This window comes from Jaculus jaculus, chromosome 8 (genome assembly GCF_020740685.1).
Source record: "Jaculus jaculus isolate mJacJac1 chromosome 8, mJacJac1.mat.Y.cur, whole genome shotgun sequence".
Lineage (NCBI taxonomy): Eukaryota > Metazoa > Chordata > Mammalia > Rodentia > Dipodidae > Jaculus > Jaculus jaculus.
Genome location: NC_059109.1, coordinates 13,624,291 through 13,696,379, shown reverse-complemented (window position 1 = coordinate 13,696,379; position 72,089 = coordinate 13,624,291). Strand labels below are relative to the sequence as shown.

The 72,089-nt window shown below is 40.3% G+C and overlaps 1 protein-coding gene across 1 annotated transcript; it reads left to right on the top strand.

The window, feature by feature from the left end:
• The first annotated feature begins 17,103 nt into the window (after positions 1–17,103).
• Positions 17,104–61,057, top strand: Crisp1 (cysteine rich secretory protein 1). The gene is made up of 9 exons (XM_045156968.1): positions 17,104–17,236; positions 41,078–41,131; positions 41,443–41,510; positions 45,413–45,541; positions 49,119–49,209; positions 51,429–51,577; positions 55,165–55,262; positions 56,501–56,589; positions 60,939–61,057. Exons 1-9 carry the CDS (start codon positions 17,104–17,106, stop codon positions 61,055–61,057), a joined length of 930 nt encoding a protein of 309 aa, XP_045012903.1.
• Positions 61,058–72,089: the final 11,032 nt, after the last annotated feature.

Genomic DNA, 72,089 nt, shown 5'->3' with positions numbered 1-72,089 from the left:
CCACTGTGAATAAACTCCAGACATATGAGCCACCTTGTGGCGAATATACAACATTGCGCCTTTGTGTCCTTGCATTTGGCTACGTGGGACCTGGAGATCCGCATATGCTTTCCTGGGCTTCAGGGGCAAGCGCCTTAACCGCTAGGCCATCTCTCCAGCCAGTCCTTCTCATTATTTTAATGCATAATCCTAAAGAAGTTCTTCAGGAACACAATTCTGAGGTAAGTCTGATATAAAACAAGTTATGTGTTTTCATCGATGCTCAGCATGCCTGAGTTGGATTTTTTTTTTATTTTTATTTATTTACATGAGAGACAGAAAGAGGGAGAGAGAGAGAGAGAGAGAATAAGCACGCCAGAGCCTCTAACTGCTGCAGACGAGCTCCAGATGCATGCACCATCTTGTGCATCTGGCTTACGTGGGTTCTGGGGAACCGAACCTGGGTCCTTAGGCTCCGCAGACAAGTGCCTTAACTGCTAGTCTATCTCTCCAGCCCCTGAGTTGAATTTTAAAGCTGGTCCATGTGCTGAAGGTGTCTTTGCCTGTAGAAGACTGCAACATCACAGTACTGCTGGAAGTCCCTTTGTATCCTCTCACCCAAATTCTACCCAGGGGGCTGAAGAGCTGTCTTAGCATGCATTTGGGGTCCAGTGGCTCGAGGCTCCAGTGTGCCCATTCGCTCTCTCTCTATCTATTAATTTATCTATCTATCTATATCTCTGTCCATATCTCTTCTCTCTATTTCTCTCCACTTTCAAATAAATAAATAAAAATTATACCACAAGCCCACTCTTCAATATCAAGCTACCATCAATCACGGGGTATAAGAGGGCCTAAATCTACCATACTGTCTATCAAAAAAGTAAGTGTTATCTCAATTTTCTGGGTGCTAACTTACTCTCCGTTGGAGAATCTGCTTCTCTTTTCCAGATAGATGCAGATCCTAAGAAGAGAGCTGCCCCAACATACCTCAGAAGGGGCCCAACTGAAACTAAGGACAACTGGCGAAATAAGCAAGGATGATGTTTTCCTGTGAACTGGATACCAGCACAAAGGGGAAGGAGATCAATTCAGAGAAAAATCAACTCCTACCAAATCAGAGAGCCAGAGCCTCAGAGGCCCCCAACACCTCAGCACTGAAGCAGACCAAAAATGAACCCAACATGGCTCAGGGAAATCTTGCGGAAGAGGGGGCGGAAAGAATGTCAGAGTTACATGTTGGGTCATGATTTTCAGAGACATTTATCATACTAATAACTGGGGGCTAACTCCACAATGCACGACCCATTTTCAATAACAAGGAGGGTCTAATGGGAGGGGGTAGATCACAGATGAGCCTAAATAATGGTACCAAACTGCCTGTATTTACTGAAAAGAAAACTAATAAATTAAATTTTAAAAAAAAATAAATAAATAAATAAAAAAAAATTATACCCATGAAAATCAAACATATGTTATTTAGGAAGGCCGAGGAAGGCTTGGATTCCAAAGTATTTTAAAGCCATCTGAATATACTTTGTGAAATATTAGCATGTATCCCAGGGGCTGCATGCCAATCCTGGGACCTCACCTGTCATGGAAAAGTGGCACCTACAGATTATTTTGATGACCATCAACTTAATACCTGGTTGTCCTCGGGGGAGTCATTATTTTTTGCTCTTTGTAGAGCTCAAATAAACCTTGCCTTAGCATAATAAGAAGGCAAGGGTGCAAGCCAAGTGTGTTACAGCAGTTTTAATAAAAGCATAGTAATTTGGTGAAATTACCTTTTATACTAGCACAGAGTGAGTTCTTAGTCACTAATCAGTTACAAAATGCACCAAAACATAGGTATCACTACAGTTATACAATCTTGGGTTTGGGAGATGGATCAGCACTTGAAAAGTGCCAGCTTGCCGGGCGTGGTGGTACACGCCTTTAATCCCAGTACTTGGGAGGCAGAGATAGGAAGATCGCCATGAGTTCATGGCCATCCTGAGACTACATAGTGAATTCCACTGAATGAGACCCTACCTCTAAAAAATAGTGCTTGCTTGCAACCCCACTGGCACAAGTTCAAACTCTCCAGAACCCATGTAAAGCAAGATGCCAAGTGGTGCATGTGTCTGTGATTGCAGCATGCACTGGGCAGTGAGAGGCAGAGAAGAATTCAGAGCTTGTCAGCCATTCACACTGGCTGCACATGCAGTGGTAAAAGAACAAAAAGGACCATGTTTCAGAAAAGAGGGTGGAGGAAACCCCCTAGCAAGCACCTCTAACCCAAAGCCTTCTAGCCTGGACTCAGTTCTCTAGTACCTACATAAAGCCATATGCACCAAATGGCACGTGCATCTGGAGTTCCTTGACAGCCTCAAGGAGCCTTGATGAACCCATTCTCTCCCTAACCCCATACAACAAAATCAAGGTGGTTAAAGTGCTTGTCTGCAAAGCCTACAGACGCCAGGTCAGTTCCCCAGTGCCCACGCAAAGCCAGATGCACAAAATGGGGCATGTACCTGGAGTTTGTTTTGAAAGGCTAGAAACCCTGGTGTGTGCATTCTCTCTCTCTCTTTCTCACTCTCTCTTTCCTTACAAATAAATTAATAATTTTTAAAAACAGTCAGAGGGAAAATAGCTCTGAATTATTCTCATTCTACTTCAATTTGATTTTCTGAACAACAATAAAAATGCAGGTAATACATTGCATTAAAATATTGTCTTAATATCTAAATCTTTGACAGAATTTGCACACATATGGAAATCAAGTTTAGAGTTGGAAAAATTTCCCATTTCTTATGCATCAAAGACAAGATGGGATTTATTATTTTTTTAGGAATTGTTTTTGAAGATAAAATATGCAGGGATAAATTAGAAAAAAATACTTTGTATATTTCTGGGTAAGTTCATGTGTATTGTTTTATTAATATTATGAAAATATTTGGGGGTAGCAGCTGGCCTCATAACTATTAAATAGTTTGACAAACGTTCTTTTTTTAATTTTTGCTTATTTGTGCATGTGTGTGTGCACAGGTGTGTGTGTGTGTGTGTGTGTTCCATGGCAAATATGTGGTCAGAGGACAACCTTGTGACTTAGTCCTCACCTTCTGCATTGTTTGAGCCAGGGTCTCTCTTGTTTGCTGCTATAAATGCCAGCCTAATTTGCTGGTGAGCTTTGAGGTTCTCCTGACTCCTCTCACTGCCAGGGGTATGCTGGGATTCCAGATGCTTCCAGCTTTCAGGGGTATCTGGCAAGACTGCCCAGCAGCTAATATGCTGAGGACCTCAGTTTAAATTTCCTCACCTCCATAAAAGGTGGACATGCCATAACTAGTGTGTGTGTGTGTGTGTGTGTGTGTGTGTGTGTGTGTGTGGAGAGAGAGAGAGAGAGAGAGAGAGAGAGAGAGCAAGTGACATCAAAATAGAAAAGAGACTAATTGGAAAGAAGAGGAGATTTAATGAAGGTTGGGTTTGGGGAGGAGAAAAATGGGGTGATAGGTTTATCATGGTTTATTATCTCTACTTATGGAATTTGTCAATAAAAATATTTAAAAATTTTTAAAGAAAACATGGTGGCATGCTCTTTCGATTCCCATTCTGGGGAGGCAGAGACGGGAGATTGCTGGAACTTTCTGGCTTGTTAATCTGACTGAATTGGCAAATTCTGGGTTCTCCAAAACTAAGGTAGAATATGAGTAAGGAAGACACCCAATATCCTGGAGTTAATTGAAAGTACTCAAAATTTATCATCTTCCCTCAATGATGTGGCAATTTCCCCCAACAAAGAATTCACACAGAATTACACTCCTCACTAGTTTGCAAGTAGCCATAGCCTCCACAGAGTGACTCCAGTCCTGACCATTCACTGCGTGTCTTGATACTGACATTTTGAAGAATATGTCAAAATTACCTAGTACACATTGTTTCAAAGGGTATTCTTTGATGTCTGCAGTTTCTTCCTGATCAATATCTGATTTTAAACCAATTTTTGACAGCAATAATGCATGAATAAATACTTTGCCTGTCCTAGGACAGTTTACCACATCTTTGGGCCCTGAAGATTTCTCCTGTGTATGGCATTTTTCCCACTTTCTTTAATTATAACGATACTTATTACTAATGAATCATCTTTGGAAGTGAAGAATTCATAAAGCATAGTGGGCAGATGCTACTCAAACACTGTCAAACAACTGCCTTCAATGCAGTCTTTCTTCTTGATTGATTATAAGATATCATCAAGTAAACCTGGGTAGGAAGAGGGGCATGAGTTTGAGGCCAGACTGGGCAATATATATATATATATATATATATATATATACACACACACACACACACACATACATATTGAGACTGTCTCAAAACAAAGAAAGGATTCTGAGACTAAATATGACACACTCATGTTTAGAATAAGAAATGAAATCAAGAAAATGAGTCACAGGAAAGCTTCTGGAGTATGTGCCAATTGCTTAATTTAGGGATTTCTTAAGGAGGTCTGCTCCCTAGGCTGTTAATACACACAGCCTGCTTAGGCACAACACCTTCATGCCAGTGCTAAGCCTTCTCTTTGTCCCTTAAAAAAATAATAGGTATGACTTTTCCCTAGATAGCGCCCAGCGATAGACAGTGTGACTGACAGCTGCTCTTAAAGATGAGCACATATTTCTCTTGTGTCTCTTTTCAAGGAACAGCCACATGGTTTTAATACAATTTAATCAGAAAGGGGCTATCTGGGTTGATTTCATTATTCATTCACACATTCAATCACACCAGCACCACTTTTCAAATATCATCTCATGCGAATGGATGCTGTTAACTTTCGCAATAGTAAAGGCAGGCATACAATTTCCTCCCTTCAGTGGAGACTTAATAAATCACCCAACATATTACAGTTTCACGCCAAGTTAGCACCTTCATCAAGGAATGAAATTAGCAGAGCAAATCCTGGCTAATTGTGAAAGATGCTAATTACCCACTCACCCTGTGAAATAAGACATGAGTGATGTGTGGTGAGTCCTGCATAAAGTCATGAAGACTTGGAAAAGCAACACTTAAATAAGGCCTAAAACTGCTTATGCAGAGAGAAATAGCAGTCAAACCATGAGCAAAAACACAGCTAGTAAAAGGGATGTGTGTGTGTGTATGTATGTGTGTGTGTATATATATATATATATATATATATATATATATATATATATGGAATTTCATAGATTTTTAAAGAATCTCTTTAGGACTGTAGCAAGTCTAGTGAAGATGTGGATGGCTCCAGAGATTCATTATAGATTCTTTACTTCTAGGTTTTGGATACAAAGCCCCACTTGATCATTACTGGGAACAAGTCCTTACTGAGTATTAGCTATTCTCAGCAGGACACAGAGTAGCTATAAAGAAGTGATCTCCATTCTGCAATCCTGGGGGAAGGGGTCCAAGTTACAGCCAGGCAGTAATTAGCTCCCCTGCTGGTGGTCTCTGCAAAGAAGCCAGGAGCCAACCAGGTCACACAATGTGAGTCCTGAGCACGCATTTCAGAGACTGCCAGCTCCTTGTGATCTTGGCTAAAATAAGCTGGTGGAGGTGTTGCAGTGGGAGGATTTGTCCCTATCACTGTCAATCTGGTACCCAGTGTCTAGATGGGGGACTCTTCCCTGAAGTTGCTTTTCAGAAGGGAAACATGTTCTTTCCTAGAAGTGCTGTTCAAGTGTGTGATTTAAAAAGAAAAAAAAAAATAGTGTGTACATGTACTATATTTCTCCTCACTTCTTAGCTCCTCTAAAGATCTGAGCAATCCCATATGACTCCAGTATTACCCAGTATTCAACAGAATCACATACGACTCCAATATTACCCTATATCCAACTGAACACACACACACACACACACACACACACACACACACACACACACAAACATCTTCAGTTTGTCTCTTAGGTTTCACACACTAAGTTTGCTGATGAAAGGCAATTATCACTTTACATTCAATTAAAATATCTCTGATTAATGGCTTGGGCAAGCTACTAAGGCAATTATATCATTTAAAATTACAAAGGTAACCCAGAGAGAGAGAGAATTTTGTTGAGGTTAATTTGTGTAATGAAGCAAAGGTGATAAATTAGTAAATCCCCAGAGAGGCAGCATGGATCTTACCCAAAAGATGAGTTTTGTGACATAATTTTAAACAACATCTGCACGGTGGGATTGGGATGGGGGAAGAGGGCCAAACAAATCCCTTATAATTGATTGGCAAATCAGCTCTTTGAACAAGACATCATAAATAAACAATGAAAATGTGTTTATAGCATCATTTATAGGAATTCTAGAATTTTGATGTTTATAGAAAAAAATATAGGAATCTTCTATTACCAGATTTTTAATTTTCTAATCATTGACAAGAAATTCTTTACAAGTTATAAGTTACAAATCTTTACAAGTCTCCTTACTTAATCCACAACCATTGTTTCCAAAAACAATGTTTATCTGTCCTAAGTGGTAAAATATGAGTCAACGGACTAAACATACATTTCAGCAAGTATTTCTCTACAGTAGAGAAGGAATATCCCACAAAATCTCCAAGAAAAAAATATAGTGCAAAGGAAATAATTATGAATGTTATTTTATTTACAGAATATGTAAGCCACATAATAAATAACTAAAAGTCATGTGCCTGGTTTTACCTCCTTTCTTCACCAAGAAAGTGCTTACTAAAAGTAAAGAAATGAAACAATTCTAGAAAAAAATAAGATTTTTTTGACCTACCTCACTATTAAGTATATATTCTACCCAAGTTACATTTTCCAGGAAAAATGAGGTTTCTTCATGGATGTCCTGTGTTTTCAAACTCTATTATTCTATTAATTCTCTGCTAGTGCCAAATTTTCCACTCATTGAAATTTTTCTATCCCCTTAATACCACACCATGAAGTCCATTCTTATTATTCCCTTTTAGTAGAGAACTACTCTTAACAAAGGTATTGGGGGTATTTATACAGGTGTTGATCAAGGTGTTTGGTCTTGGGCTAGAGAGTTGGCTTGGTGGTTAAAGCACTTGTCTGCAAAGCCAAAAGACCCAAGTTTGATTCCCCAGGACCCACATAAGCCAGATGCATAAGGGGGCCTCACGCATCTGGAGTTCATTTGCAATGGCTGCAGGCCCTGGTGTGCTCTCTCTCTCTCTCTCTCTCTCTCTCTCTCTTTCTCTTTCTCTCTCTCTTTCAAATAAAATAAAACAAAGTTGTTGTTTTTAAAGATGTTTGGGGCTGGAGGGATGGCTTAGAAGTTAAGACATTTACCTGCAAAGCCAAAGGATCCAGGTTCAATGCCCCAGGACCCACATTAGCCAGATGCACAAGGGGGTGCACACATTTGCGGTGGCTGGAGGCCCTGGTGCACCCATTCTCTCCCTCTCTCTCTCTCTCTCTCTCTCTCTCTCTCTCTCCCCCACCCTCTCTCCCTCTTTCTCCATCAAATAAATAAATAAAAACAAGTTAAAAGGCATTCTCTCTCTACTTGCCTCTTTTTTTTTAAAAAAAAAAAAGGTGTTTGGTCTTGTTCTAAACTTCAAAAGAATGCATTATGTTCATATTATAATCAGACGCTCATCTTTAACTGGATCTCACTCTCTTCTAATGTTTCTTGATTTAAAAGACTTAGCCCTGTCATCATTGGCCATGGTACCTGATGCGGTGAATCCTAAAAATTTTAGAATAAATTTATTTCTCTACTCCGTAGATTTACTAACATTGACATATTTTCAAAGAAGCATGAAGTCCTCGTACAGGCCTATGAGATATTTACTGATAGTTAAAAGAAACCCATTCAGAACAAGGGGCCATGGAACATAGGTATCATTCAACAGCACAAGCAAACACACACAAAGATGAGCTGGTCAAAGACAGAACCGCCATTGTATAAGTGGGACCATGAGATTCAAAGAAGGAAACTCAACCAACAGCATAGAAACAGGAAATGACAAACCCGGACCTTGAAATTGAGCATTCATACCTAATTCAAAATTCTTTTTACTGATTTCAAAGTAACATTTCACCTGATTTGTAATATAATGAATTCTGGATAGGAGAGTAGAGTTAAAAGCCAAGCTCATGAGATTCTGATTTTCAATAATGAAATACAAGATTTCAGGAGTCTACACACAGGTTCATGCATACCCACTCATGCCAACACTTAGACGCAGTCCCAAAGGGTCTTTCATAACTATGCAAACTCAGAATGAGGGACAGGTTCCTATCTTCATACCATAGGAGATAAGGCTAGCTTCACATTGTAGCTGAAATGGGAATTTTCATTCTTAGAATTTTTTTCAAACAAAGAAAAGAAATGTACCATTTATTTCTCAATCCCTATTTGGCAAGGTCAAAGTGAAGGGTTTACATATTTTTGTTTATTTATTTGATAAAGAGGGAGAGAGAGAGAAGAAAGGCAGAGAAAGAGAGAGAGAGAGGGAGAGGCCAGGGTCTCCAGCCACTAAAAACCACCTCCAGACACATGTGCCACCTTGTACATCTGGCTTAAGTAGGTACTGGGGAATCAGACTTGGATCCTTAGGCTTCACAGACAAGTGCCTTAACCACTAAGTCATCTCTCCAGCTCCAAAGTTCTTTGTATTTTTTAAATGTACTCACTGATTTATCATTCAAGGTCCTCCTAGTGTCCTCTCGTCTGGGCCTGTTTTACCTACATAGTTATCAATCTGTCCATTCCTCAGCCAACTTAGTCTAAATATAATAAGTGAAAATTGTTAACTACTTCAATAAACTACCTCCCCACTGCCTTCACTTCTGACTATGCTTCAGTCTTTGAACTTGGAGCCATCTAAGCATAAGCTCTGTTAGTTGATAAGAGCTAGAAAAAATGTGTCATTAAGGCATAATAAAAACTACCAACATTAGGACTCTCGATGCTTGAAACAGCACCTCAGTAGGTAGGAAACTGCTTTTTGTATTACTTTATCTTTTCGATCCTAATATTTCAAGGGACAGAGTACTTGCTATCTCACTATTCCTTCTTTGAAGAAGAAATACATCTCTGAATCATCTCATGGGCTCTGAGTTGAGAAGCAAGGGTTGAAACGGATGAGTCAATTCAGGATATAAAGGAAAACTTACAAGGCTCTATAAAGTTAGGAAATGTCAAAGCTTCACAAGGACCTGGCCCAGGTGTACATAAACTGTAACAATTGCTGGAGACCCTCCTGAGCACAGTTCTGTATGGATTTCTTCTCCTCCTTCTCTGTCTTCTTCTTCTCTCCTTCTCCTTCTCTTTCTCCTTCTCTGCCTTTGCCTTTTTCATTTGTCTGTTTTGTTGTGCCTTTTTTTTTTTCAAGGTAGGTCCTTACTCTAAGCCAAGCTGACCTGGAATGCACTATGAAGTCTCAGGGTAGCCTCCACCTCATGGCCATCCTCGCACCGCTGCCTCCTGAGTGCTGAGATTAAAGGCGTGTGCCACCACAGCTGGTGATATTTCTTTATTCTAAATGTGTCTCCTCACTTCATAGATGTTTTCCATGTTCATCTATTTTCCTGAAATTTTCATTATTTCATTTTTCCTTACCACTCAGTAGAACTCCACTGTGTGCCTGCACCACATCTTCATTATCCATTCATCCGTTGGTAGGCTTCCGGGCTGATTTCAGTTCCCAGCTATTGTGAATAAAGCAGCAGCAAACATGACTGAGCAAGTAACTCCAGTAATGAGTATCATCTTCATGGTATTTTTCCAGGAATGGCATAGATAGATCAAATGCTTTTATTTTTAGCATTTGAGAAAACTCCATACTGGTTTCCATAGTGGAAACAAATCTATACTCCCACCAACAGTGGGAAAAGATTCCTCTTTCCCCACATCCTTGTTGTCCTTTGATTTTTTTTTTTTTGTTTTTGTTTTTGTTTTATGAGGTAGGGTCTCACTCTAGCTCAGGCTGACCTGGAATTCACTATGGAGTCTCAGGTGGCCTCGAACTCACTGCAATACTCCTACTTCTGCCTCCCAAATGCCGGGAGCAAAGGCATGCGCCACCACACCCGGCTCCCCTTTGATTTTCTTGATGGTGCCAGTTCGGGCATGATATGGAATTGCAAAGTAGTTTTATTTTGGAATTCACTCTTGGCCATGTCTGTTATGCAGAGATTTTTATTTCCCTTGTCATTGTTTCCTAAATAATACAGTATAAGAATGATTTACCAGGCATTAGTATTATATTATATTAGATATGATCAAAATGGACACCCTGTTAATGTATGTAAGGAGATGTATGTAGATCATATGGAAATTTTATGTTAGGAATTTGAACATCTGTGAATTTTGGTATCTGTGACAAATCTTTTTTCAATATTGAGGTGATATAAATATATTGGATGAATGGGATAAAGAGAGGGAATTATAGAAGACCTTTCAGTATAAGCATATTTTGGATAGATAAGAGGGAGTAATTGTAAGAGAAACATGGAAAAGTTAAAATATTTGTCATAGAAGAGAACTAGCCATTGGCATGGGGAATAAGTCTACTTTTCATGAGTCCTTCCATCATCTATTAGATTTTGATCTGGTACATTTACTATTTCAACACATATTTCTCAAATTATTTAAGAAACAATGTTTCTTCTGTTCTTTTTGTAGTGCCTTTAATATAGTCTGGAGCAAGTTAATGTTGTGTCCAAAGAGGAATATGATAATTAAATATATCAATGTTGACATTATTCTAGTCAAAATGACATCTAAAACTAAACCTCAAAATTTTTTTAAAGTTGAAAAGAGATCAATTTGTTTATAGTGGTTTTCACCTGTGATCACTGTTGTGACTCTCTTGTCCAGTGGAACAGTGATCCTATATCCTGAATGCCACTATAAACAGTAGAGTTTCTCTAGGGTTTTCTTTCTTTCTTTTTTAATTAATTTATTTTTTATTAACGACTTCTATGATTGTAAACAATATCCCATGATAATGCTCTCCTTCTCCCCACTTTCCCCTTTGAAACTCCATTCTCTATCATATCACCTCCTGCTCTCAATCAGTCTGTCTTTTATTTTGATGTCATGGTCTTTTCTTCCTATTATGATGGCCTTGTGTAGGTAGTGTCAGGCACTGTGAAGTCATGGATGTCCAGGCTATTTTGAGCACATTGTAAGGAGTCCTACCCTTCCTTTGTCTCTTACATTCTTTCTACCACTTTTTCCACAATGGACCCTGAGCCTTGGAAGGTGTGATAGAGCTATTGCAGTGCTGAGCACTCCTGACACTTCTTCCCAGCACCATGATGCCTTCTGAGTCATCCCAAGGTCACTGCCATCTGAAAAGAGAAGGTTTTCTAACCAAAAGTGAGAGTAGTATTAATGTATAGGTATGAACATTAACAGAAGTGCTTACTGGGCAGTTTGGTAAGCATAGTATATACATTTAGCCAGACAGCAGCAGATATTACAACCCTAGGGCTCATGACTAGACCTATTATAGGTTTTCAGTATCAGGATGTATTCCCTCCTGTGGAACAGAACAGTAGAGTTTCTTAACATTATATTCTACTACCAAATGCCTCTGACATGCCATTTCTCCCATGCTTTTAGGTATGCATTTGAGCTGAAAATTGAGCTACTATTTGCTGCAAGTAAATCATGTGACATTTATGTCACAGTGTTTACATTTATTCTGCACATCAGTAAATAAATAAAGAAATAGGCTGGAGAGATTGCTTAGCAGTTAAGCACTTGCCTGTGAAGCCTAAGGACCCCGGTTCGAGGCTCGATTCCCTAGGACACACGTTAGCCAGATGCACAAGGGGGCGCACGCGTCTGGAGTTCGTTTGCAGTGGCTGGAGGCCCTGGCACGCCCATTCTCTCTATCTCTGCCTCTTTCTCTGTCTGTCGCTCTAAAATAAATAAAATAACAAAATAATTTTTAAAAGGAAAGAAAGAAAATGCAGCTACATATTAACAATTTCATGTTTCATAGCAGCAAAAGAGACAGTAAAGTCACATATTTATTAAAGAAAACATATATTCCATCATTAGCATATAAAACAAACAGCATATTTAACCTCATCATAGTTTGTTTAATAGAACTAAGCATCTACACATTAAATTTAGGTATGCAGTAATTTCTACTAGCAATCTCATTTCCTATCTGAAAACTTTAATGATATCTTCCAAACTATGTGAAGTATCAAATATTTGAGAATCTTAATGTTTCAGAGAACATCCTAAAGATTGCATATGAGTTATCATAGCAATATTAACAGCAACCTGTGAAAAGCATACTATCCCATTATCCTCGAGGAGGTTAAATGATGCAGACAAGGTCAGGTTTTCCATAGTAGTCACCCAGACAGAACTATGGGTAGAGTCAGCATTAGAACCCTAACAACCCGATTCCAAATGTGATGGCCTACATGCCACAATGCACCTGTGATCTTCTGTCACGTGGCGAGTTCAGGTGTGCTCCATCCCCCATGGTTTGACTCTGCTGTGAAACACAAATACTTTGGATTCCAGAATGGGCACAAATCTAAATTAATAAAGATCAAGCACTATGGAGTTTTACTCAGGCAGAAAGAAGAATGAAATTATGTTGGTTACAGGAAAGGGGTAGATCATCATGTTCAGTGAGGTAAGCTGATTGCACGAAGACAAATGTCACAGGTTCTTTCATACATGGAGGCTGAGAACTACAACAGAAAGGCATGAAGTGAAAAGGGAACTACCGGGGATCCGCTAGGGGGAGGGAGCAGGGGAACATGGAAGGAGATGTAAGAAAGAGTGGTGGTTTTAAGTCTACCTTAGTGTTGAGCTCTCAGCAGCTTCTGGATTTCTGTTTGGTATGTTGTGTTTTTTTTTTTAAATGTTTTATTTATGTATTGACACAGAAAGAGAGAGAACAAGAATGAACATGGCTGCACCAGGGTCTCTAGCTACAGCAAACTTAAGCCACAGGTGCCATTTTGTGTATCTGGTTGCATGTGGGTTCCGGGGAATTGCAGCAGGGCGTGGTGGCGCACGCCTTTAATCCCGGCACTCACGTCCATTAGCATACACGTAGGAGGATCGCTGTGAGTTCGAGGCCACCCTGAGACTCCATAGTGAATTCCAGGTCACCCTGGGCTAGAGTGAGACCCTAACTCAAAAAAAAAAGAAAAGAAAAAAAAAGAGATTTGCCTTTTTTCTGCTACAAAATATCATCATAATAGATTCAGTTGTCAGTAAATTTTTATGTACATGTGACAAAAGTCATTGGAATGGTCAAGGAGCACAACTATTCCTCCTAAATAGCCCATTTTATTCATATGTTATGCTCCCTAAAATTAACAAAAAAATATTTTAATGATGGAAGCTATACATTACTGTGAATGTCACAGAATTCTTCCCATCCATATGCCCAATATTCCCCTTAGCAGCCCAGAGGGAAGAGGCATGCATGAGGCCAGGCTTGCTTAGCTTGTTGGTAACTGCCTTGTAGAGATTTACTTTTACAAATCTGCTTGAGACATCGTAGGAGTATCACAGTTATAACAATAGCAAATAAATTGTTTTAGCATTAAGGCACATGTTTTCAGGGCTGGGCAGACTACTAACTGGTTTAAGAGATGTGCTTGTAAAGCTTGTCAGCCTGGGTTCCATTCCTCGGTATCGATGTAAAGCCCAATTAATTTCCCAACTACTACACAAAGTGGTGCGTGCTCCTGACATTTTTTCCCCATAGCAAGAAACTGTTGTATACCCATTCCCCTCTTCTGCTCCCTTCTCTTCTCCTCTCCTTTCTTCTCTTTTTTTCTTTCTCTCTCTCTCTCCCCAAAAGTAAATATCCAGTAGCATGACTGCTTTGCCTCCTGAAAGATTTTGTTATAATATACATGCATATGGAGGCAAATATCATCCAAAATATTTCCATTTAGTTCTATGCCAGTGATATCATGTCAAAATGAAAATGATAATTACAAAAGTAATGTTCTTTGAAACTGATTACTACATAATCTTGTTTCTCAAATGTGTAGCTTACCATAATATTATGAACTCTCCTGTGAATGTCAGATTTCATTGGGCTTCAGTTATTCATCATTTATATACTTGTTATTTTTCTCCCTTATTTTCTATACAAACTGAAGGCTCTTCTAAACTCCAGTGATCTTGCCCTATATTTGCTTTGGTATTTTTTGTTTGTTTGTTTTTATGAAAGTAACAGTCAGTGGTAGAAGAAAAAATACAATTTGGGAATCAGTGGTAAGAGTGAATCTCTTCTAAATACTATAATCATTATGTTTGCTATGAAACAACACATTTGTCTGTTCGTGGAATAGACATCAGTCTGCCTCAGATCCCCCCCCCCCCCACACACACACACACAGTAGACATGTTCTGTTTGTGCCTCCTAGAAGATACTGAAATGGCTATTTGTAGAACTGCTCGTGATTTTTCTTTTGTTGCTATTGCTCAGACAAGGACCAGAACAGCAGCAGAGGCGTCCTTCTCACCATCAGCATTACTGTCAGGGAAAGAGGAGTGCCAGCAGGGAGCAGTCTGCTCAGGCCTCACTTGGCACCAGCCACCATGTGCTGACAGCTTCTTGGCTCACTGAACATGCTCAGCACTCAACACACAGTCCAGACCCTGAGGGCCTAAACGGACTGTGTCCATGTTTCTTTTCTGATTTAGCATTAAGTAGAGCCATGTATGCACAAAAATGATTTAACGAATGCTCTATAACTCTTTATAAATACTGCACTCTCTAATGTAAAAAGACGAGTCCATAGTGGTTGGCTGCATGATTCCCCCTCACCCAGAAATGCTACTTGAGTGGAGTAGCCACAACATAGAAGATGGTACAGATAATTGTACACGTGAGTGAGGAGTCTAGAATCAAAATTTAAATCTATCTCGAATATGTGACCATTGGTATTTTGGAAATTAGTCACCTAAGCACCTGGAAAGCATATCTGACTTGGACAGAAGTGCATGAGACATCCTGGTTCTTTCTCCTCCCAGTTCTGCTCTTTCTAGAATAGCTCCTGCCAATGTAGGGTCTGCAAAGCATTGTTCAGTCAATGGTTGCTATTCGGGCCATAGGAAGGATTCTGCATTGACTCACATAAACTTAGATGCCTAACCTCCATGCTTTCTTTCTTCTCTTCCAAGGAGTCTCCAGGCTCTGTTGAGGTAGAGTCACAGGTGGGGAGGTTGTCAGATCCCTGATTTACACAGCAGTATCAACTCCATCTACTCAGTCTTGAAGGAACTTTATAAATCATAGCTCGGAAAGAGAGAGGGATACACTTGGGTAACTCTTTGTTGATTGGTTTCTAAGGTTAATGTTGTGCGTTTTCTCCACATCCAACAGTTCTTGATACATATCCAAGTGATTTCGCTTCACAGCCTTCTGTTTGCTTTTGGAAAGCTAGTCCAATGTTTTACAAAGCCTATTCGATTTTATTTGAATCCCCCGTTAGATTACTATTTTACTTCTGTTACCTACAAAATGTTCTCTTATTGGGACCCTTCCATGAAATCACAATTTCTTATGGAGACATATTTTGGAAAGAAAGTTCTTGGCAGGCGGGTTGTTTCTCTTCACACTCGCTGCTCCATGTCGGATCTGTGCTAGCTTTTTCTCCACCCCACATTTCTCAGGTGAGAACAAATTCATAACACTTCTGGTTACATACTGTTGTCCTAAAGAAACACAACACTTAGCCTTCCTAGAGTATCACTTGGTCTGGTTTCTGGCTGAGGGATGTATCGCCCCTCTACTTCTAGGTTTCTGGTCACTATAGGTGACAGCATCTAGCCGGAGTCCGATCTGCTGCCACCTTCTTTGCCAACAGGTGATCTCTATTCAGTGTTTGGCTCCCTTGCCCTGTGAGTGAGCTCTGCTAGCTAGCACTGCTTTCCTGGTCACATGTGCTGCAGCCTCATTTCCTACAGTTAATCTCCTTGGGCTTGCTCCTTTTAAGGAATATTCTGTTTTCTTTCCATTTATGCTCCCTGGATCAATTCAACCTAATTCTGAGAATGAGTCATTCTTGTAAAATACTTACTAAGGATGCCTTGTCTATCATGCTGCATATTTTGAACATGGAGATATAGTGTGAGCCAATTCTTAATTATTTACCAAAAGGTCTCCCCAAGAATTTTTAAAACTCTGCTCATAGAAGCTAGAGGGACGGCTTAGTGGTTAGGAACAATTCTAATGCAACCATGAGGGCCTTAAGAAGTTTGAAAGGCCCTCTGGTTTGATCCCCAGGACCTACATAAACACTGAACAACTGGGCATGACCATGCACATCTATAACCCCAGTCCCATAGGGGAGCAGAGATGAGACACTTGCCAAGGTTCTTCAAAAAGAAAAAAAGAACATAAAAAAGGAAAAACTTGAAGATCATTAAGCATCTCCATATCAAGTAAACATGTGCTGAAGAGCAATGGAGGTGGATAACCAACACTGGCTTCCAGCCTCCCCAGACAAGAGCACCTTATAGCAGGAGAGTGCGTGTGTGCCCATGGGAACATGCATACATCACAAACCACACCACCTCTCTCTCTCTCTCTCTCTCTCTCTCTCTCTCTCTCTCTCTCTCTTCTCTCTCTCTCTTTCTCTCTCTCTCTCTCTCTCTCTCTTCTCTCTCTCTCTTTCTCTCTCTCTCTCTCTCTCTCTCTTCTCTCTCTCTCTTTCTCTCCCTCCCTCTCTCTCTCTCTCTCTCTCTCTCTCTCTCACACACACACACACACACACACACACACACACACACAAATGGTAAAAAGGAAAAGGTTTGCTTATTTAACTCTACACCACTTCACAGTAAACTTTCCTTCTCCAAGTCCAAAGACCAGAGTGATACAGGCCATGTTAGGCTATAAAATTAAGCAAGATATTTATCTGACCATACATTTACCAAATTAAAGGGTGAGGGAAGAGTAGGATAGTTTATAACCTTTATAGACAGAATATTTTATACTTTTAATAGATTCAACACATGGGTATAAAATTAAACAGAAAAAAAAATGTATATTCTAGGTGCTGTAAAAATGCCCAGCAAGTCACAGCACTCGCTGTGCAGTCATCAGGGCCTGAGAACATCCAAGAGGGTCAGAGTTCAATCCCCAGCACTCACGTGACATATTGGGCATGGCCACACATGCCTGGAGCCCCCAGTTCTGTCAGGGAGTCAGAGACAGGAGAAATTGCTAAGGCCCACCAGTCAGCCAAGCTGACTGAAAATGGCAGCTCTGCTCAGCGAGAGATTCAGTCTCCAGGAAAGAAACAGAAGAGTAATACAGAAGGAACTCCCCTGTTCTGTACATGGCCTGTGTGCACACACACACATACACGTGTGTGTGTACACCATACCATATACATCACCACACATACTATGCACACACATACATGTATATACATAGATATACACATTCACATACACATATCCTAAAAGGGGATGTGTGTGCATATATCTGCACACTTGAACATGCATGTGGTTTTGGGGAAAGAGAGAGTTGGACAAAGGAAGAAGAGGGAAAAGCAAGATGCTAAAGGAGAGAAGGCAGTTTAAGAGATTTTGAGACTTGATTATGTACGCATAGTTCAACACAAGACATAGTCATAATGCTATCAGTAGCCTTAACCTGCCTGTAAAAATATATTGCTCCAGGAAACTTTTCACTTCACAAAATATATAACATTGTAACGTAATTTATTCTGTAAAGATATTTTGAAATGTCAATGACTGTTTGATGGATACTGATTATTATTTACAATATGCCCCATTAGATATGTAATTGCTTCAATGCAAAACAGGCTGAATGAATAACATGCATATTTAGAATTTGCAATTGTTTTACTCATATTGCTTGCTGACTTATTCAATTTAAACTTACACAGACAGGGTTGAGAGTATAGGCCTGTGGTAATAGAATGCACATAAGCATGATCCAGGCTGTAGATCTGATAATCTCTAACACTTAAAACAAACATCTACTAAATAAGAAAATAGAATTAATAAATTAAAAAATGCAAAAGTCAAATAATGAAACATGACACTCTTCTAGAATGAGTAGAATTATCTTTTTTCTTCATTTGAAAAAGTAATTTTCATTCATTCATTCATACACTAAGTTTATTAACTCTCATAATATCACAAAAGCTAAAGTTTCATCATGGCAAAATTCCCAAAATTTTCAATTCTAGTTTTCTAAGGAGAATGTGGTAGTATGGATAAAATTGTAGTTTAACCACTCATTTCATTAAGCAACAAGTGTTGAAAGGCATCTATTCTGCCCAGAACTCTGTTGGGTTTGGGATGTGTAGTGTGTGTGTGTGTGTGTGTGTGTGTGTGTGTGGTCTGTTTGTTTTGTTTGGTAAAGATAGAGATCTAATGAAGGCTAAGTGAGTGTCCCATCATTGAGTACATCTTAGTCCAGCTTAGCTAATTGTCTAATGGTACACAAAACATATCATTTTTCCTCTAGAGATCATTTATGTTACTTGTTATATGATATCCCTTTTTTGAGGAAATTCAGTTTCACAAACATCTAATGTATCTACGCTCAATGAGTAGAGATTTTTGCCAATGAAAATAATTGTTTCCATATATGTAAATCAGTGGTGATAATTTTTTAATGCCCAATAAATACTTACTGAATTTAATGGCATCTTGAGTTATTCAAAGTTAAGAACTCTCAACATTCTATTTTAGTACATTTTGCCACTATGTCCTCACATCTCTCACTTATTTCTCCAGTCACAGCAGTGTGCTGTACCTTAATGATGCCCCTGAAACATATAGCTAACTTAAAAGCCACGCACCGAGCTGGAGAGATGGCTTAGCAATTAAGCACTTGCCTGTCAAGCCTAAGGACCCCGGTTCAAGGCTCGGTTCCCCAGGTCCCACATTAGCCAGATGCACAAGGGGGCGCACACATCTGGAGTTCGTTTGCAGTGGCTGAAAGCCCTGACCCGCCCATTCTATCTCTCTCCCTCTATCTGTCTTTCTCCCTGTGTCTGTCGCTCTCAAATAAATAAATAAATAAATAATGAACAACAACAAAAAATAAGTGTATAAAAGCCACGCACCTCATTGTTTCACGTTGACACATGGCATTCACCATTACTCCATGTGCACCCAAGATATAGTCTAATAAGAAGGCAGCATAGGACTTTTGTGTGTCAATAATTCTCCTAGTTGTGCCAAATTCTGTCCAATTTCCAATATGGTCCAATTTTCTTTGTCTCATTTAAGATTGAGTTATTTGGGGATGGGGGCGTTTTGTTTTGTTTTGTTTTTCAAGGTAGGGTCTCACTCTAGTCCAGGGTGACCTAGAATTAACCATGTAGTCTCAGGCTGGCCTTGAACTCATAGCAATTGTGGTAGTTTGAATGGATGACAGCCAGCATATTCAGGAGTTTATTAAAACCTTATAATTTGGATCTCCAGCCACCTGGCTGGGAGAGGTGTCACTGTGTGTAGGCCCTAGGGTCCAGCCCTAAGGTGTGGGGTGTATTAAGAATGCCAGTCTAAAGATATGCAAAGTGCTTGAGCTTTGACTAGGGTTCCTGAAGTGTATTTGTTTGCTTGTGGTGGCTTTTAGCTTTTTCTCTTTCTTTGTTTGGTCTTGTGAAAGAGTGTCAACTTCTTCTGCCATTTTGGAACTTCCCCTGGATCTGTGAGCTTCAAATAAATTTCCTTCCTCCCATAAACTGTGTCTGGCCTGGAGTTTCATCCCAGCAACCTGAGAGTGTCGACTACAGAATTGGTACCAGAAGTGGGGTGTGCCGAGATAAATTCGCCCTGTGGATTTTGGTCTTTTGGAACTTGTGTACTGTAGGAATGGGAAACAGTGCTTGCACCTAAAGAAGCCTTCTGGAGTAGTAAACCAAGTATTATTGTCTGTTCTGATGAGGGTTTGAAAATGCTAAGGACAGAGAAAATTGTATTTGAAGGCTTGCCTTATGAGCTTTCTAAGAGGAGGGAAAGACTGCAGAAGCCTTTGTTAGAAATGGGCTACTGGCTTAAGGGCTGGCTGTGTCCTGCTGCCCAGGCCCAGAGAATTTGATCAAGGTTAAATTTGTAATGGACTGATGTGCTTGGCTAAAGGTATGGGACCAAGAGATTTAAGATTTTAAGTTAGAAAAACTCAAGCAAGTTTAAAATAACTGGCATCAAGACTAATTGCTGCAGCTGCTATGGTCAAATGTTTTAACATTTAGAAGGAAGATGGACCAACTACTTTATGTTGCAACAATGTAAAGAATGCCTGAGGAAGACTATGAGAGAAATGCAAACTCTTCTGGAAAAAGAGTTGGCTGGAGAAGGAACCTGCTTTTCAAGGTGACCATATTATGGCCCTGAATTAAGAATATGACTGTGTCTTACAAAACTGGTATTGATTTGAGAAGCATGAAAATATATGGAGTGGTCATGAAGTACCTATGGCTTCAGGAGCTGCTTCTGAGACATGCCATATAGGCAGGGCACGATGACCTTCAATAATGGGCTGGGAAAGCCATTGGAAGATAGACCGTGGTTTACAGGGGAAATCCAAGGATGTTTAGCTATACCAAGACTGCACAAGGGATACCATGGAGGTTGTTGGCTCAAGTTTTCTCTGGCTACCCAGCCCATCAGGAGGAGCAGAATTAGAAAATCTGGAGACTATCAGTCACTGGCTATAATATCAGACTTAAACTTCAGATGTTTGATGTTTGCTTGGTGGTTATAAATTTACATTGTTCCAGTGGTGAGAATACTTGCTATGACTTGATGTGCAAAGTGTTTGAGCTTTTCCTGGGGTTCCTAAAGTGTGCTTTCATGCTTGTGGTGGATTTTGGCTTTTTTCCCTCTCTGCTTGGTCCTGTAAAAGGGGATCTTCTGACATTAAGGAACTCCTCCTGGAACTGTAAGCTTTAATAAATCCCTTCTTCCTCCCATAACCTGTGTCTGGTCTGTTGGTTTATCCCAGCAAAGTGCAGCTGCCTATTACAGTGATCTTCTTACCTCTACCTCCCAAGTGCTGGGATTAAAGGCATACACCAGCATGCCTGGAAAAGTTATATTTTATAAAAGAAAATTGTGTTTTCTACACACATATTTTATTACTAGATAGGAAGTCCACAAAATAATGAGCTTCATTATGGCATTTTGAACAATGCATACAATTTTCTTCAACCATATCTACCATCTCTTATCTATGTCATGCCTCTGGCTGGTCCTCTCCTCTTACCCAAAATCTTTCCCTACTTATTCTCATGTTTTAAAATTCTACCCATGAGAGAAAACATGGTGCTTGCATTTCTGAGTTTAGCTTATTTGTCTTCACATGATGATTCCCTGTTTCATTCTTTCCATTCTACAAACGATCCGATTTGCTTCATATTTCCCCTGTGTGCCAAGAGTACAGTGATTCCATAACTTGTCTGTTATGAATAAATAACAATAAACATGAAGGTGCAGGTGTCTTTTACTGTTTGATACTCTGGGTTAGTCTGCTTACATCACCAGAAGTGGTATAACTGGACTATACAGTAATTCTCTTTTAGCCTTCTGAGGAGCTTCCATACTGACCCACACTGATTTCCATAGTTGCTCCACTAATTTACATTCCCACCAACAGCGTATAAGGGTTCACTTTCCCCTGTACCCAGACAGCATTTTTTGTTGTTTTTTGATGAATGCCATTCTAACATGGATGGGATGGAATCTCAGTGTAGGTCTGAACCCATGTCCTTGTTGGATAAGGATGATGAGTACTTTCTCTGATATTTATTGGCTGTTTATACTTTTTTTGAAAACTAATTCATTTGCTCATATGCTAATTATATTATTTCTTCTTTTGACGTTTAGTTCTTAGAATTGCTCAAATATTCAGGATGAATAGCTGGCAAATGTTTCTGTTTTGTTTTGTTTATTTTTGTAGGCTGTCTCTTCACTCTAGTGATGCTTTTTATTGTTTTATTTTATGCAATCTCATTTGTGAATTCTTGCCATTATGTCTGAGGCTATTGGATTCTGTTTTTGTTTTTGTTTTATCTAGAAGTGACAGAAAGAGTCAAGGAGAGAAAATTCTTATTTGAAAGCCACTTTTTGCCTATGCTTATATACTGAAATATTTTCCTTGCTTCAGACCTTACATTAAAGTCTCTGATGGATTTTTTTAAAATGTACAGAGAGAGACAAGAGAAATCTAGTTCCACTTCACATGAGGATATCCAGTTTGCTCAGCACTGTTTATTCAGAGACTGTCTTTTATTTTATTCCTTTGGTAACTTTGCTAATAGTCAGGTGTCTATCACTGTATAGGTTAATTGTTTTTATTTATTTGAAAGAGAGAGACAGAGACACACAGAGAGGGAGAGAGAGAGAGAGAATGGGCATGCCAGGGCCTCCAGCCACTGCAAATGAACTCCGGATGCATATGCCACCTTGTGCATCTGGCTTACATGGGTCATGGGGAATCGAACCTGAATTCATTGGCTTTCCAGACAAGTGCCTTAACTGATAAGCCATCCCTCCAGCCCTGTATAGGTTAACATTTGTGTCCATTATTCTGATCCATTATTCCACATGTCTATTGATCTTCAGTGCCATGTTGTTTTTCTTACTGTGACTCTGATGTGCAATTTGAAATCATGCAGTGTGATAACTCCAACATTATTTCTTTGGCTCAGCATTGCTTTGGCCAGTCAGTGTCTTCTGTGCTTCCACATGAATAAAAATGGGTATTTTTTGATGATGAATTTAATTCACTTTTAATGCATAGAACAATCTCATATTTTAGAAAATATTTTAGAATAGGTTTATCTGAAGTAAGAATGTTTCCTTTATATATGCAGTGAAAACCTACTAACAAGTTCTAGGTTAAGTGACTACAATAATTCATAGATTTTCATAAGCACAAAGGATTATTAAAAATTAGAAACTTAAGGACCAGGCATGGTGGTGCATGCCTATAATTCCAGCACTCAGGAGGCAGAGGTAGGAGGATCACCATGAGTTCAAGGCCATCCTGAGACTACATAGTAAATTCCAGGTTAGCCTGGACTAGAGTGAAATCCTACCTCGAAAAAAAAAAATAGAAAATTAGAAGTTGCATGGTGAAGCACACCTTAACTCCCAGCAATGGGGAGGCAGATGTAAGAGGATCACCATGAATTTGAGGCCATCCTGAGACTACATGGTGAATTCTAGATCAGCCTGTGCTAGAATGAGACCCTATCTTGAAAAAACAAACGTAGAATCCCTCAATCTGAATAAGATGCTTCTTTGACTCTAAATTCTCTGAAAGGCAGTCTATATGTAACAACTGTATTATATTAAAAGCCTTTGCATATTAATCACTAGGACCGGATATGTCCATTCATATAAGAAGGGAATAGAAGCCTTCGATTACTTATGTGTTAATGAGGAGCAAAATTTTAAAAGTGTTTCCTAGCTTAAGTCAAGGTTAACATGCCATGACTGCCAAGTCTAGTAGGGAATATGACCTGCCACCAAGTCATCACCTCACATCTGCTAGGATGCTGACAATAAACCCATTTTGGGGCTAAGCGTCCTAATAAATAACACTTTCTCATGATTTGTTTTTGGCATATCTTCAAGTATTCATGAATACTGCCAGAAAAAGATCATGTGTCCCTATAGGAATTCTTAGAATAGAAATTAATTATTTCCTTAATTATGGTTATCATGTACAGACAGAAGGTAATAAAGCATGAGACACCGCAAGCAAAAGTAAGCTTTTATTTATTGAATAATATTGTAAAATGCTAACTATAACTTCCTAATGTACTCTTCAAATCAACAGATAATAAAAGCTCAAAAGAATTACAGCATTAGTGAGAGACAAGGGGACAAATTCTCATGTGTTATGTACAAATTTTGCAATAAATATTATAGGTAATGATGACTGCTTTGTTATTCCTCAATTAGGATTTGTCTAACCAAGGAGATACTGGTTGTATTTTACCAGTAAGGATTTACGTTGTGCCTTAAACCTTAAAGATAAAATGAGGTAGAAACTTGTTTGCACCCTCTCTTTTGGCCAAGCCAACTGTTTAGATTGTAAATCGGACTATAAAATTTCATTCCTTTATGTTAAAAGTCAGAGTAATTTACAGTTAGCTATAAAAATATGGGCACATAAATGTCAGACTTTCTTAGAATGTGTGTGAATGGCTACCATTTATGAAGTGAGAAATCTTATGAAAGCTGAAGTTGACTGTGAATATGGAATCACATATCACAAAGTCTCTGAAAAGTTGCATTGATTTTCTTCTTCAAAGTCCCTATTATTATATATGTAGATTTGGGACATACTATGCCAATCTTTTTCTTTTCTTTTTTTTTTTTTTTTTGGAAATCAGTACTCAGTCAGCGGCTTGTGTACTTTTGGGTGACGATGGTGCTCAATAAATAGTCCATTTACTTACTGCTCATACCTTTCAGACCTCTGCTGCTCTGCTGTGGAAGAGAGAATAGCTCATGCCACTGAACTGCTACTGTGAATAAGTCTCCTCTGGGCTCAGGAGAAGAGACACTGCTCCAGTTTCAACTGAAGTCATTGTGATGCTAAAGCCCATGTTTTCTAAATATGAGCCCACATTATCTTCTTCTATTTGTGTGAATGTGTGTTTGTGCTTCAATTAATACTCTCCTGTGAGGCTACGTTATCATCACCATCTTATAGATCAGGAAATTGAGGCTAATGTTAGGCAAGTTCCTGAAATAATGAACAAAGTGGTTAACAATATTAAGAATCTGGGAGCTGAAGAAATGGCTCCACTGTTAGGGCTTTTGCTTACAAATCCTAATGCCCCAGGTTAAATTCCCCAGTACTCACATGCACAAAGTGGCGCATGCATCTGGAGTTCATTTGCTGTAGCTGGAAGCCATGGAAAGTCCCCTCTCTCTCTCTCTCTCTCTCTCTCTCTCTCTCTCTCTCTCTCTCTCTCTGTCTCTTTCTCTCTCTCTGTTTGTCTCTCTCTTTTCCTACCTCCCTCACTGCCTCCTTGAAAATAAATAAATATTTAAAAATTACAAAAATAGAATCCAAAGATCAGAGAGAAAAATCATTCTCGTCTTTTTCTACCATACCTAATGTAACCTTAGCCAGGTGATTGAATTTCTTAGTCCCAGTCCCTTAACCTAAAAACCTATCAGCTGTTTCAGGACCTGTTCCCAGGATTCCAGTGAGAAGTAAAATGATAAAATGCATGCTGAGCTCTTAGGATTTTGTAGCCACCTAGTTTTGTAACCACTAGAAATTTGTTTTTCTTATATTATCAAAAGCACACATGCTAGTTGATGTTTTTTAATCTTTAACACTTTTTTAATGCTCAGGTTGGGAGATATGAAAAGTCATATACCTGTAACAGGGAACATTTTCAAGTTACAGTTAAATTTACCAGAATGGCACAAATACCCAGATGATATTTCATTGATTATTTTTATGTGGAGAACACACTTCATCACTCTCAAGTTCTAAAATTAAAGTATTGTAGAATTATAAATTCTAGATCCCTTAATCATACATTTTAAAGCATGAAGGAGAAAGTGTGGTGGGAATTCCATTGCTAAGATTCCTTGAATTTCATGGAGTCTTTCAAAAATGTTTGTATGAAAGAATTCAAGGATAACAAAAGTGATCATCTATTACCTCAAATTGACAATCATCTGAATAATCCTTCAATTTCTAAAATAGTTCTTCACAAAAAAAAAAGAGGTTCAAAGTCTTTAGCATATTAAGTTTTTGCTTGTTCTCTTGTTCAATTCAAGCTTATCCCTATACTGTATTATTTTAAGCTATTCAAACTATGTTGAGGTTCTGAAATTGTTCATGTTTACTTCCTGATGCAGTTCTCTGGTACGTTTTGTTACAGTATTCTCCATTGAAGACTCAGAGATAATTGTTTCCCAAGATGGCAATATAAACAACTTAAGAACAACGTCAGATTCAGAGATGAGTTGTTTGAGGTAGAGTTGTTTGGAAGCCATCCGGGTCTTTGAAGAGGAGTACAGTTGAGTCAAACAGAGCTAATAGATGATGAGCAAGAACATCATCAGCTCCTGGATCTACCTAGTCAAGGAGGTCAAAACCATCCAGTCTTGCCCCGGCCAGCGGGGAGTCGAACAAAGAAGCGATATGAAAATTAACCTGAATGAAACAAGGCAGACAGACACAAGAAGGAGACCATGCTAGATGTTTGTCACGGCCTCGAGAGTTTATTCTTACACGTAGGTTTATATAGGGTTGTAGGGAGAAGGGGACGTGGTCAGGGCAAGGAGTTGTAGGGGGAAGGGGACGTGGTCAGGGCAAGGACTTGTCAGGAAACCTAGAGGGGATGTAATTAGGTGTTCATCTAATCTTGCCTAACTGGCTTAACATCCTGACTGCACCAGGTTTCACATCCTGACCATAAACTGGCCTTTAGCAAAAGATAAGATTCTGTAAGCAGCCTGCTGACTGGTTCCAGAAGTATCTAACAGAAAGCTGGATGGACCAGCTTTCTGAGTAATGAGTCAGTTTATGAGCAGGCCCAGGCAAAATGGAGAGGCTTTTGCTCTATGGCTCCCAACACAGTCTGACTTCCCATATGTAAAGGTGAAACATATATTTGTCACAAATAATGTACCTTAAATTTCCTCCCAAATATATGTAAGTGGAAATGCTCGATTTAGTGTCCATGAGTCTCTAAAATATCTGGTTAATAACATATTTGCAGCTTCGCTCTTCTAACAACAGTTTGTGGAATAAACAGAACAAAAGAAGGTAATGAGATGGAAATATGATCAAATTGCAATATTGCATATACTAAAATTCTCATTATAAGAAAAAAGAAGTATGCACGTGATACCTATGCATCTGAAAGTTTTCATGCCATAAATCAAAATGGCCAAAAGGATTAAGACATTATAGTTTGTTAGTGCTTAAAAGTTTTATACCTAAATTACCTAAATATCTAAAAAATATATACCCAGTGTATATATCAGGCCCCCTTCTAATACAAAATCGGCAATTATATGATTATAAGCCATCCTTCTGCTCACTCACTAGTCACTGGTTGTCTTTACCTAACTGAACACAAGTGTACACTAACAAATGATCACTGAAATTAATGACCTCGTATTGTACTAGCTGCAGGACAGCTGTTCCAGAATCTTCTGACATGAACTTATTATACTTCCCCCTGCTGAAGGCTGACGTGGCCTGTGCCATTGAGCCATCTGCTCAGCTTTCAGGCCCCAGCATCTGCTGTTCTACCCTCGGGGCCATCTGCTTGACTATCTCCAATCCCATCTGCACAGCTCATGGGGACTGCTAAAATTACAACACATGTCCCCCTCTGCTCCTCAAGGGAGGAATTCCTGAGTCATTTCTCCTTTTAGATTTAGGGAAGTCCTTTGTGGGACCTCTACCAGACTTCTCTTTAAGAATTCCTTTCTCCAAACAACAAATTTCATAATTTAATGACTTTTAACAATTGGAGGGGCTTCTGGATGGCTCTAGTACTTTTTTTTTTCATGATGACAATGCCTGCTGTGCAGAAAATGTCTCAAGTGGTTTACATCCGTATTAAAAATAGAACAGACGTGTGGAGCTTTTTGGCAATTTGGATATAAAAACAAATCTGCTAACTAAAATTTTGTCATATATTTGATTTAAAAACTTGGATAAGGGAAGTGTTACAGAAATTCAAAGTTTAGGGCTGCAGAGATGGCTTAGCAGCTAAGGTGCTTGCCAGTGAAGCTTAAGGACCCATGTTTGATTCTCCAGGTCCCACACAAGCCAGACACACAAGGTAACACAAGCGCACAAGGTCGCACATGAGCACAAGGTGGCATGCATATCTAGAGTTTGATTGCAGTGGCTAAAGGCCCTGGTGTGCCAATTCTCTAAAGTTTATACTCTATTAATAGTTCATACAAATGATTGATAGTCACTAAAATGAAACCATTTAGATATTGTATGGGCTGCCAAATTTCTATTTTGTCAGAGGTTTGCATTAAACATTTAAATTTTAAACATTTTTAAATCCTCTATCTTCCATTATTTATTCGCTATGTTATAAATATTATAATATCCATTATACTTTCTTAAAACAAGAATTTTCAAAACCCATGTAATTAAGATGAAAAGTTAATCTTACAACTAAGAACAACTTGTTCTATGAAGTCCGCGTTCTGAGGTCTCTCTTCTTCCCCCAGTAAATAACAAAAAGATGAAAAGAGAGCTCCCTAGGGAATAGGGAAGGGTGCTGACCAAACAGCTAACCAAGAAAGAGATCAGGCTTTTATCTCTATTCATGCTCCTTCCCCCCTCTCCCCTCCCTAAGGACTGGCTCTGAGATGAGCAGGCTGTGTTCACATGAGACCTCCGGTGATGACTGGGTGGATCCCCCATCTCAAAACACATGGAGGAGATAACCTGCTGTGATGAGACTTCACATCCTCATTCTGATGGCAAATAGCATGCACATCATCCTGAAGAAGCAAGACGTGAATTCACCCGTTGAGGAATCATTTCCAACGTGCTTTCTACCTAAAGGAGGCAGCTCACCTCAAGAACATAGGAGGCAGTTTTAAGTTGGCTGCTTTAGAGGAGGGGGTTGTCTGTCAAAGAATAAACTCAAGATTCATAAGGATTATGTTTATGTTAAATATTGATTCAGGGGATTTAACTGTGCATCTAATTAACAGGTTCTTTGTAAGATTAAACATTTTCTCCTGAGATCTCTCTACTATGACTCTTACTATTGTTTTTCATACCTTTTTCAAGACTTATATTGGAAATTTTTTCCAAAACTAAATAAGGAAAGATGTAATAATCTTGATAAATGCACTCAAATTTTTGGCTTTTCCTTTCTTTAGATATATCCCTATTTTCAGGTTTCTAATCTACTCCCATGCTTTCTTCAAATATAAGAATTTTCAGGGCTGGAGAGATGGCTTAGTGGTTAAGGAGCTTGCCTGCAAAGCCTAAGGACCCAGGCTTGATCTTTCTCCAGGTCCTACATAAGCCAGATGCACGAAGGGAAGGCAAGTGCCAGGTCACATGTGCTCACTAGGTGGCACAAATGTCTGGAGTTTGATTGCAGTAGCTGAGGCTCCTGCAAGCCAATATTCTCTCTCTCTCTTCTCTCTCTAAAGAAAAATAATTTTCTTTTGAATTTGAGTGACATTTTGTCCATCTTGTACCCTGTATGGACCTCTCCATTTCCAGCAAACTATACTTTGCCTCCCATTGTGTTATGTAGCTATTTACTCTGAATTGAAATGTTCCCTCATGGTGGGAGAGTGGAGGTCCATAAGACTTAGAAAGCCAAAGAAACTTGCCAGTCTCAGGAAGCTCAAGAAACTAACAAGATTCCAGAAACACAGAGAATTCAATGATTCACGAGCAACGTTTGGTAAGCAGTAAACAATTACTGGGGAAAGGAGACTTTCCTATGGAAATATCTTCACGTTATACAGAGAGCTCTGGAGGTAAATAAAAATATTTTTATTTATTTGCAAGCAGAGAAAGAGAATGGGGTGGCCCTTTTAGTGCTGCAATTGCTTTTGAGTCATCTATGCTCCTATAAATATCCCCTCACCCATGTTCCTGTAAATAACCCCAATAAAGTTATCAATCCAGAAAGCTGGACCTGATTATAATCATTCCGTGGATGTGTTTTTGGTGCCCTACCTGTGGTGAACAGACATTTGTTCATGTGTTTTCAGAAAGTCACAAAGAAGCAGTCATACATGGATTTCCTGACAGGGCAGTTGCTTTATTCAAAGCTGCCTCTCTTCACCCTCTCCTATAGCACCTGGCACTGAGTTGATGTGCAGTAAATTACTGTTGAAGAAACAAATGCATCATGTTTTGGGAGAATGCAGAGACATGATTTTATTATAATGGCTTTTTGTGTCATATTTCTTTTTAAAAATATTTTGTTTATTCATTTATTTATTTGGACACAGAGAAAGAGGCAGAGAGAGAGAGAGAGAGAGAGAGAGAAGAGAGAGAGAGAGAGAGAGAGAGAGGGAGAGAGAGAGTGTCTGGGTACATCAGGGTCTCCCGCCACTGTAAGTGAACTCCAGATATATGTGCCACCCTGTACATCAGGCTTTACATGAGTACTGAGGAATCAAACCCAGGCCATCAGGAATTGCAAGCAAGTGCTTTAACTATTAAGCCATCTTTTTAGTGTGTTATATCTTTTGATTGATGGTATTTGAGCATTATCAGATTAAACCTTCCTATGTTCTTTCTGACGTTTTCTTTATTTGGAGATGTAGGTTCCTCTCATGAGCACCCTCAGTGTCTGGCAAGGAGAAAACAACTTTCTTCATCACCCAAGGGATGGGGAAATAGTTCAACTGGCAAAGTGATTGCCTTATTGGCAGGAGGACTTGAATTCAGCACCCATGTAAAAGCTAAGTATGCTAACTTGCTCTATAATACTGGCACTGTTATATGGAGACAGGATCCCCGAGGCTTTTTGGGAAGGTTCATCTGTGAGCTCTAAGTCCAATGAAAGAGACTATTTCAAAAAAACAAGGTTGGGGGGCTGGAGAGATGGCTTAGCAGTTAAGGCAATTGCCTGCGAAGCCTAAGAAATCATGTTCGAATCTCCAGGTCCCCCATAAGTCAGACACACAGTGACACAAGTGTGCAATGTCGTACGTGTGCACAAGAGGGCACATGCTTCTGGAGTTCATTCACAGCAACTGAACGCCCTGGCACAACCTTTCTCTCTTTCTCTCTCTCTATTTTTCTCTCTCTCCCTCTTTCTCAAAATAAATAATAACAGCTGGGCATGGGGGCTCACGCCTTTAATCCCAGCACCTGAAAGGCAGAGGTAGGAGGATTGCTATAAGTTCGAGGCCAGCCTGACACTACATAGTGAATTCCAGGACAGCCTGAGCTAGTGTGATACCTGACCTTGAAAAACAAACAAATAAATAAATAATAAAACAAGGTGAAAAGCCACCAAGAATGACATCTGACTTCCACCTCTGACCTTCAGGTGCATGTGTACCCGTATGTAGATGAACCTTCCCACACGTGCACACAACACACACACACACACACACACACACACGTACGCATGCAAAAATTACTTTTAAATGGCTTTGGTTTCATTCTTCGTGTGGGAGGTGTTTTCACTTGATAGGATTTAGAAGATTTCATACATGTGGACCAAGTGTCTAGGAAAATCTTCAATTCTTGCAGTCTTGCAGCATCGAAGGCTTTGAAACATGAGAACAATTCAGGTACCATAGGAAAGATTTCAGCCAAGAATGAAGAGAAAATAGAATAAGAGGATATCTGAGACCAGTGGAACACTAGAGTAAATTGGAAAAAAAGAAAAGCAAGTACCATATAGATATTGCTGAAAGTCTCACGACAGGACATGTTAGCAAAGTTGAATCCTGCACACAGGTGTCGCAGGTGGAATACTCATAATGCTTGTGCAAATAACATCCTCAAGTCATGTTTTACACATGAATGCTGCTTTCCTCTTCAGTACATGTGATATGTTTCTGTTTGCTAAATTTTTAGTGGCTGATTTCTGAGTGAATGATTGATTTTCTTAAGTTTTCTTAAATGCATATATTTTAACAAACACGATGTGCTTATAAACACATTAGTCTTTATTTATCTCCCAAGGGTTTTCTGGGATAGTTCCAATTTAAAATATTCTATCATGTTGTTATATCATATGTTAGACCAATGTGTCTTGATTCTTTGTTTTAGGGAGAAAGTCATTTCAGATCATTTCCTACTATGCTAAAACGCTGAAGCGAAAAGAGAACAATCTATGAAAATAGGAGAGAGATGAGCAGAAACAGCCAACTGGCCCCATGTTTGGGGCATACATGCAAATCAAGTTATTCTCTGCTTTCCAACACTTCCCAAATTCTTCTGAAACCATATTTAAAGCTGGATAGCGACTCTATATGAAGTTATCAGAGATGTAAATACAGACAGCACTGTGTTGGGTGCAGCAATGCCAGGGATTGACAGGACCAACAGATAAAACCAAAGCAATTAAGTTTCCATAAACAGTTGACTTGGTGTTGAATCAACACTCCTTTTTTCTAAACAGCCGTGTAGCAAGAAAGAAATGACAATCCTACCATTTCAACACATAAGCCATGCTGGGCGAGTGAAGAAACAGGCTTCTTTTTCTTTTCCAAATTTCTTCTTATGACATGGAAAAAATATAGATTGCTCAGCTTCCTTGAGGTTTACCTCAGAAATCATATGGAATTCCTTCTCTACACAATGTTAAGGGATGTTTAGACATTTCCCATTTAATAGCAACATCCAACCCTCCAAAATTACCCTGGCAACAGGTGAGTGGCTTTTGAGAGGTCAACAGGTTTCCTGAGGGCAGAGGTTTGTCAAACATTCACAATGGGCCACTTATTAAGGACAGAAAATTCTGCCTCAGGATCCTCAAACTTTCTGTTAATTTTTTATTTCTTCACTCCTACCTGAGCCCTAATATGAAATAGCTCATGACTACACACCTCTCACCTTCTTCCTTTTCAATTAAACCTTTCTCAAGAAAGGTATGAAAAAAATATATTATTAAATAATATTTCTAAATCTACAACTGAAAATATATGAGCAAGCCATGTAGAAAAAGATACTATAACTATATATGTAGATGTGTATATGCATATATATATATATACATATATACATATATATATATATATATATATATGTAGAGAGAGAGAGAAAGAGAGAGAGTGTGTGTGTGTCAGAGACAGAGAGACAGAATTCAAGGTTTCTGGACTAATAACAGAAATTAAGAACATCTGATTAAACCCAGAGAAAATTTTCTATTTCTATATATAATTTCTAGCTGTCAGTATGGACTATGTGTCCTTCAATTTAAAGTTCTATTTATCTCCCATCATCAAACTCAAGTGATATCTGAAATAGTTAGACTTATATTGTTTAATATTTGGCATACATCTATTTAATATTTATAGTTAGTTCTCTCCATATTACTGTTAGACATACTTCTATCAGAATATTGCCATAGTGTATATAAATTGTGTACCTTAGGAAAGAGGACAATTTTTCTTCTCATTCCCAGAACTTTACAATATATCTGGCACATTATAGGGACCATTCCCATAAATGAAGCACACGTACTCTATGCCAGGCACTAAATAGAAAATGCTGTGAGATTTCATAATTTATGTGTGTGGAACTGTATGCAGCCACAGCATGTAGAAGTGGGCATGGTTGGCATTAAGATCTCAATAAATTTTTTTTGAGCTAATGAATGAATAAATTAGTACTGAGGAAGTTTTTTTTTTTTTCAATTTCTTTATCATTAGGTCACTTTTCCTTTCAATATCCTTTCTGGCTATTGGCTGTAGTCCTGTAACTAAGTTTTGCAATTGATACTCAATGGTGAGCTCTCTTGGTGACATTCTATAGGTTATGGAAGATGGTGGAAACATGCCTACCATCATGAATTCTAAAGCACGGGCTCTGAATTTGTTCTATCTTGTATTCATGACCCATGTCTGCCAGAGTCCCTTGATCTGTTAGAGACATTGTTCTTTCTATGCTCGCTTCATTGAGCAGCCCTTCCCTGTGCAGGATCAGTTAAAGCCGGGGCGTAGTGTGAACAAAGGCCGGACTCAATAGAAAGACAGTCTTACAAGCCGCCTGGATGTGGGTAAGTAACACAGATCCTTTTAGTTTTTTTAATTGGAAAAAAAAATAAGTGATGGACAATAGCATTGGCATAATGATAAATAAGAGATTATATGTGAAAGTGCCTGGTGTGGTAGCACATGCCTTTAGTAGCATTAAGTAGACTGAGGTAGGAGGAGAGCTGTGAGTTCAAAGCCAGCCTGGGGCCACAGAATGAATTCCAGGTCAGCTTGGGCTAGAGTGAGACCCTGCCTGGAAACAAATGAAGAAATTATATGGGCTTCTAACACCTATGTAATCTAAAGTAAAATATCAATTGCTTCCGTAATCATAATAGTGGGGTTTCTAAACACAACATACTGTACAAATACCGGGCAACATTACTTGTTTAGTGCATCCTCATGAATTTCTTGTGACAGGACTTAGAAGAAACATGTGTCGTGTGGAACCAATTACCACACCGTTGTAGAAGTCTGATAGTTCCAGTATAAACATCTTTTATTTCAAGAGCTACTGTCAGTAGTGGTAACCAGCAGAAAGGCATCCCGCTCCAACAGATACTGGTCCTGAATGTCTTTTATAACTGAAGACATGCTGAGTTTTAAAAGTCACCATGGGAAACCACTAGGAATTTGCAGATGATAACAGGGAGAAAATGTTTTGTGTTATACAGATAAGGCAGCCTCAAGAATAATTTGTGAATTCAGAGGAAGGGAGCATTCCGAGCTACCCAAGCTGCTTTCTGCAGCCACTCCATCTGCAACTCAGCAATCCTTCTGCAAGTGTCCTCCTGCAAGACCAGGAGCTGCTGGTCATATTCTTTCATGCCAGCTTGCTCTAGCCTTCATCAAGATCTTCTTCCCTTTGGGCCTCTTCTTCCTTATTCCCCTTCTAATTGCCACTTTTTTAGAGAGAGAAAGAGAGGAGAGAGAGAGAATTGGTCCACCAGGGCCACAGCCACTGAAATCGAACACCAGACGCTTGTGTCTCCTAGAGGATATATGTGACCTTGCACTTGCCTCACCCCTGGGATCTGGAGAGTAGAACATGGGTCCTTAGGCTTTGCAGGCAAGCACCTTAACCACTAAGCCATCTCTCTAGCCCCTGATTTTGAGTCCATTTATGTTTTCTATTCTGTATACCATGCTCCTGGGCTTTGCTTTGGGGAAAGGATTTACAAGAACCTTAAATACAGAATGCAATGAAAATGAATTTGCTGTAAAAGAAACTCAAAAGGAAAAAGAAAGACAATTTGCTCAGAATACATGTGACTGCACACTTCAAATAAGTGGATATCAAAATAAGTTTGAATTTATGTCAAACATATGTAAGGCAACTTTCAAACTTAGATTCAGTATAAGAAATACTCACATTTAAATATAATGCTCATATCAAAATGAATTTTTGTTTTATAGCATAAGAAAGAATCCAAATTCCACACTTTTGTTTAAATAACTGTCACTGTTTCTTGCTCAATTGCATTTCACATTTATATAAGTAGGAAGATTATATGTGCAAATGTTTTTGTATCCAATAATGTTCCATTCATCCATCTTTCGAAACTTGTGTCACAAATTCTCTGTCATCATTACTCCAGTATTACATCTTGATATCTGGTAGCTTAAAATTTCCAGCTTTGCTATTCTTTAATATTTAATCTATGTTGTATCTATCTTTCAAAGAACAGAACCTTCGCAACATATCAATCGGGATAACCTAAATGTATTAAGCACACATAAATATGAATCATAATAAGGTAAAGATCAACTAGACATATTTAATTGAAAACTTCTGTCACATAAAACACACAATTTAAAGAGTGAAAAGAAAATTCACAAAGTAAGAAAAAACTCTAGTGCATTTTAACAACATATCAAGAACATAGCTAATTCATACAACCCAGAAACAAAAAGGTAGTTAACCTAACTATAATATCAGAAAAAAAGTTGCCCAGAAACTACACAAAAGATGCTATCCAATGACTGATATACATGTTAAAAATACACTCATTATTAGATTCTAGATAAATATAAGATAAAACTTAAAATTGCAATGAAACATTGTGTAAATCCTAAGGATAACAAAAAAATTTTTAAAGAGATAAACTATGGTACTCAAAGAGAACATAAAGGAAATTAACAGAAAATAAGTAAGAATTAAAAGACACTATTTTACCAATAAACAAAAGTATGTGAAAGTGTAAAGGTAAGAATACCAACAGAGAGTGAGGAAAGGAAGGTGATAAAAGTATGAATTTATTTTTTTATTGCTTTTTAGTTTTTAGCAAATTTCTATTGAAGGAAAACATTGGAATAATATATAGCCCAATAGTTACTCTCTGATATGTATGTATGTATGTATATATACATATACATACATAAACAAAAATTGGACACCAGAAGGCTGGAGAGATTGCTCAGTGATTAAGATACTTTCCTCAGGGCTTAACAACCCAGGTTCCCTTCCTCAATACTCATATTAAGCCAGACACACAGTGGCACATGCATTTGAAGTTCATTTGTAGCAGCTGGAGGCCCTGATGCCTGGTGTTCTCTCTCTCTCTCTCTCTCTCTCTCTCTCTCTCTCTCTCTCTCTCTCATTCTCTCTCTCATATTTATATCTCTCTCTTCTTATAAATAAATTAATATTTTTTAAATAATAAAAAAGGGCTGGAGAGATGGCTTAGCAGTTAAGGCATTTGTCTGCAAAGACAAAGGACCCAGGTCCAATTCCCCAGGACCCTCATAAGCCAGATGCACAAGGGAGCATTGCTGGAGCCCTGGGGCACCCATATTCTCTCTCTCTCTCTCTCTCTCTCTCTCTCTCTCTCTCTCTCTTCCTCTATTTCTCCCTCTTTCTCTCATCAAATAAATAAAAATAAAATATTTTTTAAATAACAATAAAAAAGTAGACAACAGTTTAAATCAAAAGATATGTGGATCAAATTTTCATTAAAGCTGCTTAACATATCTCCAAACCAAATAAAAATCAGACTGAAAAAAAAAATCAGACTGTTTGTAAGAGACAAATTGGTAAATGGTATGTTACATACACAGTGAAATACTACCTAGCTATTAACAAAGATGAATTTCCTCATCTACGTTGTGAATGAATCAGATAGGTGTAATATTGAGTAGAAGAGGATAGACACTAAACGTGTCTCCACCTACAGGAAATATTGAAACTGGTAAACTAATCCATAGTTATAAAGGTCCAGATATGTTTTCACGTGAGGTCTAGAGGCTAAAAGGGGCATGAGTGACCTTCCAGAGTGCTGTAAACAGTCAGTGTATGCATACTGAGTGGGGTAATGAGACAGGTACACATGTATGTATGAAGTAACAGGCTGGGCATGTAAGATTGCTTACTTTGATAGACCAATGGGGTTAATATATTACCTGAAGCAAAGAAGATAAAAATGGAAAATGCATTCCTTGTACAATTCATTCTAATCAATTATTTGGTTATGGCAAGGAAGGGCCTGTTCTTTATGGGAAGGTCGTGCTCTAACAGTTTAGATGAGAAAGCATTCCAAGGGCACACAAATAGAGCAATACTCACTCCTCCTCAACCTTGACCTACTCGCCCACAAAACATTAACTTTCAATTGCCTGTGGTCTGTCAGTGAGAAACATAATCTTAAACTAAAATATGAGGAAATAAATTTAGTTTCTTGTCTTTGATTTTTAGAGGAGTACTGGCTGAAAATGCATCTTGTGAATGAAGGAAATGTGTTCCAAAAGAATTGAGTTTATCTTTCTGCTCTGTCTCTAATACATCTGTCCAGAAAAAGAAAAACAAATCATTCATACCAGGGTACAGGCAAATACATGGTGCCTAGGTTGGAAGGACCTAATTAGTTGCAGAGTTGCTGTCCCAGGCCAGTGGAGAATCTTGCAGCTCATCCTGGCATAAGGTGTACCCTGCCCCACGCTTCAGGGAACAAGATTCAGACTGGAATCACTTTTCTTACAACCCCATAACCTCACTCCAACCTCTGAGTCATTCTTTCTAATGCTTGTCTTTATATCTGTGTCTTCTTCATTGCAATCAACGGGATTTGCTGTTTGCTAAAACTCCCGACCACTTCCTGTGATTTTTTTTTTCTTTCCCTCCATCCCACCTTCTGACTCCTGATTTTGACCTGTTGTCTCCTGGCACTATACAGGACTTTTGCACTCTCATACCCTAGACAAGACTTAGAGTTGATTCAACAGAAAAGATTCAGTCCTCAGCCTAAAATGCTTAATAAACTGGATGCCCCAAGTATAAACTTTTACCTTCTTGTTTTGACTCACTGGTTCCAAGTGGCCATTTGAGCCTTAAATGAAGATGATCACCACCCCTCCTCATCCTTGCAACTTGTGCTCCTCAGGGAGGGTTAGGTTAAGAATACACATCCTACCTTTCCCTAGACAAAGCCACAGCTCAAGCTCAGAGATCTGATGTTTCTTGTTTAGCATATTCCCTTCAGTTTAGTCAACCTCATCTTTGATGAAACAAAATTCTTAGTATGGGCCAGATGTGCTAAGGAAACATAATCCCAGCTCAAACGAGTCCTTCCAAGATCATTCCCAGAGGACATGCAAAGAATTTTTGCAGTGTCATTCAGTTCTACAGGGCATAAAGTCACATTGTGTCAAGTTCCCTATGCATGTTATAGCATAAAACAATGACTTTGTATCAATTTGTGAAAGAAGAATCATTTGCATCAAATATGTCTGCATCCATTTTTTTCTAATAAAGTGCTATTATGCTTGCTTACATCACATGTCAGTATTAATTACAGCCAATTTATAGACTATTACATGCTTTTACCTGTGGGTTATTAGACACATTAAACAGACTGCAATATTCTTAAAAGAACCATTAATATTATAAAGAAGTCATTCTCCCATGAAACGCTGAATTTGAATAGTATCTGTGTATTTAAAACATTATATTTCATGCTAATAAAAGAAAGGATTTTCACAGCACGTGTTGATTTTATGTGTTGTAGACAGTAGGACAATGTTTAGGGTGAAACACTCAAACATTGACTCCAGGGTCAATGAGATGTTTACTGTCCCATACTGTACTGAATTAACAAGCTGTGTGTGACAATATACAGCTGAGATGGAAGTGGCTCCCGATATCTGAAATAACTATTTCAACTACACAAAAATAAACTAATATATTAAGCATCTATTGAGAATATGAGGGGCTGGAGAGATGGCTTAGCAGTTAAGTGCTTGCTTGTGAGGCATAAGGACCCTGGTTCAAGGCTAGATTTCCCAGGACCCACATAAGCCAGATGCACAAGGTGGTGCATATGTCTGGAGTTCGTTTGCAGAGGCTGGAGGCCCTGGTGCACCCATTTTCTCTCTCTCTCTCTCTCTCTCTCTCTCTCTCTCTCTCTCTCTCTCTCTCCCCCTCCCTCCCTCCCTCCCTCTGCCTATTTCTCGCTCTGTCACTCTCAAATAATTAAAAATAAACAAAAAGGAATATGAATTTCAGATATTATTACAAGTGAAATTATATTGATATAATTTCATAAGAAGTTCACCCATTTCAATAGATCTTTCAATTCCATGCTCAAACTCTGGCAAATCATGAAACTATCTAAGAAGCAGTTGAAGCATGTGTGCCAAAATATTCACAATATTCACAATCGCCCTAATTATAGCAGAAATACCAAGTTTTAGCAAAATTCTCAAGGAAATTTCAAGTTACTCGCATCATGTTCAAAATGTTGTTCATACTGAATGTGTAGTAATAATAATATTCTAGTAATATAAGATACATTTTTATAATTTATTATCTTCTTATCAAAGTACTGAGTTTTTACATAAGGGTGAAAAAGACAAAAATCTAAATTATGAATACCAGTGTTTGGCTGGCATAATAAAGGTGATTTTCCTTTGTATTTTTTCAAGCTTTTCTGAAAGATTTTCTGAGGCATTGTTGAGGCATGTTGTACTGTATACAGACAATCAGGATCATGTATATACATTTCTCCAAAATGGTTCCTCCATAAAAACAAATCAAAATATTTCATATACAGCATCATTATAGTCATTAACTTCAGTAGTAATACCTCAGTTTTTGTGTTTATAATGTATGTAGATGTTAAAAAATAGATAATAGATGTAGAATAGGAAAATAATATATATGTATATATGAATGCAACCATTACAACCCACTCTAATACTGTGTGCTATATTGTAGAAATTCCTTTATATATTGTTTTCTTAACTTAAATTTGGGTTAAGTTATTTGCCTTACTAGATTTGGGGGTGATAAAGTGAAATAATGAAGCACACACTTCATTTACACAGTACATCACTGAATGTGAGAATATGCCTACCTTTGGAGAAAGTGAGAAAGAAGAGGAAATAGATGGGAAAGAGATCAAAGTTAGATTGTCTGCATGGTAACTGACTTATGGAGTTCCCTCATATTAAGCATATTTTCCAGGGAGCCGGGGACAAGCAATGGCAAACCTTGTCACTGGACAAAAACACGACTGCTCGTCACTGCCACATTCTGCATGAACTGCCTAACTCAACTTGCTCTTTAATATATAGTGACTTCTATCACAAGAGAATTAATTGTAGACTTTTTGCTTCTCATTCATAGGAATTAAAATCAGAAACAAACTTGATCATTGGTGATGAGACAGTGCCAAACAGTTTTAAAAACATTAATATCCTAGAGTTAGCTACCAGTGTCAAATAAAACTAAAGGAAGGGAGCTTGGAGAGATTGCTTAGTGGTTAAGGTACTTGCCCGCAAAGCCAAAGGACCTCAGTTCGATTCCCCAGGACCCACATAAGCCAAATGCATAAGGTGGCCCATGCATCTGGAGTTCTTTCCCTGGCATGCCCATTCTCTCTCTCTCTCTTTCTCTCTCTTCCTCTGCCTCGTTCTCTTTCTCAAATAAATAAATAAAATATTTTTTAAGTTATTTTAAAAATTATTTTTTTTTAAAGGGAGGATACTGAGCTGTCTGACTTTCAATGACAACCATTCTTAGGAAAGCAACTGGCTCTTGCTGTACAATTGGATATTGCTACCTCTGCCTCCTGAGTGCAGGATTAAAGGCATGTGCCACCATACCTGGCTCAAAAAGCAAACAAACAAACAACTGGATATTGCTGTCTTTGAATCACATACGTGAATTAATAACACCAAGATCACATCTATTCTCAGTAGATAAAGGAGAATTCCAGTATCACTTTGTCATATTATTGTGCTAGGTTTCTCTTATGATCATGTGACCCACGATCATAAATACTATGTTCTAACACAAATTTCTTATATAGTACCGGAGGTCAGAAATCCAAATGGGGCTCACTGGGAGAATATCAATTTTGAAGTAGAAAAACAGTAGTGGGAGATCTGTTTCGTCAACTGCTCCTGTCAGAGGCTGGCTGTATTTCCTAGCTGTGGTCTTTTCCCCTGTCTTCAGAACCAGGAAACAGCTGCCTACTGACCCTGATGCTTGTGACTTCATCTTTCACAGGTAAGCGCTCTTGTGATGACCGTAGGGCCACCAAGAAGACAGAATGACTACTGTCCTTTAACTTCAGTCAGCTGGCTCACACCATGAATTCCACCCATCATCATAAGTGCCCTTTGGCACACAATGACCATAATCTGACACTGAGGACTTCTAAGTTTACATTTTCTCACGTTCATAATCCTTCCAATAATACTTATGTCTTGCTTTCTAAGTCTTTATGTCTAAGATATAGTAGTATGGTTCTTAAGCATTTGTTAGAAACCATCTTTCCATGAGTTGAGAATAACCCAAACTTTGACTTCTCTTCTCAGGAGAGACAATGAAATTCTTCTTGTTTTTATCTGTTGCTGCCGTCTTTGTGCCTGCATTGGCTATCAGAGTACGTAAGGATTTTATGCTGTGGAACTATTATTTTTTTAAGATTTATTTTACTTATTTATTAGAGAGAGAGAGCACGGGTGTGCCAGGGTCTCTAGCCACTGCAAAAGAACTCCAGATGCATGTGCCACCTTGTGCATCTGGCTTACATAGGACCTAGAGAATCGAACCTGGGTCCTTAGGCTTTGCAGACAAGTGCCTTAACCTCTAAGCCATCTCTCCAGCCCTGTGGAATTATTTTTAGCCAACCCTTTAGTCAAACAGTGTCATGAGCACTGTTAGACGGCTGTGCCAGCTGCTGAGAATTACTCACAACGCAATTAGACAAGTACTTTCTTAAATACTAAGGAGAGAACCACAGAATAGGAACTAAGGATGTGGTCACGTTGAGACGAGTGGACGTGGCAGGGCCAAAGCCTGATCACCACCTTAACTCCTTGAGGTCAAGCCTGTGCTATTTTTTAAAGAAAAAAGAAAGGGAAAACCCATGGAGAATATAGGGCAAGTACTTATTAACAATCTATTTTTTCATCTTCCTTGACTAAATCCTTAGCAAAATTTTTCCATTGAGGTATATTATTTGTGATGATGAGATTTTAATACATAGCAAGTCAATATAAAACAGAAAGATGCCAACTGGTAAGAAGTGTGAGGGCATTTTAGCAATGAGATCAGTGTATAAAGCTTGAATCTCATTACTTACTAAAAACCTTAGCTGGGTGTGGTAGCACACGCCTTTAATCCCAGCACTTGGAAGGCAGAGGTAGGAGGATTGCCGTGAGTTCGAGGCTACCCTGAGGCTCCATAATGAAGTCCAGGTCAGCCTGAGCTAGAGTGAGACCCTACCTCAAAAAACCAAAAAAAAAAAACCACACTGGGCTGGGAGGTAGTTCAGTATTAGAAAATTCATTTCACATCGGTGAAACTCAATGTTCAATCGACATAACCACAAATGAAAGAGAAGAAATAACTTTAGCAATCATATAACAGAAACACAATACTCAATAGTATGGTAAGGAGCATGATTTCTAAGAGGTTGTGATAAGTAAATAATAGTTACCTCTAAATAACCTCAGGGATATAAATAAAACAATACACATTTTAATTTACCCACAAGATTACAGGATCATTCTCCTCCCTACCAGGAAAACCAAAACTCAATACCTAATTGCATGCAGGAAAGGTTTATGTCAGATACAGAACCACTGTTTGAATGGAATGGCAAAGAGGACAATGCACTTAACACTGCATTACTTCGATGGTGGACAACCATGACTAGGGCAAGCGTGGCAAGCCAGGTGTGGTGGCGCACACCTCTAATCCCAGCACTCAGGAGACAGAGGTAGGAGGACCGCCGTGAGTTTGAGGCCACCCTGAGAATACAGAGTGAATTCCAGGTCAACCTGGACTAGAGTGAAAGCTTACCTCAAAAAAAAACAAAGAAAGAAAGAGAGGAAGGAAGGGAGGGAGGGAGGAAGGGAAGAACAAAAAGAAAGAGAAACAGGCAAGCGTGGCAATCTTTACCTGGACTTGGATAGGGTAAGAGAGTGGAGAGAGAACAACGCCTGGATGGGAAAGTCAGGTTTTAAGACGCAAGCAGCAGTATCACACATACACCCTGTTAGAGGAAAGAAAGCTGAGAAGCTTCGACGTCAATGAAATAGAAAGGAAATCAGACATGTACACTTGTTGTCAACTGGAAGCGCATGGACGAAATAACACTGGAGAACCTGAGCCCTAGAAAGATGCATCCTCAAAGCATAAGAAAGGGGGACAGTAGGCACAGATACTGGCGGATTGGTAGACTGGGCAGAAACGGAAGTAGCTTCCCTTTAGCAGCCGGTGCTTAACCAAGAGGGTGTGGAGAATTATTAGAACAGGAGCGCACAGGCTCTGCCGTCATGCACTGACACACAGACTTCAGCAAGAATTCAATAGAACTAATGAGCACAATGAGGGACACTTGGACAATTTTTAAATTTTTTATTTATTTTTATTTATTTATTTATTTGAGACAAACAGAGAGAGAAAGAGGAAGAGAGATAAAGAGAGAATGGACATGCCAGGGCTTCCAGCCACTGCAAATGAACTCCAGACGCGTGCACCCCCTTGTGCATCTGGCTAACGTGGGTCCTGGGGAACCGAGCCTCGAACCGGGGTCCTTAGGCTTCACAGGCAAGCACTTAACCACTAAGCCATCTCTCCAGCCCCACACTTGGACAATTTTTGCTCTAATTTTGGTGACACCATTTTTTTTTAATCCTTTTGCGAGGAGTCTTTCTGCCAATGTCTATTTGGGATTGCTAGGAGGGAAGTTCTCCATCTCATCCAAAGTAAGGTGTTTGGGAAAAACAAAAAGGCTCGTATTTAAAAGAAAATAATTATTATGTGCAGGTAGAGCGAGACAAAAAGGAAACAGACAAAGACAGAATGGGCACGTCAGGACTTCCTGCCTCTACAAACAAACTTCCCAAATTTTTATTTATGTTTTTTATTTGCAAGCAGATACAGAGGGCCAGGAAGAAAGAGAGAAAGAATATGGGTGTGCCAGGGTTGCTAGCCCCTGAAAATGAACTCTAGATGCATGTGTCACTTTGTGCATCTGCCTTTACATTGGTACTGGGGAACTGAACCCAGGTCGTTTGGCTTTGCAGGCAAGTGCGTTAACCACTGTGCAATCTTTCCAGCTAGAATAAACATTCTATATATATATTTCTGTTTTTCCTGAGGTAGGGTCTCATGCTAGCTCAGGCTGACCTGGAATTCACTCTGTAGTCTCAGGGTGGCCTCAAGTGATCCTCCTGCCTCTGCCTTCTGAGTGCTGGGATTAAAGGCTATATATGTTTTTTGTTTGTTTTTGATGTAGGATCTCACATCTCACTCTAAGCAAGGCTGACCTCAAATTCAGAATCCACTCTGTACCCCCAGGCTGGCTTAAAACTCATAGTAATCCTCATACCTTGGCCTCAGAGTGCTAGGATTAGAGGTGTGCATCACCACGCCCAGCCTCAGTACATTTTTAAATAGTTCAAGTGAGAGAACATGGGGGAAGAAAGGCAAGAGCTGACTCGTAGAGAAAATACATGATGACCTAGAAGAAAAGATTGAAGAACGAAGTGTTGAGCGTAGCAATTTAGAAAAACAAGAACTCCTGGCCAGGCAGAGAAATGTTCCATTAGTTCATCTGGGAGGTATGGTGTTTGGGGATGATCATTTTTATGGCTTGTGGGCATCAAAATAGAGACCTGCGAAGGATTGAAGGAAAGGCCTAAAAGGAGAAGAGCTCAAAGGTTAAGACCTCGCATTTTCAGGCACACAGGCAGGTGTTGGTCCGTTGAATTAATCACAGACATCTCAGTGAGTCTGTTTCAGCAGACCCAGTTTTCCCACATAGGAATGTCATAAGAATCTCTGTAGAGGTTATAAATGTCCAGGGTGCAGTGAGAGAAGCAAAGGTTATGGATTTCATTGAAATAAAGGATTCCAGAGGAGGTAGGAGAGCTACGAGACAGAAGTGGATTCTGGTGAGACTCCCAACCTCTCCTCCAGCATCAACTAGAGCTTCTTGCAATGTGAGTAGAAAACAGTACCACAGAGATGCTCTTGAGAAAATGATATCCACAGCAATGGCCCATTTTCATGCCCTGTCCTGACCTAAACCTGTAGATTTAAAATAAATTAAAATATCTATGTGATCATGGCAGGGTTCTCCTTTTGTAAAAATACTTTTTCCCTTCAAACAGTCTTAAAACTTAGGATGGAGAAGTAAAACTCTGGCTTTACTGTCCGTTCAGAAATGCTAGGGATTACTGTTTGTACAATGTAAGATTGTGTGTATTATGTGGTAAATGTAAGACGTAGTCCTTAAAAAAAAATAATATTCATTAAGAATGTTCCCAACAGTCCAAAGCAACCAGAGCTCTGTTTAATAAACTCTCCACTGAACTGGTAGCCGCGCAGGAAGAGATTGTTAAGGTGCACAATGCTTTCCGGAGGAAAGTGCAGCCACCAGCCAGAAACATGATGAAGTTGGTAAGTTCACGCCACCGCACCAACAGTGCTTGCAGGGTCAGTAAGGGTGCTTCTACTACGGTATCAAGTTCTGGAAGCTTTTAGCATGCTAGAAGCTTGGTTGTCCCAACGAACCAGTGACACAGCAGAAGAAACTGAAGAGGAGTGAGCACCTTCCCACACATTTTATGTGCTGTCAGTAAGTGGCATAGCATAGCAACGCTGCTGCCTGGGCGGCTCAGCTTCACATGTGGTTGTTGTTAGAACACGCTCCCTGTGCGTCCATGTGCTTGCTTGCCCACTGAAGTGCTTGGTAAGGTAGCTTCCCGGGCCCTACCCCTGATTCCTACTCCAGAGGTCTGCCACAGAGGCGACTGCTAACCCTCAGCTCGGGCTGACAACGCACACGGCATATGTGGATGAACAAGTTTTCCCTACTCTTCATAGTGGCTTAGGGAGTAAGACAGATACATGTGTGAAAATTAGACTGTCTGGTTTCAAAGCCAATTGAGGTTTCCTGGTGTGTGTATACATACATACATACATTTATATATATATATATATGAATCTGCCAATTCCACCACGTACACATTCCGTCAAAGGTCAGTGAAACCTGGCATGTTCTACCAATTACACAAGTTTCAGGAAATCTGATGAAGGCAGCGGCGTGTCTCCCGTCAACTACCCAAATACATCTCTTAGGTTTATAGAAACCTTGGTCTATGTCTTTGGACCCTGGACTGGCCAAGAATAAAGGGGGTTAGAAATAACACAAACCCCGGAAAGGGAACCAACAAGCAACCTTTTGCTTATAAAGGATGAACAGGGAAGAGCGCAGGGAATGAATAAAATAATTTTGAAAACGTATCTCTAGGTCTCCCTAAAAACTCAAAGTGCTGTTTGTTAAACAACTTGAGATCATGTGTTTCCACAGACAGAGTTGCCCGTCTTGTACCCATGTCAGTGTCTGTCAGCTCATCACTCAGCGGGCTGAGGCAGAGGGTCACTGGGAGTTCTAGGACCATCACTGTGCAGTTAAGTCCAGACCATAAGGACATGTCTTAAAATACATATGATTGTTTTTTAAATTGATTCATTTGATTCCCCAATGCCATTCATCTCATAACATAGAGTCTTGGGAACATTGTGTGACTTATCGAAAATCCTTAATGCTGGGGTTCAGATTCAAGTGCATGGGGGGGCAGATTTAAGGGCCTTGATGTTCAATTACTGAACTCGAACCAGAGTCGGGATCCAAACTCCTTCCTGTCACAGGAAAATGACAACAGCTAGGAGGCCTCCAAAGCCTCTTAATTCAGATACCTCACTGTTGTTGACAAAAAGTGAACACAACTGGACCATTAGAAAGTTATCTAAAACACGCATTGAAATGATAATATGCGGCATTATGAAATATCAATACTATAGTGATCACAGTTTTCAAGTAAAGCTAATATTTTAAGGAGGACATGAAAGCGGCCATGTTCTTTATAAGCATTGTGTCGGGTATGCCTAGAAATCAGTGGATGAAGACAGCAGTCACAGGCTGTCAAGATTTATATCTACCTGAGAAGAAAGAAGCAGGGATGTATACAAAGAGGACTTCACCAGTGATGTTCTCACAAAAATGAACCTCAGCTTATCCCATGAGGAGCTGTAAAGATATATAGCTGTAAACATATATAGTTAAGTTGTCTACGGTGAAGGTTGGTGGCCTGGTATTTGTTTTGCATCGAAGGTGGGCTTCACCAGTGACATAAGCACGCCCTCGCATGAGGGCAATTTTCAGAGGGCGGAGAGATGTCTGTGTACAGGACTCCCACCCCCTGAGGAACCAATCTCTTCGGTGTACTTAGGGGCCTGCGGAGTTCATCACAGAAGCCTCCACAAGCACTTAGCTATGAGCTGGGTAAATCCAACTTTTCAGCTTTTGGTAAGATGATTCTAATAGGCATATGTTCTCTCATGAGTACAATGGTATTCCCAGAACTTAAAGAGTTTAGGCACTGGCAGGACCTATGATCATATTTTTAACTTCATTGTAGACATGAAAATAACAAACATAGCTTGTTTTTGTGCACATTACAATTAAAACACATAAAACCACATCAGGCTAATAATGTGACATTTCACCATTTGCTAAATTCATGAACCTGAAAGGTAATTCTAGGACACAGCCACGGGATGGCAGCAAACGTATATACAGTTGCAGTCTCCAGCTTTCCATGCTAATGACATTAAAAACCAAGTGTCATTCACACATTATTCCAAAGAGCAGGGCCAAAGGAAGGGGAAGAGTGTTTGCAGTGCTGTCTTCCAGACACAAAGTGGCCTTGAAATTCACTACCTCACAGTGGCTGACTACCTTACACAGCGCATGCATAATAGGAAGAAAATAAAATGATGACACCAGAACAGAGGGGACACTAATGGAAAAGAAGGGTTTCCGTGGAGGAGGTTTGGGGAGGAAGGGCAGTGTTGTTTGGGGGGGCGGGCATTATTATGGTATATTGTTTATATGGAGGTTGTCGATAATATTTTTTAAAAAAAGAAAGAACTCGTGGCAAAAACAATTGAATGCTACAATGTTGGTTATCAATGTGATATCGGGACAGCCTTAAATGAGATGGACAGAGAATGTGGGTGACTGTTAGGGAGAATGGCACAATGTCACACCCATGAACACGCCTGCTTTATGCCTCACTTGGAGACAGCTGCTGAGCTGTAGGTAACAATATGTTTCAGCCTAGCACACATGTCCGTAGAGTGGTCAGAGCACAACAGAGGCAGAGGAATTGATTCACATCCTTTATCACTTACTGGTAGTGTGAGCCTTAGATGTTTTCTCAGACCCTGTTTTTCTCTTATTAACATACACAGAAACCACTATCTCCCTTCTATAGTTACTGTAAGATACCATAGGGAACGCACATGCAGAACTGGTAACATATTCTTGCGTGTTATGTTAGCTCCTGGATTATTATTTTAAAGATAATTTGAAGGGGAGGTGGGTGAGTTTATTGGCTTCTATTTATAGCAACCATTTGTTTACTGAGAACATAGCATAAGGTTCAGAATATCAAAATTTTGGTGCATGGATTTTCACCCTCAAACTTTTGAACAAACCATGATGAGTCAAATTCTATAAGAAACAGAGTCAAAGAGATAAAATGACATATCTGGGCAAAGCAAATAATAAATTATTGGAAAATATTTCTAATTCTGATCTGTTTCTCTGGAATTATTCACTTAAATTCTAGAAACAAGCTAGTGTCTGAATGTTATAACCTAATTTTGAGTTTCTGAATACATATACCAATTTAATTAGTTAAGGTCACTGACTCCTTTTTCCTACTTAAATGTTTAAGTGATATAATGAATTAAAAGTGGTGGTGTCTCTTTTTTCCCTATAGAATGTTCAAGTATAATGTAACTATGCAAAATTTTAATTTATAAAATACAAGATAGGACAAGTCTTGATTTTTTAGAAATAAAATGGAATTCTTTTTATAATATTAACAGTGCTAATTACAAAATGGAATCTTACATTGAGAATGTTAATTACATCATATGCTTGGATCGTTTCCTTCCTCTATAGAACTGGAGTCTACCTGCTGCAGAAAATGCTAGAATTTTGGCAAGGTATTGTGATTTTGCACAGAGTGACCCAATTGAGAGAAGACTTAAAAGTATGTACATGACTATATGAGTTGACTTCTGCTAGCTTTTCCATTGTTGGGACTTAAAAGATGAACTAATTGTTTTTGCCTCACAGATCGGAAGGATCTTGGTTGGCTCCACTGATCGGCATCGAGGGGAAGCACAGTAAGGTGGTGGAGAGTATAGTAGAGGAGGCTGTCAAGCTCACTGAGAGACAGAGACAGAGACAGAGACATGCCCTTCACAGACATTCCCCCAATGACCCAGCCTCTCAAAGTTTCAGCAGCCTCCGAATCGCATCACCAGCCAGAGAACCAGAGCTCCTTGGGGACATCTTATTTCTAAATAACACTTGATAGATAGATAGATAGATAGATAGATAGATAGATAGATAGATAGACAGACAGACAGACAGACAGACAGACAGACAGACAGAAGATAGGTAGATGACAGAGAGATTGTTGATAGAAAGATGACAGATAAACTGATAAATGATGAATAAATGAATGATAGAGATTATGATAGATGATAGATAGATAGATAATTTATGGATATAGAGATAGATGATTGATAGATTAGATAAACAGATAGATAATAGATAGGTAGATAAATAGATAGACAGACAGACAGATCTGTAAAATCACCTCAAAAAGTCATGGACCGCTAACTGGACAACATTAAGTTAAGGCACCCAGACTATATTTCACTTGCCTATAGATGACAGTAAATTGAATCCTGCTACATACTACTTTATTATGCCTAGTTATTTTTTAATTTGGATATTATAATTTTTAGATTCTAACTTTTGGTTAACAGGAGAAAAGAAAACTGGGTGTAATGATATACCTACCTAGAAGACTTCCTTTCTAAGTTAGTTCAGCTGCCCACAACATTGGTGTGGGAGTTTCCTTAGCTTTGGAACCTGAACTCAATGAAGAAATGAGTTCAATAAACAATTCGGTTGAATCCCTTTGGTTCTCAAAAGTGAGCTTATTTCATCATATGAATTAGCTGAGTGTTACACAGTGCCTACCCACATAGATGCTGGTGACATTTTAAAAAAATACTTTATTCCAAAGGAGATAAGAAGCACTAATGTAACTTCATTTCCACATAGTATGAGGAATCTTAGCCCAGTGCTATGGATCAGTGAATTAGCAATAAGGGTTTGTTTGTTTGTTTTCATCATAGAGGGAGGCAAGTAACTCTTCAATACCACGTTTGATGAAGAGCCTATATGGATGGGTTGCTAAGATAGCGACTGTCCATTTCAAAGTCCTTACATGGAACACACACTTTGTGTGGCAGCTTTCAACTCGTAAGCTTTTCATCTGGCCACCTTTCTCCTGATTACCTTGAGAGTGGCAGAGAGTGATCCAACTGTGAAGCATGCTCACCAGGTCACTCACAGTTTCTCGGCAAACCTGAGCACCACACACTCACTCTTCAACAAGAAGGGACATTGCCAGCAGGGATGCCACTGAATTTACTTCGTGATATAAAATATAGCCTGGATGATAATTGAAATAGTTGTTTTATTAAGGGGGCGGAGCTAGAGAGATGGCTTAGTGGTTAAGGCGCTTGCCTGCAAAGCCAAAGGCCCTTGGTTTGATTCCCTAGGACCCACGTAAGCCAGATGCACAAGTTGGCGCATGCATCTGGAGTTCATTTGCAGCGGTTCAAAGCCCTGGTGCACCCATTCTCTCTCTCTTGCTCGCTCACTCTCACTCTTTCCCTCTCTCAAAATAAATAAATAAAAGTAAAGCATTTTTTTTTAAATTTTTATTTATTTGAGAGCAACAGACACAGAGAGAAAGACAGATAGAGGGAGAGAGAGAGAATGGGCACACCAGGGCTTCCAGCCTCTGCAAAGAACTCCAGATGCATTAGCCCCCTTGTGCATCTAGCTAACATGGGACCTGGGGAACCAAGCCTAGAACCAGGGTTCTTAGGCTTCACAGGCAAGCGCTTAACTGCTAAGCCATCTCTCCAGCCCATAAAGCATTTTTTTAAAAAAGAACAATTGGCCATGGTAGCACATGCCTATAATCCTAGCACTTGGGAGGCAGAGGTAGGAGGATCACCGTGAGTTCAAGGCCAATCTGAGAGTACATAGTTCAGTCTGGGTTAGAGTGAGACCCTACCTTGTAAAAAAAAAAGAAAGAAAGAAGAAGATAAACATCTCTGTATATAGTATTTCCATATTTTTTAGGACTGTAACCTAGCTAGTCCAATATTCTAATTTTAGATACCTTTTGTGGAGAAAATATGCATTTGGAAAGTTATCCTTCCCCATGGTCATATGTAATTGAATTGTGGTTCAATGAGTCCAAGCACTTCACATACGGAAAATGGCCATCCACAGACGATGACATCACCACTGATGATTACACTCAGGTAATCTGTATCCTGCAAATACACACATGGAAATAAAAACATGTAGGTAAAAGGTAAAGAAAGAGCAAATGAGCCGCACCCACCTTGTGTTCCTCTTGAACATCTTGAACAGAAAGAAACGTAATTCCATCAATACATGGCTTACAGAAGCTTAATTCTTTTTTTTTTTAATTATTTATTTATTTATTTGAGAGCGACAGACACAGAGAGAAAGACAGATAGAGGGGGAGAGACAGAATGGGCGTGCCAGGGCTTCCAGCCTCTGCAAACGAACTCCAGATGCGTGCGCCCCCTTGTGCATCTGGCTAACGTGGGACCTGGGGAACCGAGCCTCGAAGCGGGGTCCTTAGGCTTCACAGGCAAGCGCTTAACCGCTAAGCCATCTCTCCAGCCCAGAAGCTTAATTCTTGATCCTCTTATTTACGCATCTGAATTTTACAATAATTCATAGAATCACAGACATCAATCTTATTTATAAAGTAAGCTTTGATATTTATAAAGAATGAAAATGGCTGGAGAGATGGCTCAGCAGTTAAGGTGCTTGCCTGCAAAGGTTACATCTCCCCCCAGTACCAACATAAAGCCAGATACACAAAGTGGTGCGTGTATCTAGAGTTTGTCTGCAGTGGCTAGAGAACCTGACATGCCCATCCCCACCTTGCAAATAAATAAATATATTTTTAAAAACAGCGCACTGAAATCAGAGAATCTTCTTTTTTTATTCTTAGTTTTATTTTATTGAGGTAAGATTTCCAAAACATTCCCATTTTAACCACTAAGTTAAACAGCACTATTCCACAGTGTTAATTACATCCACATTACTGTGTGACCCTCACAAAAACAAATTCATGTTTCCTATTGAAACTCCGTGCCCACTAAATAATTCTTCATCCCTTCCTACCCCAAACCTATGAATTTCACTGCTCAAATTCCCACATGAAACCAAAATGACTCAATGATCTCTTTTCTGCCTGAATTCTTTCATTTAGCATAACATCTTTTATTACATTAATCGCACAAAGTTAGGGTTTATTATGACATTACCTTGTATGCAATATGTGCTTTGATCATATTCACACCTCAATTGTCCATTCTTCTTTTTCCCTTCTAGATATCACATAGATCCCCTATTGCTTCAATGTTCTTTTTTTAACCCATGGACAAAAACTTAACCCATATATGACAAAAAAAAAAAAAAGTGATACTTATTTTTGTGAGACCGGCTTGTTCTACTTAACATATTGATTTAATTTTCATCCATTTCCTAAAAAAGTGACATAATTTCATTTTTCTTTGTGACCAAATAAAATTCCATTGTGTATATCTGCTAACTTACCTTCCTTCGGGTTTATACTCGAAAATGGGAGAATTTGGTTCTCTGGAAGTTCTATTTGTAATTCTGTGAGGAACGTCCATGCTGATTTCTAAAGGGACTGAGACAGTGCACATCCCTGCCAGCACTGCGTTGGGGTTCCTCTCTTCCCACATCTTCAGCACGACCTGGGGTTTTGTTTGGTTGGTGTTTTCTTTTGTTTTGTTTTCTTGAACAATGAGGTGTTGGGTTGCCTTCCCCTGGCAGGAACATTTTTTCAGATACCCCTTGGTAATCCATACTTCTTTTGAGATGTCTCTGTTCAGTTTATTTGGTCCCGTATTGATTATTTGCTCTTTTAAGTGTTTAGTTTTGTGAGTTCTTCATATAGTCTGGCTATGGATCCTCATGGAGTAAGTAGGTGGCAAGCATGTTCTTTCATCCTGAAGCCTGCCTCTTCCTTCTGTTGAGAGTTTCTGTGATGCACAACCACATTTCCAATCCTTGCTGTTCTGAGCTATTCAGACAGCCACTGTCTAGGTCTAGAATATTCCCCCCCCCCATGTTTTATTCTCGTAATGTCAATTAGTCTTACATCCAGGTGGTATCTTTTTTACTTGACTTCTTTTCGGCTTTGCATTCTTATGTTGTATGTTTATGTGTATGAATGTTTGTATGTACATGGTTGCATATACATGTGCAGATACATAAGCATGTTAGGTCCTCATGCATGTGGCAGCCAGAGGTTAATGTTGAGTGTTGCCTAAATCACTGTCCAACTTATGTTTTGCATGTTTATGCATGTGCTGTGCATGCATATGTCTGCATATGTATTGAATGCATGTGTGCAGTGTATAAGTGTGGGGGGGTACTGTGTGAGCGTGTGTGGAGGCCAGTGTCTTCCTCAACCACTCCATGTTATTCTTTTTTTTTTTCAAATTTTTGTTTATTTATTTGAGAGCAACAGACACAGAAAGAAAGACAGATAGAGGGAGAGAGAGAGAATGGGCGCACCAGGGCTTCCAGCCTCTGCAAACGAACTCCAGACGCGTGCGCCCCCTTGTGCATCTGGCTAATGTGGGACCTGGGGAACCGAGCCTCGAACCAGGGTCCTTAGGCTTCACAGGCAAGCGCTTAACCACTAAACCATCCCTCCAGCCCCATGTTATTCTTTGAGACTGGATATCTCAAACCTAGAGCTTACCCATTTGGCTAGGGAAGCTCGCTAGCAAGTCCCAGAGATCCATCTGTCTCTGTCTCCTCAGAACTGGGATTACAGGCGCATGTCACAACCACGCTCAACATTTATGGGAATGCTGGAAATCAAACTAAGGTCATGATGCTTGTGCAGCAAGAATGTTACTGACAGAACCATCTACCCAGCCCTTGAATAGATCTTTTTAGAGCAGGAGAGATCTGGATTTAGTTTTCACACTGCTGCTCGTTGAAAAGGCTGTCTTTTTTTTTTTTTTTTTTCACCAATCATCTTTGTGTATCTTTGTTACAGTTCAGAGGAATGTACCTAGTGTGAGCCTGTGCATGTGCATGGGTCTTCTACTTCGCTACATTGGCTTATATGTCTGTAACATGCCATTGCCACCCTGGTTTTGTTACTACAGCTGCTTAGTATTGTTTGAAATCAGGTACTGTGATGCCACCAGAAATATTCTTCGTATTCAGGATTGTTGTGGTACTTGGAATATTTTTGTATGGATTTTATGACTACTTTCTCTATTTCTGTAAAGAATGTCATTGTAACTTTGATGGACTTGCACTGAAACTGCAAGTCACTTTTGGTAGTATGACCTTCTTTTCCATATGCATTCTGCCAGTCCATGAATTTAGGAGCCCTTTCTAACAATTAATTCCTCCCATAATATCTTTATTGAGTACTTGATAGTTTCTTTTTTTAAATACTTTTCTTAAATATTTTTTAAATGTGTTTATTCATTCGTTCATTCACTTATTTATTTGCAAGCAGAGAGAGAAGAGAGACAGGCAGAAAGAATAGGCACATCAGGGCTTCCAGCCACTGCAAATGAATGCCAGACGCATGCACCACTTTGTGCATTTGGCTTTGCATGGGTACTGGGGAAATCAAAATTGAGTCAGTTTGGCAGGCAAGCACCTTAACCGCTAAGCTATCTCTCCTGAGTAAGCCAGGCTCAAAGAAATCCAAAACCATGTCGACTTTTAGTCATGAACAACGTGACTGATATTGCAATCACTGAATGGACTAGAAACTGTACAATAAAATAGTCTTGTTTCTTTACAGATGGTCTGGGCCTCTACCTACCTCATTGGCTGTGACGTTGCATCCTGCCGCAAGAAGAAAGCAGAGCAGTATCTCTACATCTGTCACTACTGCCATGAGTATGTAGCATTGCGTTCTCACCATTCACCTCATGATAGGTCTTCTCTGAAAAGCAGTCCAGTACAGGTAACCGCAGCTGCTGTGAGTTCGGGAGTGCACAGCGCTCCTGTCATGTCCAGGTGTGCAGTTCCACCACCTTCCTCTCCATCCTCCAGCTCTGCCCTTCTTTCACCTCCCACTTCCACAAAACTCTCTGAAGATGACGAGGTATAAGGATGAACACAAAGAAGTCACTGATTTTCAGCATTTCAATCAGTGATGAGACTGTATTAATCAGAACTTACTGTTCTGAATTCTGGAATTAAGAGCTATATAGTATCAGCATTATATTTTAGATATTAGAAGCTAAGAATTGTATTTTCTGAAAAAAATCTTAAACCTTTTTATTTTATTTTTATTTAATTTTACTTATTTGTTTGAGAGGGATAGAGAGAGAGAGAGAGAATGGGCACACCAGGGCCTCCAGCCACTGCAAACGAACTCTAGATGCATGTACCACCTCATGCATCTGGCTTACACGGGTCCTGGGAATCAAACCTGGGTCCTTTGGCCTTGCAGGCAAGTGCCTTAACCACTAAGCCATCACTCTAGCCCCTGTATTTTCTGAAATTTTAAGTATTCCAGACCTGGAGATTTTCATACAAACTCTTTTCCACACCCTAATGCATTACTTATTTTTATACACACACATGGACTTTCCTCCTGTATATGCATGAGATATTTCCACAAAAGACAGTCTAGGTATCAAGCTTCTTATACCATAATAAAATAAAATTTAAACCTTCAATTCAAATCATGGAAGACTTTTTTCTTAGCACCTTTAGAACTTTAACTTTCCACAACTGTTTTCCCCTTTCCTGTGGGTATTAATGAAGAACACCATCCTATTGGAATTGACTATAATGTCCTGCTTCCTCGATTTTAATTATTCAAACATCTCAAGTACTGTTAGGAGTGTTAAGACTTGACCCTTCAGGTAGAGGGACACATTGCCTAAATATATTCTTATGACACACAGGATCATGGTTCATTCCAAAGAAAAAATGTCCATCTGTAAACTCAGGTTGCATATCCATATTAACATGGTAACATTATTACCATAAACATTACTATTGTTTGTTTATAAGTAAGCTGACACAATTTGTTCTTAAAACACTTTGTAGAGAGTGAATATGCTTTTTACACATTTTCCCATGAGAAACTTTATTACACCTTTTTTTTTTTTTTCTGTTTTTAGGGGAAATGATCCTGACACAATAAATTTACCTTATAAAGCAGGTCCCTCATGTGGAGACTGTCCAAATCACTGTGAAGATCGACTTTGTAGTAAGTTTTGTTTAATTCTGATTGCTTAAAGTTGGTCAGTTGTTATGGGAACTGTGTGTCCTTTGTATTAAATGTTAAACAATGCTCTGCTTTAAGGCAACTTTCATCTCAACCTTACCCCAAGATTCATCTACATTATTTCAGCTTCTCCTTTCCTTACACCTTAAGGAACCAAAAGAGAGCATTGATTCAATCTATTGAGATGGAAACTAGGATACCTAGGCATGTGCAGCCATTACTTTCTCATTGCTGGACAAGACACCCAACAAGAAACCAATTCTGGAAGGAAAGGGTTTATTTCTGGCTTACAGTTTCAAGGGGGAAATTCCTTTATGGCAGAGAAGACATGACAGGATGGGAGACTGGCTCACTTCATCACCCATTGGCAGCAGAAAGGAAGCAGCAACAGCGAGCTGGCTGTGAACACCCAGCAAGGCTAGATTAATCAGCCCCAGGTCCTCTCCCAGTGACACACCTCCTCCAGTGAGCCTCCACCTGTGAAAGGCTCCACCAATTGAAAATCAAATATGAGGCTAATTATAAATGCATGGGGCTATGGGTGGGGGGGGGCATTTTACTCTCAATCCTCCACAGTACAAAAGCGCACGTTCCTATCCAACTGATAAAAATCAATTTGGACATGTGTAGGTAAAATGTTCATGTAAGTGTAGGTTTTTTCTCCCTGGAAAGTATCTGGATGTCACAGTCAGCTCCACACTGCTGGCATAAACTTCCAAACAAGATGCAATCTATGAGAAGGGGGCAGGATGTATTTGAAGCTTACAGATCCAGGGGAAGTTCTATTGATGATGGAAGATGCTGGCTCCCTTTCACAGGTCCAAGCAGAGAGATACAACCAGAGAACTGAGGCATGCAGCAGGGGTATAGGCTGAACTCACTCTGCATAACTCAGGCTGTAATTCAGATCCACCCCTGGCTACATGCTCCCCCACAAACCCCACAACAGGAGTCTGCCTGCTGGGGGCAGAAGCTGTAAACTCAACTTTAACAACACCTGAGCCTATTCGAGAACATAGATTCAAACTACCACCCTGGGTTACCTTATGATTTTTCCCAAATGATACACATTGCTCTCAGTCTACTGGTCTCCCCTACTTGCTTGCTCCTTTGTCAGTCTCCTTCTGTAACGACAGAAGGTTATGTTTTTGCAGACTGATCTTTATTCTCAGTGGTTTTCCCAGAACATCAGCTGAAGAGCTGATTGAGGACTAAAGTGATGGTTCAGCAGTTAAAGGCACTTTTTTGCAAAGCCTGAAGGCCTTCCTGGGTTTGACTCCCCAAAACCATATGAAGTCAGATGCACAAAGCAATGCATGCATCTGGAGTTCGTTTTCAATGGCAAGAGGCCCTGGTGCACCCATTCTCATTCTCTCCTCTCTCTCTTTCCTTACAAATAAATGATTTTTAAAAAAGAGCTAGTTGATGCAGCAACCATTAGCTACATGTGGGTGCTGGGATCAGAATTCAGATCTGTATGTTTTCAGGTACTTTACCCACTGAGCCATCTCCCCAGCCCCAGTAGGAATTAACTTTGGATGATAGGAATGACAGGGTTGTTCCTATTGCCCCTCCCCAAAACAGGAAGTGAAGCATACAGAGAGATGCTGCCTGTTAGTGGGAAAGAGAGAATATGAAGTGCAGACTACAGACGTGGAACCAAATTCCAGCCCCAATATAGTGAAACTGAGGATCAAGTGGCTTCACTGCTGAATCCATCCAAATATTTAAAGAAGAACCAATGCCAATACTAATTAAATTATTCCCCAGAAATGTTGGAGAATGGGAATTTCTCAAAAAAGTATTCCAGGAGTTCAGCATTACCCTGATTCTGAAACCAGACAAATGTTCAGGAAAAGACAGAAAACCAAGGGGCAATGTCCTTGGTGAATATATATGCAAGAATCCTCAACAAAATAGTATCAAGCCAAATCCAATATAATGTTAAAAATTATTTATCATAATCCAGGGGAATCCATTCTGTGGAAAATGAGGACACTTCAGCATAGCAGATCCATGAATGTGATACAAGGCCCGTCAATAAATGTGATATATACAACAACTACACAACAAATAACAAAAATTCACATGATCTTCTAGGTAGACAAAGAAAAGGAACGGCATAGGATTCAACAGACTTATGACCAAGACACTGAACAATTATGTAAGAAAATGGTACTTTATCATAATCAGCTCATCAGTAGTGCAGAAAGAGGTACTCTGTCCATTCCACAGCATGACCTTCTTCGGTGATCATGCAGTCAAGCCTTATTCAACTCATCGGGTTATTTAAAAGGCATGAAAATAAGATGGGGCTTAATGGGAAAGAAGAAGGGGGTTAATTTGAAGTAGAGGAGGGTAAGAGAGGGTCATTGAAGGGAATAAGATCAAAATACATTATTGACATGAATGAAAATGTCAAAATGGAAAATAAAAATAAATATACAAATGTAGGGTGTGGTGGGCTGGAGAGATGGCTTAGCGGTTAAAGCACTTGCCTGTGAAGCCTAATGACCCTGGTTTGAGGCTCGATTCCCCAGGACCCACGTTTGCCAGATGCACAAGGGAGCGCACGCATCTAGAGTTCGTTTGCAGTGGCTGGAGGCGCTGGTGCACTCATTTTCTCTCTGTCTCTCTCTATCTCTCTCTATCTAACTATCTGCCTTTCTCTCTGTGTCTGTCGCTCTCAAATAAATAAATAAATAATGAACAAATGTACCATGTGGTAATACATGCCTATAATCCCATATCTATGAAGGTAGATAGAAACAGGGAATCCCTAGGGTTAGGAATTCTAGCCAAATGAGTGAGTTCTAGATTCAGCAAAAGAATTGGACTCAAAGAATAAGAAGCAGAGCAACAGAGGAAGACACACAAAACCGAGCTCTGGTCTCCAAGCACATGTGCACACACTTGCATGCACAGCTGATCACACAAGTGTGCCCACACACATACAAACAAGCATACATACATATGTGCATACCAGACACATACGCCTGTAAAATAATTGATTTTATTATCTTATTAAAACCAGATACCGAGCTCTCTCTCCTGGTGAACTTAGTTTTTGCCAAAATAGTTTCATGCCCATTAACCACTGAAAATTGACATTTTTTTAGGAACACTTGGCAAGAGTGTCTTCCATGCCATCTCACCCTTCCTACCACTTAAATAAACACTACCTATTCAATGAAATACACTAATAAAAAATGATGGAAACTTTTATTACTTAATTTTATGCTAATGACATTGTTGTTTTCAAAATGACAGAATAATTGAAGACTATTCATTTCTATTCTTATTAAATATAGTGTTACCAATAAAAAAAAATATCAGACAAAAGGGCTGGAGAGATGGCTTGGCAGTTAAGGCATTTGCCTGCAAAGCCTAAGGACCCATGTTCAATTCTCCAGGTCCCACATAAGCCAGACGCACAAGGTGACACAAGCTCACAAGGTCACAATGCACACAAGGTGGCACACACATGTGGAGTTTGATTATAGTAGCTGAGGCGCTGGCACACCAATCCTGTCTTGCACACACGTGTGTGTGTGTGCTCTCTCTCTCTCTCTCTCTCTGTTTTCTCACTCCTGCTCTCTTGCATTGAAAAAAAGGATCAGGGCTGGAAAGATGGCTGAGCAATTAAGACATTTGCCTGCAAAGCCAAAGGACCCAGGTTCGATTCCCCAGGACCCACATTAGCCAGATGCACAAGGGGATGCATGCATCTGGAGTTTGTTTGCAGTGGCTGGAGGCCCTGGCATGCCCATTCTCTCTCTCTATCTGTAAAATAAATTAATAATAATAATAAAAGGCTCCAGTCTGTTGGGCTTGCCTCAAAAAAAAAAAAAGCAGATAAAAGAAATTTGCTTTATAGCAAGACTCTAGATAGATAGATAGATAGATAGATAGATATAGATAGATATAGATGATATAGATATAGATATAGATATAGATATAGATATATAGATATATCAAGACAATATATATATATTTGAGGTAGGGTCTCACTCTAGCTCAGGCTGATCAGGAATTCAGTATGGAGTCTTAGGATGGGCTCAAAGTCACGGCAATCCTCCTACCTCTGCCTCCCAAGTGTTGGGATTAACGGTGTGCACCACCATGCCTGGCTAAGATGAGAATGTTTTCCCCTCATAGGGATCTCACTCAACTCATCCAACCATTTGCATTTAGTTAACCAGATCATATCATACTAATCAAATTAAACTTGCTAATGCAAACAGAATTCTCCTTTGTCTTTAAGAAAAGGGTCTCTTACCTCAGTGGTTGTGGTGGTTTGACATGGAACATGGTGTGCTCTTCTCTTTCAGCTAACCCCTGTGTGCACTATGATGAATACAACAACTGTGACAAGCAAATGAAAGTTCTCGGATGTGAACACCCGTCAGTTAAACTGCTGTGCAAGGCTTCGTGCCTGTGCACAAATTAAACAAAATAGCCCTTTTTAATTTACAACTGCTATGCTGTGTCCACGAAGACGTGCCTACTGGATCATCCTCTTTTCCTTAGTTTACTACGGAAGCCTCCACTGAATTTCTTTCGGTCTGAATTATGCTCAAGATTTCACTTTGTTTCACGTTTTCATTGATAATTCCATACATGTACCCAACCTATTTTAATCATAATTTCTTCATATTATCTGCAATCGTCCCTTCTCTGCTATGCCACTTCTACTGAACTCCTTCTTTTCACCCAATCCCTCTGCTCTTTTGATCTCTATCTTTATTTTGCTCTTTTCCACCATCCATGATGGAATACTGATGGCCTCAATAGTGCGCAGGTCTTGTGCAGGTAAAGACAGTCACTGTAGGGTTTTGAATGTAACAGCCACTTCATGTCCAGAAGGCAGCATTCCAAAGCACTTCAAATTCTCTGGCTCTTACATTCTTTCTTGCCCCTCTTCTTCAGGGTTCCCTGAGCTTTGGAGGAGGATGAAGGTCCTAATTTTTATCATAATTTGTGTGCATCCTTATATTTTCATCAATACCAACCTGATCCATCCTGAAGTAAGACTGTTTTAAGCTCTCATAATGTTTCTATGAAACAGCAAGTTTAACACTCCCCTCAAATTTAAAACATAAACCAGGCGTGGTGGTGCACGCCTTTAATCCCAGCACTTGGGAAGCAGAGGTAGGAGGATCACCATGAGTTCAAGGCCACCCTGAGGGTACATAGTGAATTCCAGGTCAGCCTGAGCTAGAGTGAAACTCTACCTCAAAAAAAAAAGGTTAAAACATCAGATTTAGAATGCTTAGGTTTACATAATTCAACTAACTTGTGCTAGAGTGGGGTCTCAGTTGAATGTTCTCCTGGCTTCCCCACTGTCTCCAACTACCCTGCTGTCTGCTTTCCCTGCCCCAAAAAAGAAAAAAAAACATAATTCTTTACTTTTAGTTTTACTTCTATTTTAAATCAAGAGTGTATAAAGCAATCCACAAAGCAAGTAAGAACTGAGTCTCATGGCAGGGTAAATCTGACTTTACTGGAAGCAGTTTGAATGTCTTACTCATGTTTAGCCATGTCTATGTACACGCATGTGGAGCAAAAGAGGAGGCAGCCCAGCTCCTGCCTCTTCGTTTCTTGCTGTAGCTCTCTTGTTTCCTCAGCTCTCCTTGAGCATTAGCATACTTTCATTTTTCTCATATTATTACTGCATTCCGAGTGCCACAGCTTTTTGAATAGCATCATAACTGGAAATACTATGGTGTGCAGTTATTTGAAATACCCAATCCTTGATGTCACTTTATTAAATTACCTAGTTTGCAAAAAATGCAGTTTAATTTCTCCCAGTGTATGATCACTTTTAAAAACTCCCTCCCTCTCTCTCTCCCCCCCCCTCTGTGTGTGTGTGTGTGTGTGTGTGTGTGTGTGTGTGTAGGTGTGCATGGGTGGAAGTCGGAGTACAACTTCAGTATCAGCCCTCACCTTCCACTGATTTGAGGTTTATTAATTTATTGATGTCCAGTTCTGCACTTGCCTCGTGGCTGCCCCAAGAGCTTCTAGGGATTCTCCTGTCCGCCTTGCATCTCTCTGTGGGGATGCTAGGATTACAGACACGCAGCAAACTTTATGTGGGTTCTCGGGTTCTCAACTCAGGTTGTCATACTTTTTTTTCAGCAAGCATGTTAGCCACTGAGCCATTTCCCCAGTCCCCCAAAGACAGCATTAAGTGAGGAAGAAATAAGAGAGTCCTGGCACGTCCATTCCCTTCCCCCCTCCCCAAATAAACTTTTAAAAATTATTTTTAAGCCAGGCGTGGTGGCACACGCCTTTAATCCTAGCACTTGGGAGCCAGAGGCAGGAGGATCACAGTGAGTTTGAGACCATACTGAGGGTGCATAATGAATTCCAGGTCGGCCTCGGCTAGATTGACAGCCAACCTTGAAAAACAAAGCAAAACAAAATTTATTTTTAAAACTGTCTGACTCAAAAAGATAAAGCACCCCTCACATCTCAATCAAGGGTCAGGTGAAACCACAGAGGAACTGGGGAGATGAGCAAGAGAGTTGCTTCCATGGTGAGCCTGACAATCAGCACCAGGGTGAAGGAGACAGATGCTGAGGACACTCAACACCTACCAAAGCAGAGATCCAGAGGCTCCTAAGAGCTCATCACTGAAGTAGACTTAAAACTCACCCACGATGGCTCATGAAGAGGGGGCTGAAAGACTGTAATAGTCACAGGTAAAGATGTCATGCCCAGGGGCACTGTCTCGCCCCAATTACTGACTGCTGCTCCCACAACACATAACCCACCACCCCGTGAGGAATACCTGCAACCCCACTGAGAAAGCCCCCTGCAAACTGCAGGCAGAGAGGAGGGAAAAGGTGATCCCATCACATGATGTCTCCACACAAAATATGGGCTTAATAATAAAAGTAAAATGTCTGAGAGCCAGGCATGGTTGACACACACCTTTAATCCCAGCACTCAGGAGGCAGATGTAGGAAGATCACTGTGATTTCAAATCCAGCCTGAGACTACATAATGAGTTCCAGGTCAGCCTGGACTAGAGTGAGACTCAACTTCGAAAAACAAAAGAAAACAAAAAGTCTGAGCCCATGGGCCCATACATTCAAACTACCACAGTACATCTTCCCATAAATTCACTTTCATCTTCTGAACTTTTAAATAAATAAAAGTTTTGGGGCTGGGGAGATGGCTTAGTGCACACACAGCCTCATAAAAATGCGAACCCGGGCTGGAGAGATGGCTTAGCGGTTAAGCGCTTGCCTGTGAAGCCTAAGGATCCCGGTTTGAGGCTTGCTTCCCCAGGACCCACGTTAGCCAGATGCACAAGGGCGCACACGCATCTGGAGTTCGTTTGCAGTGGCTGGAGGCCCTGGCTTGCTCATTCTCTCTCTCTCTACCTGCCTCTTTCTCTGTCTGTCACTTTCCAACAAATAAATAAAAATCTTTAAAAAAAAATGCGAACCCACCCACATGTGAGCATACACCACACACGGCATATACACTCGTGGTCCAAAACATCTCCACATTTCTCCCATCCACTATATCCTGCGTCAGAATAACTGAAGCTACACTTTGCTTTATAAATCAAAATGGTTTGAGTGATCCCCACATATCCTTCATAGGATAATATCTCTAAGGAAATTTGACACAAACACTGATGATGCAATTCTTTGAATGTTCCTAACAGGAATTTCACAATCAGAGTTTATTTGGGGGCATTTATAGACCCAGGAGTAAATTTCTTCATTGCTAAGAAGACTCTATATGGCGTATTTCAGGGTCACTGTCAAGACAGGAGTAACATACAGGGTTTGAAGCACAGGCTATGGAGGTAGTCATCTGCTCTCTAAATGAATATAAAGACTTCTCATTGGGAGGGAATTCATACCTGGTACTGAGAACCAAGTCAGAAGCTTAGAAGGTCATAGACTCCAGAGGGAAGTTTCCATCATTCTTTGACTTGAAGAAGAAGAAAAAAAAAAAAAACACAGAGAGAGAGGCTATGCCCATCAAGAAATCTTCTAAATGTCCATGTTTATGCCCTTTCATCCATGATGTTCTCACTGTTGGCTAGAGAATCTACATTTTACATATGGCAGCAAATACCAGGGAGACCCAAGAACCATGACCATGACAAGAAAAGAAAGCCAACTGCCTTTCATGAGATGAGTCACCTCCATCACATCTGCCAGGGCCCAGGAGACGCTACAGAGGAGCTGGTAGATAAATAAGAGCACTTGCCTGTAGCCTGAGAACCTCCTTCAGGGAGACGCCAGCTGTTGCAGTCAGGTCCGCATTGCTGGTAGAAATCACCCAACTAAGGGCAGCTTGTGGGGGGAAAAAAGTTTATTTTGGCTTACAGGCTAGAGGGGAGGCTCCACGATGGCAGGGCCAAATGATGGCATGAGCAGAGGGTGGACATCACCCCCTGGCCAACATCAGGTGGATAACAGCAATGGGAGAGTGTGCCAAACACTGGCACCCACAACAATACACACCCTCTAGGAGGCGTTAATTCCCAAATCTGCACCAGCTGGGGATCTAGCACTTAGAACACCTAAGTTTATGGGAGACACCTGAAGCAAACCACCACACGAATAGACACAGAGGAGACTCAAAAACTCATCAAATTAGGTAATCAGGAGCTGCTGAGAATTCAGAAGCAAGGGAGACTTACGGGCTGGAGAGATGCCCAGCAACCAAAGGTGCTGGCTTGAAAAGTCTGATGGCCCAGGTGCCAGTCCTCAGTACCCACCAAAAGCCAGATGCGCAAAGCCATGGCACACGTGTCTGAAGTTTGTTTGCCACAACAAGAGGCCCCGATATGCCAATTCTCTATTCTCCTCCCCCCTCTCTCTCTCATAAATAAATTTTAAAAATAAATAAATAAAGGATACTTATATGCCCTCCAGGGCTCAGGTAATACTATGTAAGAAGGCGCAGAAACAATCATAAGAGCCACACAGTGGGACTGTGTGTTCCGGGGTGTTGCCCCAACACCACCACCACTAACTTACCACACAGACTGGTACATACATTCATGACCCCCCCCCCCCGAGAATGCCAATCACCCCGCTGAGCGGGGCCCTCAGTGGAGTGGGGGCACGGGAGAGGGAACCTGAGAGTATGTAACCCAATGGGAATCCGACTAATACGCATCATGTGCTAATACGCATCATGTGCATACAACAGAGCTGCCAATAACAAAAAAAAAAAGAAAAGAAAAAGAATGAAAAAAGAAATTGTGAGTGAGGCCGCTGGAGGAAGCCCCCCCACTTCCGGTCATGCACCTGCCGCGGGAAGCCCCGCCCCCTCGGGAAGCCCCGCCCATCTCCTGAAGCCCCGCCCCTCGGGAAGCCCCGCCCCTCGCCGCCGTGGGGGGCGGGGCTCCGCGGTCCTGCAGCGTCCGCAGGCTGCGCGCGCACGCGCGGTTGAGTTGCCGGGCGGTCCGCGCGGAGGCTGCCCCGAGTCCGAGGCGCGTTTTGGGGGATCTTTTGTTTTCTGAAGATGGTTCCTTTGAGGTGAAGAGAAGGACAGCGTCCCGGGACTCCCGGGAGTCGGCCGTGGTTTCGCGCTGGTCCCGAGCAAACCAAACCCCGCCGAGGAGGAGGAGGAGGAGGAGGAAGGAAGGAATGCGCCCCGAAGCCACACCGTCAGTTAGTAGCACAGTCAGGACTAGAGAGACTCGAACTCGTGCCTTCCGGGCACACCGGGCCGGCCGGAAACTACAGCTTCACAAGTGTTGGTGCAAAGGTCCTCCCGTGAGAGAGAATCGAGGAGGAGAAACGGGGGAGGGGGGGAAGAAAAGGCACCCCAACTTTCTGCAGCAGAGAAAGCGAGCCCCGCGTCGCTGGCGGACGGTGAGGCGCCTCGTGGCGGCGCGGGGAGCGGCCGTCCGCGCCGTGGCTCGCACGAGGGGCGACTTGGGACTTCGCCGGACGCGCTGCGAGCGCAGAGCCGCCGGGCCAGCAGCCTTGCTGGGCAGGGAGGAGGCGGCGCCCGCGGGGGGACGCTCGCTGACCGCTGGACAGCGGTCGCCCGCCAGCGTCCGACGCGTTTCGGCAGAATTGGGACCACGAATGTTAAATAAGCGAGGGGGACTGACTGCTGCACAACTGCTGCTTGCTTGTGGGCTGCTGTGAAGTCGAGGACTTGTGTGACGCTGGTGAATTCGGGGTTGTTGTTTTTTTTTTGTGGGGGGTAGAAACGTGGGTCTTTCTCCCTTGGGGGTCATAGTCATACTCGTCTCTCCCGATCTGCGGTGCTCCCGTTGCTTTTGTTGTTTTTCCTGGCGCACCGTAGCCCGTTTTAGGGTGGCCCCCCGCAACAGCCTGTGAGATGTGTGGGGGAACAAGGAGAAGCTGGGACTAAGAATGCCACGCGCAGTGACGGAGTAAACTCTTGGCTCCCTTGGACTCTGATTTTTGCAATTTGTTTGTATGCCAAAGCCCGAGGGAAGAGACAACAAACTTGTTGTATAGCACTCTATTCCAGGGACTATTTTCAGAACGACCTGCTGTGTAGACTCTGCAAAGGTTTCCTTTCCAAGTCCTGAACTGACTGAAACCAGTCTACGGCGAGGGGAGTATGTGTGAACCTACACATAAGTAACTTGCCCAGGCAGTTGCTTAATTGGAAAATATTGGAGCACTATATATATATATATATACATATATATATATATATATATATATATATATATATATGTATGTACTCAGTACATATGGTCTTGGATTCAGTTAGAAAATGTGGGAATAGGGAACTGTCCCCTCATTTAAAAGTCAAGAGATTTGCGTCTGATATGTGTGAGCAATCATATCATAGATTGATTAATTAAAGTGGACAGCAATTGTCAATATAATCCTGAGCTCAAGAGATCAAGTGATCCTTCTGCCCCAGCCTCACGAGAAACTGGAACGACAGGCACGGGCCAGAGTGCTTGTCTCCAGAATGTAATTTTATCAGAACGTCTTCATTTTCCAGATACCGCAACAGAGTCACTGTCATAATTTCTTTTGCAAAAAAATAAATAAATAAAAACCAGGGGGCTGGGAAGAGGGCTCAGCAGTTAAAGGCAAGCTTGTGCACAGACTGCCAGCCCAGGTTCATGTTCTCTCCTTGTCTCTCATTCCCTCTCTGCTCACAAATAAACAAAAAAAAATCATTCAAAAATTAAAACTTGGGCTTAGAGAGATGGCTTAGCAGTTAAGGTGCTTGCCCACCTAAAGGACCCAGGTTCAATTCCCCAGTACCCATGGAAAGCCAGATGCACAAGGTGGCGCATGTATCTAGAGTTCATTTGCAGTGGCTAGAGGCCCTGGCATGCCCATTCTCTCCATCTATCTATCTATCTCTATCTCTCAAATAAATAAAATATTTAAATAAAGTAAAAAAGAAATGTGAATGTACTTGTGTATACGTGGCCATATATTAATGAAGGTCTGGAGCAAAGGTAGAAGAGAACAACACTCAGGCTAAAGTCTCATTTTTGGTTTGTGAGGTTAACTGCATAATGCTGTTGGACAACAAGGCACAGAATTGGATCTAGATGTCAGGAAAAATGAAAGAAAGGCAGAGTGAGGCCCTGGGCAAAGGCGTTATGTTCTTGCCCTTCTACAGGACACAACAAAACAGCGCCTGTCCTCATGGCACCATATGGAAACCAAACAATGGCATCTTTCAGAGCCTTGTAGTAAGATTAATAAATTCACAACACCACCGTTTTTCTTAATGTGGAAGGACGCTATTACCTCCCTGCAAAGGACCAGTTCCAAGGTCACATATGATTCTGAGAGCATCCATCCCAAATGCTGAATAACGGGGCTGCGGGGGAATGTGATACAACTCCAACAGACCAGTCAGTAAGCATCTGCATATTTTATAAGAAAGAAAATGATGAAGCAAGCACAGAAATTTCTGTGAAGCCAAAACCCTTGTGTTGAAATACAATAATGTTTTGTCCCGTTTTCCTTGGCATAAAGTTCACATCTCTCCTATTACCACTTAAACACATCTTTCATAAAAAAAACTCCCCAAGACCACAGAATGGAGACTATGCACACTGCACTTGGTAATCCTGTTGGGAAGAAGGGAGTGGGCTCTCAAAAGGGTCAGGATGGGCTGGAGAGATGCTTAATGATTAAGGCACTTGCCTGCAAAGCCTACGGACCCATGTTCTACTCTCCAGGTCCCATGTTAGCCAGACTCAAAGGTGAGGCATGCACAAGGTTCTACATGCCCACTAGGTGGTGCAAGTGTCTGGAGTTCGATTATGGTAGCCAAGGCCCTGGGACACCAATTCCCTTTTCCCTCTCTGGCTCTCTCTGAAAATAGTTTTATAAAGGAGTCAGGTCTAGAGTTTGACTTTGTGCTACTCTGCAAACTCTTTTGTTTGCGTGACATATGTCCAGGATATTAAAATAAACTTTGCTTATAAAATTTTGCAAATATCAAAGTTTCTCTAAATGGATGAATTGAGTTCAAGTTGTAAAATAGGACATTATTCAACAGAAGATTTCTCAAACAAGCACATGAATAAAATCAAGCAATCTTTGAAGAGGCATGGATTACTTTAATTCAAACCTTGCCTGCGCTTCGGTTCTTGGTCTGAGGTTGTGCATCGTGAGAATCGCACTTTACAGTTTACTGAGTGTTTAGCATATACTAGGCCATTTATGTTATATTATTTCTGCTGTTCAAAAGAATCTGAAGTGTGGTTTATTGTCCCCCATGGTGCCATGGGGACGTTGAAGCAGAACGGTCTTTAGATGACTTCCTCATGGCCATGCACAACAAAATAGATCTTAAACCAACAACACCCACTTCTGATATTCAGAAGTACTGATGAAATGCACCACTAAAGGGAGCAGTAATAAGAACTTTAAAATTTGTTTTGACAAAACAGAAACATGTCATTTGTTCTCAAAATTATTATTTTTTCATTCCTTCTTTGGAGGTAATTGGCAGAATTATTATGGACTTTTCAGACTGAATAGTAACTGGAATACTTAAGGCTTCTTTTCAGAACAGACAGGAACCTGGGCATGGACCATATCCCCCCATATGCCGCTCCTATTGGAAACTTCCTGTAAATGTATCCTGTGAGTGTATACAGATCAATACAATAAAATGTATGCTGTGCGCATTTAACTATAATTTATGAAGTGATGCTGTCATGAAGAGCACATTGTGACAAAGCTTCAAATTCAACCCTTTACTGAACTGTTACAATGCCTCCAGGGACCCTCTGTCCTCCCCTTTCACCTGGAAACATTGACAGTTTAATCCTATGTCTGTCACTTTTTGCAATATATATATATATTTTTTGCCTGCTCTGTTCTCGTTCTTTGCTTTCCTCTGAATCACTTGACTATTTTAACAATTCCACATCAATTTATTTTATAATGTTGTGAGTGTAATTTGTATAATTTCTCAATTCTCTCGCTTCTCTCCTCCCTCCCTGAAGATGTATGCTTATAATTGCTCCTTGTTTGTCTTTTGCAGCCATCCTGTGTCCTCAGAAAAACATTTTATAATGCATTTTCTTTAGAGCACTGTTGTTCATTAGTATTGCTGAAAGAGACCAAATGTTTCACCAAAAGTGAATATTCACATTACTAAAAGACCAGTTCTTCCTGCTCTGCTTTTTGGCTAAAATCAAGTGTAGTATCTGAAAGGTTACTCTGTTTTTATTTTAAAAGCCATAACTAAAGGAGATAAGCTGGAAGAGTGGGGAGGGATGGGCAAGATGATTTATGTGAGGAGGGGAACTGGGAGGAAGAGGAGAAGAGGGATCAGAGGTGGGGGCAGGAATAAATAAAACCTGCATTTGAAAATGCCAAAACTGAAAAATTAAAATATAAAGAAAAAAGCCTTTGAAACTGGATCCCATAGTACTTATTTCATGTTTCTTGTTAAGTTCATTTTTATTTATTTTTTTTTTTTGGTTGTTCCTTTTTTTCCTTTATTGCTCTTTTTGTTGGCTTCCACTTTGTTTCTTTTACATATTTTATTTCTTTGCAAGCAGAGAGAGACAGACACAAACACAGAGAGAGAGAGAGAGTGAGAGAGAGACAGAGGCAGAAAATAGGTGTGCCAGGGCCTCTACCCACTGCAAACGAACTCCAAGTGCATGCACCACTACATGCACCTGACTTGACATGGGACTCAGGCCCAGATCGTCAGGCTTTGCAGGCGAGCACCTTCACCCCTGAAATTTTTCCATGCTGCTTGCTTTTTCGTTCTATGTGGATTTCAGGAGGGGGACAAGCCATGCCACAGCAAACGCCTACAGCACTCCAGATTCTCTCACTGCATTTTAGGCTTCTGCCCACAGCCACTTCCTTTGAACAACTCTGTAATTTAATGATCTGCAGTGAGATCATCTCACCATCGCACTTCAGTCAGCACTATGGTAAGTTTCCAGGAGCAGCAGTTGGTCTCCTTAGTTAGCATCAGCGTATGATGGAACACCTGGGTAAGTTCTGCAATGGCAAGTAAAGCTGCCCATGCTGAGGCTAGGGGAATGACTCAGCAGGTAAGAGTACTTATGCACAAGGCTGAGGGTCCAGGACCTCGTGAGTTCCTTCTCCAGAACCCAGGAGTGGCCAGGATTAACTAAGCCCAGCCTGGCAGTGGCTTGCTGACCACCCAGTCTGAGGGAAAGCCACATCTCTGGGAAGAAATGCAGATGAGCAATAGAGGACTCTAGATATTCCACTCTGCCCTCCATATGTTTGCACACAGGGCTCCTGCAATGGCACACAAATGTGTATACATCACACACAAAGCTCCCTTTGTACACACATACACACACACACACACACACACACACACAAACTGTGCTGTGAACATTGACAAACACTGGGTTACTTAAGTGACCATTTCAGTTTTACCTGGGTAGCAGACAGCTTCAGGTTGGCTGAGATGAACTTCCAGGCCAGGCACAGTTATGGAGGAAGGGATATTTATTGAAGTTTACAGATCAGGGGACGTTCCATAATGGCAGAAGAAGCTGGCCTGCCTTCACAGGTCCAAGCAGAGAGAGAGAGAGAAGCACAAATCAAAAGCCACAGGGCACAGCACCTTTCAGTAACTCCAGCTAGACACACTTTGCATAGCTGTAGATTGAAATTTCAAACCCACCCAGTGACACCGCCTCCAGCCAGGTGGCTACAGATGCAAACTACAAACTAACAACACAGCGAATCTACTGGGGGCCATTTATTCAAGCCACCACAGCCTGTATGTGGGTTACATGGCATCCGGATTCTCAGTTTGGAGAGACAGGATCCCTAGAGCTCTGTCTTGTTACATGGACAGGATATAATGGGAGGGGAACAGTGAGAAAACACCCTTGTGCAGGGCGAGCTGCGCATTCTTCTAGCAGAAAGGTGCTAAAGAGGGTGGTATCTTTCCATTTTTGGTCTTTCATTTCTATAAGCCTCATGGCCAAAAGTGTGTGCCCACTCTAGCTATAAGGATTTGCT

Coding starts and splice junctions, on each gene's coding strand:
- Crisp1 (XM_045156968.1), top strand. CDS start 17,104: ATGCCTGGAGCCCCCAGTTCTGTCAGGGAGTCAGAGACAGGAGAAATT. Junction 49,210..51,428: donor AATTGAGAGAAGACTTAAAA/GTATGTACATGA, acceptor TTCTAATTTTAG/ATACCTTTTGTGGAGAAAAT. Junction 56,590..60,938: donor CTGTGAAGATCGACTTTGTA/GTAAGTTTTGTT, acceptor CTTCTCTTTCAG/CTAACCCCTGTGTGCACTAT.